The sequence below is a fragment of the Beta vulgaris genome, chromosome 7 (genome assembly GCF_026745355.1).
Source record: "Beta vulgaris subsp. vulgaris cultivar EL10 chromosome 7, EL10.2, whole genome shotgun sequence".
NCBI classification, from domain to species: domain Eukaryota; kingdom Viridiplantae; phylum Streptophyta; class Magnoliopsida; order Caryophyllales; family Amaranthaceae; genus Beta; species Beta vulgaris.
The window spans coordinates 47,934,623-48,006,711 of NC_079208.1; the positions used below are offsets into that span (position 1 = coordinate 47,934,623).

Genomic DNA, 72,089 nt, shown 5'->3' on the forward strand with positions numbered 1-72,089 from the left:
TTAGAGTTTTAGGTGGACGTCATACATACCATCTTCGGTTTTTTAAAAAGTTAAAGATATTTTGTCCATTTAATTTTGTGATTGACGTATTTGATGCATATACCATTTTTAACATGTTTAGAATGACAAGTTGAAATGAGAAAGGATTCTTAAATTATTTTCTTTTGTAATTTTTTCATTCCTTTGATTAGATCATTAAGCGTAATTTAGTATTTACATAGGGGGACACCATCTTCCTCCCCCTTCCCTTATGTAATAAAGATCACTAAGATTGATTTAGTATTTTCAGACGGGAAACCATCTTCCTGCCCCCTTCCCTTATATAATAGACATTTAATAATATACTTCTTACATCTTACCCAAAAAAAAAGTGGTGGTATTCACACGACCTCCTTTAATTAAACTTAGACCACAGCTTCCCTCAAAAAAAAACTTATACCAGCGCTTGCTTGGTGTAATTGGTTGGAAGTTCATATGTTAACTTCTTAAGGTCGAATCCTCGCTCCCAACTGCGATATTTGGGAGTAGGGATCTCCTTTACCTTTCCCCCTACACTCAAGTATTTAGTATGCTATGCTAGATTAAGAAAACCGTACGGGTTGAGGTCTAGATCAAGTCTTTCTCCTTACCCTTTAAAAAATGAACTTATTAGACATGTTTTAGCTAAAAAAAGAAGGTTGATAAGTTAACTATATGTCTTTAATTATAATAATTTTTATTATACTCTTTTTTATCCATTTTCAAGCTTTGTACTATTTACGTACTTTTTTTTGAAGGGCTATTTACATACTTTAAGTTGACTGTTGTTTAACATTTATATATAACTAAAACATATTCATGTGATATTTCATTACCTAGACTCATAACATATATTTTTCAAATGTCAATTTTTCATAAACATTTCTAGCTTGTACATACTTAAAGATAACATTGATAAAAAAAAAAATCAGCATAACAAAATGAGATAAAAGTAATACTACGTTGTGATTTCTCTGACTCAAAGCTTTCTCCATTTTTATATTTTGTCCGTTGAAATTATTTTCACCGTTTTACATTTGTTATAAAATTCTCTTATTTTCACACTAATTTCTTTTACATATACTTCCCATCCAAAAAAAAATTATGCATTCACCAACCTACTTTTTTTTTATGTCTAGATATTTTTTCCTCCTTAGAAAGTGTTCTAATTTATTTGGAATAAATATTATATCTTTACTCGTTAGAATCAATGTTCATTTTTTTCTGAAATATGTTTGTTCGAAGATACCCATGCATTACCAAAAAAACAAAATTACACAAGACTTTTTTTATTTATATGAATCACGCCCATTTGTCTTTTATGTTAACACTTCGTGTTATCATTAAAGTATATGCTATTTGACCACATGTTCTCGATAACACACAGGCCCGGCCCTGTGCCGGTCCAAAGTGGAACTCAGCACAGGGTCGAGCCTGTGTGTTATTGAGAACATGTGGTCAAATAGCATATACTTTAATGATAACACAAAAGTGTTATCATTAAAGTATATGCTATTTGACAACATGTTCTCGATAACACATAAGTCCGACCCTGTGCTGGTCCAAGTTGGGACTCAGCACAGGCCTCACAATTAGAGGGGGCCTCAATTTTTTTAAAAAAAAAATTTAAAACTGATCAACCCAAATTTCTCTCTCCTTATTTTATCCAACTCTCAATCACTACTTTTTCTCTGATTCTCTCAAGTTTCAATCACTGGACTTTTTCTCTCTCCTCTTTTTTTCTCATTTCAAATTTCATTTCAAGTAGTACTAACACGGTAGTACAATACTCAGTAGCACCACACCCCTAACTTTCTCTCTCTTCTTTCCTCTCTAATCAAGAATCAAGAACTAAAACTCAAAAAAAAAACTTAACCTCCGTTGTTATGCCATTCATTTTCTTTGGTTTTTCATGCTTTTGTTAATGGAGTTCTGCTCTTACTATCATGTTGATTCTACCATTGATGAAGTACTATTGAAGCTACATTTATTCGGGTATTCTTTGCGCTACAATCATACGCTTGTTGATTGTGAATTTGTGATTCTCACTTCCACATCTGTTTTTGAATTTTTCACTTTAATTCTTTACGAAATTTCATTTTATCTTCGTTTCATTAGATCATTGTGAAAATTGACAAAGAGTACGGCTACCTCATCGTTATCGTCGATGTTCTTGACCAGAACAGAGCATGCCAAATTTCTCTCTCCTCTTTTTTACCATTTCAAATGCTTATTTCAATTTGTTTTTTTTCATGTATTTTGATGAGTGAATTTTATTGTCATACTGTTATTTCATGCTGCGTTAGATTTAGTTTTATTTTTTTGAATATTTTTATGTTAAGAATGTGGATTAGGGTTAGTTTGGAGTCGAAAGATTGTTAAGTTATTTTAATTATACCTTCTCGATTTAGAAAATATAATTTCAGGTATAAAAAACATAAAAAGAAAATGAGAGTTGAAAAACAATTTGCTTTTGAATTTTTATATAGGTGGACCTATTTTTTATATCAACACAGGCCCCCATATCCTTCGGGACGGGGCTGATAACACATGGAAATAATGTTTTGGTATATGATCTTGGTCAGTTCTTACTATACCTATTTTCGTGAAAGCATGTTTCTATAGTTTTATCAATACTGCCTCCCTTTTCTACGTACACATGTTCCTATTTTTCGTTTAATTTCGCTTTCAAAAAATCTAGCTGCTTATCAATACCTATGCTCATTTTTCACACTATGTTATCCATCTTGTTAAATCCACATGATATTATACTCACTTACAACCACATTTTCTCGTATATTTGAATAAACAAACGGACCCAATTTTACACCCTTTCTCCTCCTTGTCCAGTTATATATTGGTACTATACATAAGAAATTCTAGTTGAGAAAGCCATCAAATATTTGGAGTTTCCCTTTGTATATTATATGGATGATCTGATCTGCAAGGACCATGATTGAGAATTGTTTAATTGTCTCTATCTTTTCTTTAGGAACGCGGGATAAAATTGGATTTGGCTAGACAATGTATGGTTTATAAATAAGTATAGGTTTTTTTAGCAAGGTACAAAATGTATTGTCAAATATTCAATATGATTTCACAAGATCTAGTTTTGTTCAAGAAACGGATTCTTATAAAAGATTTATATTATAAAATTAGAAGAGAAAAACCAAATAAGGAGTATAATCTAATATTATATTATTAGGGAAATTTCCTCAGGTACTCTTGAGGTTTGACATAATCCTCAAATTATCACTCACATTTGAGAAATTTCTCAGATACCCCTTAACTTTGTGTTTGGGTTCAAAATACCTTATCATACACCGAAATTCAATTGTCTTAAATTCCTAAGGTATCCTTGAAACTTAAACTTTGAACTTCAAAATTCAATATAGGTATTTTGAGAATTAAACCAAACCTTAAGGGTACTTAAGGAAATTTTCCTTATTATTATAAGGTATGGTAAAAAATTGTAGGCTATCCTGTGTTATCCCGATTTTCCACAAAACTTTATAAAAAAAATATAGTACTCCATCCATCGCAAAATATAGTTCCCATTTTCATTTTAGGTGTCCCAAAATATAGTTTTTGTTTTTATATTTAGTTTCATATTTTTCCGTAATTTGTCTAGAAAAACCATGTCCCATCATTTATTTGCTTCTCAAATTTTGTTTTTTGCTTTGTTTATTCAACCTAAGTGTTACAATTAATGCTCTTTCGCCAATTATTATTTATTCTCTCTCCTAAATTCATCTTTTTCGATGCAATATTTATTTAAAAAAACAAAAAATTTACTACACCTCTTAGATTATACTTACCTTAATTTCCGTGAAAAAATAGAAATAAAAACTATATTTTAGAATGGAGGGTGTATTAAATGGGGAATTATACATCTACCCGGTGGGTAGTTAACCCACTAGAAATAGAGCATTAATAACTACTAGAACTGATGAGTTGGATTCCACTATTATTTTTATTTTTTTTGGTAAACAGTAAGTATATATTACCAAAGCATGAAAGCATCAACATTACAACCTATCACCAAAGACTCAAACACACCCAACCAAAAACAACCTACTAATTACATCTATTTACAAGAGCATTAATCCAATTCCTATCCTCTATATTCCATTGAATATCCACACAACTTTTAAGTCTACTACATATATCCCTTTGAATATTCTCCACCACCCATTTTGGTTGTTTCACTGCTGCATTCCACAAAGTGTAATTCCTACTCTTCCAGATATGGTATACAAGGGCAGCAAGCACAGCATAGCTCACTTTTTGCAGCTTCTTTCTTCGAAAAATTCTCCCCCATTTCTTCCATGTGATAAACATGTGTTCATATCCAGCAATTTTAATATCCATCCACCTCAGAATCTGCTCACATATTCTAGAACTATAGGAGCATCTGAAGAAAAGATGAAGACAAGAATCATCACCAACGTCACAGAATAAGCAAGACTTGTCTGGACATACTCCTGCTTTGAACAATCTCTCCCTTGTCTTCAGTCTCTCCAATATTGCCAACCAGGCAATGAAACAGTGTTTAGGGATGTTCAAACTATTCCACACACAGTAATGCCAAGGCACAAGAGTCTGTTGCCCCTGGAGCCAATCATATCCAGACTTAATGGTATACCCTTTTTCCCCATTTAACCATCTATTGCCAGTATAAGCACTTTTGAAAATGTTTTTCTTTCTGCAAATAGCTTTCCATCCCCACTATTTATTTATTTCTATTAATCGTGGGTTGTTGACCCACTGGGTAGATAAAGTTTTTCGTATTAAATTGTAGATAATGATCCTGCACATTGAGTGGCCCAACAAGGGCAATGGTACATCTACCCGGTGGATAGTTAACCCACTAGAAATAGAGTATTAAAAAACTATTAGAAGTGATGAGTTGGATTCCATTATTTATTTGTTTCTATTAGTAGTGGGTTGTTGACCCACCGGGTAGATAAAGTTTTTTCCGCACAACAACTAGCATCTGCATCAAACCTAGACAGATTACTCTCTGAAAAAAAAATACAGATTACAAAGTTGGATATGGTCAAAGTTCCACCTAGTTATTTATTACTATTAAGTTTATTGATAACTCTAAGGACATGCTTTCATGCTTATATGATATATTGTGGTCATGTATTAAGGTCTTACTATTTTTTTTTATCCGGGCGATGTCTCTGGTTAGTTATAATAAACAAATATGTTATATTTTTAAACTTCATAATTTATTTTGCTACTTTACGTATTTTTTGTCCATTAAAAAATTGAAAAATTCACTTCACGAAGTGATAAGTAAAAAAAAAATGAAAGGCTTGAGTTTGACAACAATACCTTAAAAGAAAGGAAAAATGAACACCAATAGTCCCAACTATGGACCATCTTCCATAGAAGGTCCCAACTATTGAAAATCCAGGAACGGTCCCAACTATTGCATCAATATTCCAAAAATGATCCTCATTACCTGATAACATGTTATAACATGTTAAATGAGATCACGTGACTTTCACGTGATCTGTTTAATGATTTTTTAGTTATTTTTTTCCCTTTTTTGTTTGACTTTTATAAAATTTTGATGTTATCCTTTTTTTAACCCACCTACCCCCACCCAGCAAGACCCCTCCACACCCACCACCCCCATCCACACCCACACCCACACCCACACCCACAGCCGCACCCCAAACGACCCACCCTAACACCCTCTAGATACCACTCCCACTCCCACCCCCACTCAAACCCACGCCCACGCCCCAACCCCCATCCCACCCTCACCAGCCATGATCCCACCCCGACACCCCCACCAAAACCCCACAACCACTGTGTCGCTGCACCGCCCACAACCACCCACAACCATCCCCACTCATCTTCACCCAACCCCCACACCTCGAAATCTCCACCAAACCCCAAAACACCACCAGCCGAAAACCAATCACCCCTAAACACCACCAACTCGAAACCAACCCCAACCAACCCGAAAACCAACCACCCTAAAACCCCAACCAACCGAACCGCAACCACCCCGAAACTAACCACCTCGAAACTCCAACCACCATGAAACCAACCATCTCGAAACCCCAACCAACCCTGAAAACTCCATAAACCACCCCCAAAACACCACCTTGCCCATCCACCCAAAGCCCGAAACTCCCGGCCTCCCAAACCCACACCCACCTCCAAAACCCAGAATCTCGATTTTGTGGGTTGTGGCAGTTTTGAGTGAGAGAAAGATGGGTGATGTTGTTAGAGGTAGTAGATGAGAGAGAACAGTGGTGATCGGTGACGCTGGATGGTGATGAACACAAGGTGGATGGTTGTTGGTGGATGGAGGGAGGAGATCAGATGATGTCGTTGTTGATGGTTGATGGCATAGAGGAGAGAGAAGATGAGGGGTGATGTTGGGTGAAAGGAAGAGAGGGAAATAAGATGTGAAAAAAAAAAGAAAAAGGTTTATTAAAACCTAAAAAAAAAGAGAAATAAGAAAAATCAAAGTTTTACCTACAACAGTAGGTGAGCCGGTCAATGGGACCGTTTTTGGAAGATTAGGTTGATAGTTCGTACCTTTTGTGGATTTTCCATAGTTGGGACCTTTTATGGGAGATGGTCCATAGTTGGGACTGTTGGTGTTCATTTTTCCTAAAAGAAATTGTGGTAAAAGAATATGACATCAATATTCTCTTGTAAGTTAAGTCTTTTAGTTAATTATAATTAGTACAAGACTTCATCATATTATATTTAAAATATTAAACAACAAAGTCATAATGTATTGATGGTTAAGCTCTTACTTTTCAGTTCAAAAGTCATGTGTTCGATACCTTGCAGTTACACATTTTTTTAAAAGTGAGGAGTACACATAGACATAAAATATCTATACAAAAATATTAAAAGGCATGTGGCATCTCTGTTACTCAACTAAAATTGTCCAATGTGTACACAATTCATGTCAATTAACAAAAAAATTAGCTTGCAATAAGATTTGAACCCATGACCTCTTGCAATTATTCATCACACAATTACCATCTAAACCAACTTTTAATCATGCTTTAAGTGTCCACATTATTATATTTGTACCTTTTAAATGTTGAGTTTTTCTTAATATACTATAATGGAAATGGAAAAAAATGCATATCAAGTTCGTAAAACAATACCAGCCCAGAGCAACGCCCGGCCCAAATACTATTTTGCATTAGAAATTTGAGGTAAGTGCTACGTGACACATAAACTTTCTTGCGCACGCCTTTTAATATATTTGTATAGATTGAAGAAAAAAGTCATAAAAATTAAGATGATAATAAATTAGGGTTGACGGGTCGGATCGAGTTCAGATTGACTTGTTTACATAAACATGTCAACCATCCTTAATGTGAACCTGACCCGTTTACTAATAATTTATACCTTATAAAAAAAGATATGGCATACATAACGTGCACATAAAAAGTCTGAACATTCACTACCTTTGATACTCTTAATTCAGTTAAACCAACTCATTATTTTTGTTCTTTCTGTTCAATATTCATTCACAAAAAATTATTGTTAACAATCACTCACAACCTTTTTATTTTTTTACATTAGCGAATTAATATATCTAAATTCATCTAACTGTTTTTTTCACATTTAAGTTTAATCATAAATAAAGTATGAATGGAGTATCTAATAGAATAACAAATTTTGAAATTAACGCACGTATCGCGTGCATATAAAGGCTAGTTATCATCAAATATCAGGGATTATAGCTAATAAGAAAATTGTACAACTCAAATCAAACCTCTTACGGGAAGGCAGGCGGAGGACTGGAGGAGTAAAGCCCCCTATTTGGATAAATGGATCTTATGGCTTTAAGAAATGCCTTTTCTTATTTTTGTTGATTCCAAACTTGACAAGGTGAAAAATACGTGGAATTATACCTCATTTAAGTTTCGCCTTTTTCTAAAGCCTCTCAAATAGTCGAATGGCTTGTAAACTGCCACCTCCTTTTATATTCGTGGCCGCAAAAACAATTATTCTATGGCTCCATGATATTCACGCTTCTTAATATTGATTTACAACTTAGTTTAGACTATAAAAAATCAAAATATTATTATATATTTCTTTCGTTTTTTTACATGTTGATGTTTACACTATTTACAAACTACACTTTAAGTATCATTTGTGATTTATTCGTGAATAAAAATATAATCATGTGAAATCCTGTTAGATTCATCTTAATATGTATTTTTTTAATATGCACTGTTCCGGTATGGAATAAATGGTAGGGTGTGAACCGGTATGTCTTTTCTATGTAAGCCGGTTTGATTTCCAGCAAGATAAAACACGTAAACTAGCCTCGGGGGTTGATCCGAGGAACGCCCCTCCGATGCCTAAGTCAGCAATAGTAAAACCGGTAGCTCTCAAGTAGAGTATGATTGTGTTTGTCAACGTACCTTATGACTCAGATCAACGGGGTATTTATAAGGGGCCGGTGAAAGTCCTTGTTCAAGTAGGACTCTGCGCCTATTGGAATATTCAGAGGTATATCCCTTTGGGATATATCCTCTATTGAGGTTTTATCTTTAGGCACGTAGGCGCATGTAGATAGAAACTGGATCAAGCCCAGGCCCTTGGGGAATGGCCCAATGAGGGATATCGTCTGGGTACTTAGTGAAACCGGAATGACGAAGTCAACGGTTTTGTAATAAGCATGTGGACCATGACGATACTTATCGGTCTAGGTAGACCGGTATGGAACTTAATCAGCCTCCATACAACTAGCCCCAAGCCGGTGCGTCTGGCGAAGATGCATCCTGCTTAGTGAGTGTTAAACTGTCATGGGAGCGACTGACATGAAATAGCGCGGGAAGGTGAATCGTTGCCTGGAATTCCAACCGTCGCCTCGGTGCGTGTGGTTGCTGTCATAGCTCATCATGAGAAGTTGCTTCACAACTGTTTCTGAGCTTAATAACACGTGGCGTGATCGAGGACGTAGATCATCCTTGTTTTGTTTTGATTTTCATCACGAACTTTCTCTATCTAGTCTGACCTTCTGCTAGCTCTTACGGTTTTGATCGGATAGTCCCTTCCGGCTTTCACGTTCACTCAGATATCGGCTTATTCCTCCTTCAACTTCCTGCTTCCAAGTATTTCCACAAAATCTTTCCCTAATCTTTCTTACCGTCTTAATTATCAAATATGTCTTCAGAGTCTGACTCACAAAATTTATCTGAAAGTCCTTCCTCTATGACCGATAGCGATAATAATTCTGATAGCACCTCCTCTAGTCGAGTAGTTTCTGACAACTCACCGTTAGAAGACACTGCTAGGGAACTTAGGATCAAAAGCCATAATGGTTGTAGCATCTCTGGTAGGCATAATAATGAACCGGCGTTGCGCGCCTCTCCCTTGGGAGCAGTAGTGGCGTTGGGACCACCTTAAGAGTGCCGGTCTATGGTCAATATGGGACCATGGTAGGTCTTGCTGACTAATAGGAAATCTATCTCTAGCATGTTTAGCATGAAAACAAATTTTACATGCTTCATTCATACTACCCTTATGACCACAGATGGGAGGGAGTAACTTCACTACTTTGTCGGAGGGATGTCCCATACGCCTATGCCACAGCTCCAAGTTTGAAGATGCAGCATTAACATAAACAGTGCTCGCCAAATCACCTCCACTGAAATAGTAAAGTCCATCCCGTCTATGTCCCGTTTTAATCAACTCCTTCATGTGGTCCATACTACCACACATAGAAGAGTTAAATTACACAATACAATTCATATCATAAGATAATTGTGAAACCAAAAGTATATTATAACTGAAAGTAGGGACAAAGATAACATCATAAACAATGATAGTGGTAGAAAGACGAACAGCCTTTTTGAGTAGCTAGAACAGTAGAACCATTAGGCAAACCAACAGGATAAGAAAAAATATCCACTAAATCATGAAACCAATGCTTTGCACCACTAACATGATGAGTGGCACCAGTGTCAATGATCCAAGAGTCAGAAGCAAACGTATCAGTCAAACGATCATATGAAACTCTAGAATTACCAAAGAGTCCTAAAAGAGCCTTCCACTGTTCAAGTGAGAAAAGCTGAGTAGATGATGATGAACCAACCATAGGAGGATCAAAAGCCGAGGGAAGAGAAGAAAAGGCGGCATTGCCTTTAACAAGGATACGCACACACCCCTTAGAACTCCCTTTAGATGAGCCATCTTTGTCCAGATACCCAATCAATTCATAACATTGATCAACCGCATGACCATGCTTCTTACAATGACTACAAACCACAAGGGACCAACACTTTGCCACGTCATGACCAACCTTACCGGGTGTGAGCAAACAAGTCACCCACGGCCACAGCCCGCACTGACGGCAACGCCTAGCATGTCTGGCGCCTTGTCTTTGACGGTGGTATGGGCCAGACGAACACGCTCGTCTTGGGCCACCAATTGAAAGGCCCGATCTAGTGAGGGCAACGGGTCGGTGGAGAGAATAGTGGTGCGAAGAGGGCCATAAAAATCAGCATATAACCCCATTAAAAAATCATGCAATTTATTAGTGTCACGACCCTTAGCATGTAATTCCTTGGTCGTACACGCTTTACAACAACAACATGAAATAATGGGTTCATGTTTATGTAATTCTTCCACAAACAATGTAATTTGTCATAATAAGTTGAAACTGACATAGTCTTAAATTTTTCAGATCGAGCTATTGCGGATTTTATTTGTTGAATACGGGGTCCATTAACCATAGAAAAACGAGTTTTAAGATGATTCCACAATTGAGATGCCTCACGAAATTTGATAAAGTACTTGCCTCCGGATGATCACCGAGGCCGAGATAAAAAGGTGAGGTAATGTTAATGATGGAAATGTTCGACGGTGGTGGTGTAGACTCATCCTTGTCCCCCATCACAGCCGAGAGAAAGAGAGTGAAAAAAATTAGGAGAGAGGCTTCGATACCATTTAGAAAATAGAATTAGGGTTGAAAGCTTGACCTTCTCATTAATCATCACATAATATATATAATACACATATTAGGAAACCTAATCAATCAACATCACTAACTCTAGGCAACTTCCTATAATACATGTAGGAACGAAATCTGGTAACAATTAAATATAACTTATCTGATAACCATGGCGTGAAAAGATCACTGCCCTAAAGTTGAATTTACCCCGTAACAACAACGGACTCTTAGCAATCAACCTCCAGGGATACACGGTTTCTGCGTTTCCAATGATGATGGAAAAACAGATTGAGAACGCTCTTGAATATTGCCCCGAATTTTAGAAGAGAAAGAAAGTAGAGAAGAAGAAAGTGTTTCGTATTTTTCTGTGCTTTCCATGAAACCCTAAACCTCGGTATCTATAGAGAGAAGAAAACCAGAATGAGGTTGAACAAAAAGTTAATTAAGTTAAGTTTATTCCCCAAAGCCCAAACAATAAACCACAAGAAAAATAAGCCCGAACAATAAACCTTCGCGTTCAACTTGGATAAAATCCAACAATCCCCCACAAACGCGAAGTTAGGGAAACAAGAAATACACAGGGCTGAAATCAGATGATCTGGGCAATAGATATTGAGTTTTGAAGTATCAATGTCTTATGGACTTGAATTGACACTCAGTGCATACAAATATGTCTTACTGTCGTAAGAGATAGATTTCTCTTTGAACCTTTTTTAAATCAAGAGACGTTCTCGCAAAAATAATATAGGTGCCCCACAATTAGCCTGGATTCTCATGAATGCTCTAGAGAGCCTAAGCCTTCAGACTCTCATTGGTGATTGGGCGTAACCCCCACATTCACATAGGTAAGTTCATCAAGTTTGTATTGTCATAAACCACCTCAAATAAGGCTATGAACTTATTAAGAGCTTTATGCTCAACCTTACACATATTACAGTAGATTAAAACAAGATACTACATCACTTTTATTAATAGAAATGGTAGTAGTACACAATATCTTGAGCTCTTTTGTGATTTCGTTTGACTCTTTGAACTTAGGAACTCCTAAGAAGGGTATCCACCACAATTCACTCCACAATAGGCTTTAAACCCATTCCTTGTGCTGACTTCAGCACCATTGTTCTAGAAAGGCCTTTGATGAGAGAATCTCCAATATTCATCTCAACAATTAAATTTTCATGTGATATCACAATACATAACGCTATGTATTTTATTCATAGAACTACCCCAACACAAGATTTAGACATAAACATATTATATGCATGGTATCCATCAAATCCTATCATTAAAGGACCACCTTAGAAGCACAAAGCTTACCAAAGCACTCAAGAGAAGAGATACGAAAACTGATAAACGCAGTTCAGCTTGTAGACCAATTATCATGTCATCACATTACCTCACAATGGGAAAAATACTACATGAATCTCCAAACGAGCTACTTCTTGACTTAACTAGTTCAAATTTATGAACCTTAGCTCATAGTTGACTCATCAAGCCATTTTGCTTTGCACCTCTCCAATGCAACAATACTATGTTTACATTAGTTGGTTATACCATGAGCGCAACAACTCTGCTAACTGTAAAGCACCATCAAGTCAAGATTAAACTTGCATATACATTAGGAAGACTTATTAGAATATCACTTTTTAATGAATTCACAACAGTATGCTCTAAACATAACATGTCTTTGCTAATTATTCAAATACTATAACAATAACTCTCTACAGAACAGTAGTACTTTTACCAGTATTTCTCTAAACATAGTTAACTCAAATAACCATGTTATGCTACTTCTTGGTTGACTTACAAATCAACCCTACTTAAATATATAGTACTTCAGTACTTACTAGTTGTACAATATATGAAAGGACCACAAAGCTATCACACAAATGCCAAATAAGAACATATCAACAAAATGCAATGAGACTTATTCAAGGATAAACGGGTATTAAGTCAAATTCAGCAGTAAACTACATTTACAAACACATAAGTCTCTACACCTCTTGTGGGACTATAGGACATAATCCTACCTCAGTTAGAACCCCCCCCCCCAAACTCAAATTATAGGTTAGTGACCTTCTTAAATAGTTAGGGGAATCTAACTGCCAACTCATGAGCTCATACAAGCTCCAAACTGCTGAAAAAGAACTCACCAACCCCCATGTAACCAAACATTAACAAGCTAGGATAATCAAATCCACTTCATTAAGAAGTTCTCCCATCCTTGAATGATCCAAGAAACTTGACACAAAGTCATATTTACCCTTTCACTTCTACTTAGGAGCATGAAATTCCACAGTCTCACTTAGACCTTATCACTCAATGAATGCTAATTCTAAATGATTAACCACATAATACAAGTAGCATTCACTGAGCTTTAAACTCCCCTAATAGACGTACTATAGGGTCACTTCGAGACACGACTTAGCACTAGTAGAATAAATGCTTATTGCCGCGGTCAAAAAGTGGCATATTGCTACGGTTTTGGGCGCGCAGCAATTAAGGGGGCAGCAATAGGTAAATAATATATTGCTGCGGTTTTTAACCGCGATAATATTTCAACATATTGCTGCGGTTTCTAGCACAAAACCGCAGCAATATTATCATTTTTTATCAGAAAAAATCCAATATATTGCTGTCGTTTCTGGTCAAAACCGCAGCAATATGACCTGGTAGAGAAAAAAAAAATTTTTTGCATTTGCCAATTAAATTTGAAATTTTAAAACCAAACAATTAACATATTCACTATCCATTAAATTTGCAGACAAACTGAAGATAAAATGTTCATTAATATATAAAGATGAAAAATCTAATTACATCAATATTACAAAAGAATAAATGTAAAATAGAAAAGCAATATTAAAACAACATTACCAATAAATGACTAATAAAAACAAATAATACTAAAAATAGAAAACTGAAAATAAAAAAGAAATCTAACTACAAACCAAACTTAAGAAACGAAAAAAAAGGAAAATAAAAACCAAAAAAACAGAAAATTCTAAAATAAAAAACGAAAAAAACGAAAAAAAAAATAGAGAAAAAGGTAAACAACAAAACAGATCTTGAAACTAAAGTGAACGATGACCGACGACGCGAAGGAGACGACCGCGAACGAGGACCAACGACCGACGACCGCGAACGAGCGAACGGCTTGGTGAATGAACGAACCGCCGATGAGCGAACCGCCGATGAGAGGAGAGAGGATGAACGAACCGTCGATGAACGAACCGCCGATGAAAGGAGAGAGGATGAACGAATCGCAGATGAACAAACCGCCGATGAACGAACCCCAGATGAACTTGAGGATTGTGGACGTGCTTGAGGGTGTACGCATATGAGATTGGTGTCGAGATGGATGTTTAGGGTTTAGGCCAGGGTTTGAAAACTGAAGAGAGAGAGAGGAATAGAGGAGAGAGAGTGAAAACTGAAGAGAGGAGATGGGCATGAAAACTGAAGAGAGAGGAATAGAGGAAGAGAGGAGAGAGAGGTAAAATGAAAGGGCGTGGAAACTGAAGAGATAAAGGACGAGAGGAGTGTTTAAAACCCTAGGTGATTTTTTTATTATTAATTTTAAAACTCTATTGATGCGGTTCTAATAATTGTTTTATATTATTTTATTATATTGCTGTGGTTTTGGTCAGAAACCGCAACAATATGTTTGGTCAACTTGTCAACAAATTTCAAAAAAAATTCGTTCAAACTATATTGCTGCGGTTTTCGGTCGAAACCGCAGCAATATGATTATTTTATATTTTTTCTTTTCTTTTTACATGATATATTGCTGCGAATGGGTAAAACCGCAGCAATAAGCAATTATTCTACTAGTGATCGTGTGTTAAAGAGAACAAAGAAATCATGTTATTGTATGGAGTCCCCTTCTCACCTTCCATCCATAAATGGATTGAGCTGCTCCTGCAAATTACAAGAAAACTCTTCGAGAGCCAGCGAAATAGCTCGGTCACTCTCCACACATCTTTTCTTAAAAATCTTCACAATTTTACGTGTATGTAGTTACCAGATGTAGACCATTAGACACATTATTCCCCCGCATATCCATAGGATTTGGAGTTGGCCTGCAGAAAGTAGTCTCTGAGTAGTTGCTAAAAAAACATAATATGTGTATGGGTATAACCCAAGTGTCTTAGCGGCCACATATAAAGTGTCCGCGAGCACGATAGAGGATGCGAGCATGATATAGCACCTACTGCTCCACCAAAGTCAGTTCATCCCAGGGACCAGCAACGTTGGCGGACGCCTAACAAGACAAAAGCAAGGGAATCTTCCCACCTGTCAAGTACGTCACAGCCCTACACGTGTCGAAGAATTACACGCCCTGTCAGAGGAATGATACTTCTATAAATACTCCAATAGTACTATTCTGCAGGTACATTCTCTCTCATACTGAAAATAGCTTATCTCTCCCTAGTTTCTCTCTCTAAAATCCTAGTGGGACCATTACTGACTTGAGCGTCGGAGGGGGTTTCCTCACAACCACCCCGAGGGTAGCTCACGTTTGCGTATTGTGCAGTTATCCAGCAAGGACGTTACTCTTCACATCTTTAGCGGATTCCATTGAGGACGTTAACTGTTTCAACACCGAAACAATATGTGATCGCAATGATGAATATATTATTGTTTTTCCTTGCACTTTTTGTGCTTATGTACGTCAATCTATCATGTATGTAGACGCAAAACGAATCACTTGACAAGGCCAGAAACATACTACATAATCCTGCAAGCATACAAAATAATTGACAAGACATGGAAGCCATATGCAAACTTGCAAAGTAAAAACCAAAATGAAAAAGAAGCCAAGACCCATTAAAACACAGAACAATGACCCTTCCACCTACAGAATCCCCATTGATAATCTTTCAAATTCAGAAATACCTCCCCTCAGATGGGACATAGTATATGCCCATGATCGACTGGAGTCCAGAAGCAACTCACTCGCTGGTCAGTACCATTATTATCATTGCTAAAAAAAATGCATCATTGCTAAATTCAGAGAAATTTGTTCTCTCTTTCTCGAGAGATGGAAAATAATTGCAAAAACATCCATCATAAGATGAAAATCCAGTGACCTCCACAAGAAGAATATCCCCATAAGTTAGAGTCCCTTCTTTCGCGGCTGATTTCACCGGAATCTCCGTGAATTCGCGGGCGATACTTGACGGCGAGGGGATGATGTAGACTTGATACTGAAGATTTGATGAGCGCAAAGTGGCAGGTGGCATATAACCGCATCAGGGAGTTCTGCCGTCAAAACTTCATAACAATTTGCAAACTTAATCAAGTGTGGCGGTGCTTTGCTAATATACAAATTATAAACCGACATAATTAACCTGCAGATTTCTATCAGAATAATTTATCCTTTTACAGTTAGATCAGATATCCCTGCAGATCTATAGTCGATTTTAGCCAAAAAGTAATTTTTAAAAACCCTCTGTGGCATGCGTTAATACGAGAAAAGCCAGCGTAAATTCGGTTAATATGAACATCAAATAATTCAATCAACCCCAAAATATGATCTAGGGAACAACATATTCATGCAACAATAAACTCATGTAATTCAAGAATTCAACAATACCAATAATCGTATATCCAAGTTACAAAAAATTCAACTTTAGAATGTAGGAACGAAAACTGGTAACAATTAAATATAACTTATCTGATAACCATGGCGTGAAAAGATCACTGCCCTAAAGTTGAAATTGCCCCGTAACAACACACGGACTATTAGCAATCTGCGTTTCCAGTGTTAATGGAAAAATAGATTAAATATTGCCCCGAATTTTAGAAGAGAAAGAAAGTAGAGAAGAAGAAAGTGTTTCGTATCTCGGTATTTATAGAGAAGGAAACCAGAATGAGGTTGAACAATAAGTTAATTAACTTAAGTTTATTCCCCAAAGCCCAAACAATAAACCACAAAGAAAAATAAGCCCGAACAATAAACCTTCGCGTTCAACTTGGATAAAATCCAACAATACATATCTCCACAGATGGGCAATAGAGAAGAAACTATGTTTTTCATAGTTCAAAATTTTGAGATTATTCTATATGATAGCATATTAAACTAGGAATAATCCTCATCTAAATTCCCCATTAGAAAAGGCAGACTGATTATTACTCATATAAATACAAATCTCAATCTATTATCCTTACACACTTTAAAATATAGGTTGTCGAATGTAGATCCGCGGAAGAGTGGTTACTAAAAGAGGCATAATTACTGGCAATCGTGCAACAATTTAGTGCTGCAACATGGTCGGATAAGATCTAAGATTTTCATAGGTGATCGGACATACCGCAAAAACTTCTGACCAAAAAGAAGTACAAATCTCCCAAATGGAACCAAACACCCCATGACAAGATGTTTGTCCATGAGAAGCATCAACAAAGAGCATAGAACCAAAGTGATGATCGCGATCCAAGGATCTGAAGGAAAGACGGTAGCATACAAACCCGCCATAAAAGTGAGAAGAGTTGTGTAAAATGATAGTAGGAGCAATATAATGCTGAAATCCATCAACACCACGGCTTTGCCTTTATCCGCACAAGCCACTACCCAAAGGAGACAAAATAAGACCATCATGGATAGGCACATAGCCAATATATCTGAAATCAGAAAAATCTGAAACGCTGCATTTTTCATCAGTAGTGGAGTTCCTTTATCTTGGACTACTCCACCAGGAACAGTGAATGCTGCTGTGAATGTTATTGTTGTCAATAGTGCTGCTGTTACACCCATTGTGTCTGCATATTCAGTCATTTGCATTGTAGGAACTTCCCACACGCTTCGAATACCTATCATTGTAGGTTCATCTTTCATGAACTCTTCAAACTATACAAAATCAAAGAACTCAAATTAATCTTAAACACTCGAATCCTAATTTATATAAGGAAAATTTGCACAAAACCACCTTAAGTTTTCACTTATTTAGAACCTCCCACCTTTATGTTTTTTTTTTCCTAAATTTCCACATAAACTTTACAAAACCTTTATAAACTCCCACCACTTAACGGATTTTGCCAAACTCCGTTAGTGGTGGGAAATTCTCTTATATAAGAAGGGGGAAATGAGTTGTTTGAAGGGAAAAACAAAAGAAATAACTGATGTAGGTCTCACCACTAACGGAGTTTGGCAAAATCCATTAAGTGGTGGGAGTTTATAAAGGTTTTGTAAAATTTAGGTGGAAATTTAGGAAAAAAAACAAAAAGGTGGGAGTTTCTAAATAAGTGAAAACTTTAGGTGGTTTTGTGCAAATTTTCCTTTATATAATTCGCGCTAAAATATAACGCAAAAGAAAAAACGTACATTCTCAGGTACTTGTAGTGCAGATCTTATTAAATCGCTAGGAGTAATACCACCCTTAGTTTCTATCTGTAGAAGTTCCATCATCCATTTTTGTCTAGCTTTCGGGGATGTCTCTGAGTCTAGAAAATAGATGGCATGTTGAAAAAGTCGACGTTCAATCGCAAGATGCAATGCTGTGTTACCTTCATTATCTTGTAGTACTAATAGACTTCTCATATACGGATCTGATCGAACAAGACGCCATGTAGAGTATGCAGCATGATTTAGAAGCAGATGCCACAGTGTCTCGCCGTTATTGGCGTCACCCATGGGTGTGGCCTCTGGAGAAAGAGCATTCAGTGTTGCAATTGTACTCAGGTTACCAATTTTAACAGCTCTGAGAAACGGGGTTAGGCCATCTTTATCAAGGGAAAAAGCTGCTCCTTCATTTGCTTTCACTAGTGATATTATCACTTCCCTCTCTAGTGGCTCCACTTCTAAATTAGCCAAAATAATTTTATAATTAGGACGCTGATCTTTGGCTAGCATTTTTAAGAAATTAATGTTTGTTACTATGATCCAATCAACTAGGTTAATTTTCCAATATCCCACACACAACATTTCTAAAATAAAAGTTTTGATAAATAATTTAGAAATCATAATTTAGATAATCTAAACTAGGTAAAGTCTTTTGAAGTACCATCTGATCAATAATATACTTCGGGCCTGTTCTCCCTAGCTTATTTTCAGTTCAGTTCAGTTCAGTTCAGTTCAGCTCAGCTCTAATAAGTTCAGTTCAGCTCCAATAAGTTCAGTTCAGTTCAGCTCCAATAAGTTCAGTTCAGTTCAGATCAGTTCAGTTCAGTTCAGCTCTATTCTTTTATAACCATTTTGTTAAATATTATTATTATTATGTTGGTATAATTTATTTTACTAATTACTACTACTATTATTATTATTATTTAAATATATATCATTACTATTAAGTATTATTATTATTATTGTTGTTTCTATATATTTTTTTTATTATAGCTTTACTAATTATTATTACTATTATTATTAGGAGGAACATGGTTTAGGTCAAAGCACAAATAAACCCACTTTTTTTATCCCATAAACCAATCAAATCGCGTCAAGACGGTTTATGATGTAATTTTCGCGGTCCAGCCCAATCATTATTTTTATTACTAAATATTTTTAAATTATTAAATCTAATTATTAAAATAGTAATATTAATTTACTTCTTAGATATTATTGTTATTATATATCATCGTCAAGTATTAATAATTAATACAAATAATATAAAATAATTATTATTAATTATCATTATTATCATTAATTATTATTATTATTAATTTATGATTATTAATATTATTTATTTATAACTATCATTTAAAAAATTCAAAATACTACTATTATTATTATTCATTATTATTACTTATCATTATAATTATTATTTAATATTCATATTATTATTGTTTAAAATATTATTTATATATTTATTACATTCAATTTATTTCAATGTAATATAATTCAATTCAATTCAATTCAATTCAATTCAGTTCAGTTCAGTTCAGTTCAGCTCTGATAAGTTCAGTTCAGTTCAGCTCCGATAAGTTCAGTTCAGTTCAGCTCCGATAAGTTCAGTTCAGTTCAGTTCAGCTGTTTTATGCCGAAGAGAACAGGCCCTTCCTCCGTTTAGAAATAGTTGGACTATTTGCATAGTGTTTACTATTCACATCTTACACTTTGATTATCTTTGGTGACTTATATTTTAGGAAAAACATAGTCATATGGGATTTTGTTAGATTCGTCTCAATGTAAATTTTTTTAGTATTAACTTTTTATAATTATTATTCATTGACGATTGAAGATATTAACGTTTGAAACCGTACATCGGCAAGTGTGAAAACATGAAACGATACAACTATTTCTAAATGGATGAAGTATTATGTTGACAAAAAGTAAAGAACATGTAAATAATCAACTTGTAAAATATCTATATTAAATCTGCTTGATCAAATCGTCCAACACAAGACCAAAATCCTTCAACTCATGCATTTGACAGTACAAGGACACTTGATAGAAAAATCCAAAATGAAAAATTGCCGATTAAAATTTAAAAGACATGGTGACTTACCTTGGGAACGTCCAGCTAAAAGATGGAGAGGTGTTTGTTCACGTTTATTGAGTAACTTAGAAGTGATATCGATATCCAAAGTTAACAATGTCCTCACCATATTTGTATCACTATCTGCCATGAAAGCTTCATGAAGAGGCGTATTTCCTTCGACGTTTTGCATCAACCATGGCGGATCATAGTGGCTTCCTTTCACATTCACCCCTGCTTCCGCTATCTGGAAATAAGTACGACATAGCTCTAATAACTTGGGCAAAAGCTCTAATGTTGACAACGATGACAGATTATAGTTGTTCTGTTGCGTACTCGGAACAGGGATACGGATCATGGTATTGAAAGGATTTCGAACTAAGATATGAAGTGGAGTGTCCCCGTTAATGTCTACTTGACAAACAAGTGCTGGAAAAATGTCAAGCACTTGTTCTATGAAATTAACAACATCAGTTTGTACTATAAGAGTTCCCCTGTTTATGTTCATTAACTTATGAACTATATTCCTCCCTTTGGAATCTAATGAAAATAAGAAATTCATCCCAAACTTGTGCAATCTTTCAGTTAAATAGGGTATAGATGCCATTTCTATTGCTCTACATTCCTCCATTGTCATTTCTCTTTTCTCCATGATAATCTGCAGAGACGTCGTCAACAGAAATTATTATATACTCCCTCCGTTTTTTAAAGATCTACGCGGTTACTATACATACACACTTTAAGGTAAATTGGAGAAATAGCGTAAAAAGTGAGCTCAATTGGTTTCTTTACTTTTTTTTAAAAAAAAAAAAAAAAAGAGGAAAGAGACTGTTGGTTTATTATATTTTAAGGGAGTTAGAGAACATGTAAGAGAGATAATATAGGCTAATGATAAATAAATTATTGTATATCTTCTGTCAAATGAGAAATAAAGTATAGTGAGTGGATTTTTAAAAAACGAATGGAAAACAAAAGTGAGTAGATATTTAAAAAATGGAGTGGGCTTTAAAAATATATATTTTACCAAAATAAAAATAAGAAGTTGTACATAGACAAGTGAAATCATGACGTTTATAAGTTCATTCCTCCATTATTTGGCGGAATAAACTCAAAATTGAATATAATTCTACTTTGCACTTTTTTCATTTATAAGTAATTACGTATCAATATACTTTTATTAATTCAATTAGAAGTAAAAAAAGAAGAAAAAAAATTATTATTTTAAAGGATTTTTTGTTCAAAACCACCTAAACTTTTCACGTTTTTAGAAATTAAACTCCCACCTTAATGAATTTTTTTTTATAAATTTCCACCTACCATTTTCAATTTTATTAAAAACTCCCACCACTTAACGATTTTTGTTAAATTTCGTTAACAAAACCGTTAAGTAGACCTCACATATGCATTTTATTATTAATTTACGTTGAAATCGAAGTCAATTTCATCAATTTAAGGGCAAAATCTCAACAATTTTGGAGCAAGTTTGGAACGAATTATAACTATTTGTAGAGACTTGCAACTATTTCAAGTTCGATTTTGGTAAAAAAATGTATATGAGGGACCCACTTAACGGTTTTATTGGAATTTAACAAAAATCGTTAAGTGGTGGGAGTTTTGAATAAAATTGAAAATGGTAGGTGGAAATTTATAAAAAAAAAAAATCATTAAGGTGGGAGTTTCTAAAAACGTGAAAAGTCTAGGTTGTAAGATGCGATTTATCCGAAATTATTATATACTCCCTCCGTTTTTTAAAGATCGAGGCCTAATTTAACTGCACAAAAGATTAAAAAAAAAAGGGAAATGATGCATGGTTCCAACCTGAATTTGTTCTTGAATCAAATATGCAGCTGAAATGCCATCCTTATTTCTGATGCTTAATTTGGCGGAGGAAGCCAAAAGAACTCGCACCAAGTTAAGGTTCTGATTTTTTACTGCCATATGTAATGGTGTATTTCCTTGGTTATCCTGGTAATTCTTCAGATCATGTATTTCTGGAATTTTAAGCAATTCTTCACCTGCTTTGTAGCTCGGTATCCATTTCAGAAGGTGTAAGATGGTCATGCCGGAACTATCACGCACCTCTGCAGACTGTGGGCATTGCTCAAGTATGAGTCTAATGATCGGGAGATTGTAGGCTGAGGTTATTGACGCTGCTCTATGTAGAGGAGTCAAACCATTTGCATCACGCCAACATGTTACACAACTTTCTTTCTCTACCAGCAATTTTATTAACCCAAGATATGCCGAAGTGGCTTCTTCTTCTTCCTTGATTGGTATATCTATATATTATTCCTTATATATGAGTAAATTTCAATCAGAAAATACCCTAAAATGTTGTAAATCCTATGTGCGTGGTATAATTAAATCCTTCCCAATCAATCATACTATTTGAAAACTTGTTGTAAATCCTATGTGCGTGGTATAATTAAATCCTTCCCAATCAATCATACTATTTGAAAACTTATTTTTATTTTTCAATAATTCCCAACCCACCCGACAGCCACCCACCCCGGCCCCCTTATTCAGGGTTGTGAGAGGGTTATATATCTACATGACATAACAATCATACTAGAAAATTCACGAAAACACAACATAGAACAAATAGCCTAAGATAACTCGAATTATTGATATATATACACGTACAAGACAATACAAATTGAATAATTTATTAGTTACGCAAAGCAATATAAGACAAATGGATGATAGTACCCCCAACTTTGATCAGCCCGCTTTTAATATCTCCAACTATGAGTTATTTTTAAATACCCCCAATTATTGAGGACCGGAAAGGTTCGCCAATAATTGAGGGTATTAAAAACGGACGGGCCAAAGTTAGGAGTATTCTAGTTCATTTTTCCAACAATATATATGGTCACCTTTGGTGGAATAAACTTAAAATCTACCCCACATGTCTTTAAACAGAGCCTTCATTTTGACATTCACATTATTTACAGACTCTTCTTTTACCCTATATATTTTTCTACATATTTGTAAATCTAATGTTAGCATACAAGATGTAAAAACAAAAAGGTATAATAATAAAAAGTTTGAAATAAATTTGCAGATACTTACAAATCAACATTTAGATACTTACCAATATCTTGGTAGGTTATAAGATGGAGAGGCGTCTCCTTGGATTTGTTAATAACACGAGCCAGGTGAGGATACTCCTGGACCAACAATGCGGCAACCTCGACGTTACCATAAATAAGTGCAACATGTAGTGGCGTGTTGCCGTGTACATTCTCCACCCTCCACGGCCCCGCCTTGTCCGCCACCGTCTTGTAGTTGTATTCGTGTAGGAATACCTTACAAATCGAGACGTTGCCGACCTCGGCCGCGACATGGAGAGGGGTGTTTCCGTCGTAGTTGCGCTGATTTATCAACTTATCCATGGTTGTTCTTGGTAATAACCCCATCAAAGCTGCTGCTTTTATCAACAAATATTGCTCACGTCGGATTGCTAAGTGAAGGATATTGTTTTGCTGAGGGAAGCTCTGCCTTAGAAAATATTCATCACTTCCACTTTCTATTTCATTGTTTCTTTTAATAATGAAGCTGTGTAGGTCGCCTCTCACTGCTGCATTGTAAAGCTCTCTTTCCATTTCTAAATTTTCCATGTTTTTTTTGGCTGAAAAAAAGAAACAGTTTTTGCTGTTTTTCTTAATTGATTGGTGTTTTCATCCTCAATATTTAATCATTGTTTCTTTGATTTATACTGTTACTTGTGGCCCTTGTTCATCTTTCTTATGTAGTGTAATGAGTAAGATTGGCTTCCTTCTTTAACTAAAGTACTTGGATTATTCCCGAGCTAGCTAGATAAGTTAAAGTACTTTCTCCATTTAAGGAAGCTTGCCACTCAATTTTTGGTACCCAGTTTTAGAAAAATAATGTAAAGGTAAATAATAATAAATTTTCCTATTTAGGTCACCTAGATTTTACATAATTGAAATTATTTTTACTACTAATTGAAACTGATATAAGCTGATTTTTAATAATTAAAATTGAATTGATTTTGGATAATTCTATGGTGTTATCTCTTTATGAAATTTGTTGATTTTTACTGACTAAAATTGATTTTTGATAATTCTTTGGGTTTTTTTCTCTTATGCAATTTTTCAAATTTTATTGATTACAATTGATATTTGTAGATGAAAATGTGTTTACTTATTAAAACTGGTTTTCACTAATTCTTATTGCATTTTCTAAGTGGGGGAGGACGGTAGAGAGACAGAAGGAGATCATAGCCCATAGGGCATGGAGACATAAACAGAGGGTTGGAACTGAAGTTGTATATATATTTGTTGAGAATACTACTTCAGGATCTTCCTCTCCTAATACATCAGCAACTACAACTCCTACTCCTACTATTAAGAAGCTTCTTCTTGTGTCCAGCTCAGCATAACTTATGTTATTCCTTTGTAACATAATTAGTTGTTACTATTGTATAAATAGTTTATTTGAGCTTGTAATATTTTTTCATTCAGTCATTTCCGAATACACAAGATTCTTTCTCTATATTCTCTTCTTTCTCTCTATCCACAAAATTAAAAAGTGCCATGATTGATCATCTTAACATGGTATCAGAGCTACCTGATTCAATTTCTGTTACAATTTCTCTGAAATGTGTTGCTTAATAATTCTGGTTTGATATTCTGAACTCTGAAGAATTTTTCATTGAAATTTGAGGATTTTTTCGATTTTGAATGTTCTAGAAATTGATGTTGATGATTGTGAATCGAATTGTTCCTTGCTAATTGTTTCTTGTTGAAATTGAAGTTTTGATTTTAAATTTCTCTGAATTTGATCCTCATTTCCTGAATTTTTATGTTCTATTGTTGTTGATTCGATTAAAATTCTTGATGAAATCTTGTTGAAAATTTATCATACTCTTAAATTCAATAATCTTCTCTTCTTGATTTTCTCATTGAATCCAATTCTTCTGAAATTCTTTTTATCAAATTTCTCTGAATTCTAGAAATTTCACAATTGATCTTCTTCTATCGATCTGAAACTGGAATTAACATAAGATCCTACAAGTGTATACTTCTTACATCCATATAATGACACTTCATTACAATTAGTTTTACCTATTATCAATGGAGTTTGCTATGCTTACTGGAAAAGGATGATGATCAATAGTTTATTATCTAAAAACAAAGTTTCTTTTTTAGATGGAACTCTTTCTAAGCCTGATAATTTTGATCCTAAAGTTTCTAAAGTGTGTTGCATTCATCTTTTGCTAGTTATATATGGTTACAAGATGGATTTGAGGTCTCTAGGATCTATGAGTGTGTTGCATTCATCTTGTGCTTGTGATATTTGGAAAGACCTCGAAGATAGCTTTTGTCAATCCTCCACTGCTCAATTGAGTTCAATAATTCAACAAGATTTGGCTAAGTTGTCACAAGAAAATGATGATATTACAGTTTTTCTTCACAGATGAAGGTTTTACGGGATGAACTAGATATTGCCAGTCCTTTACCTACTTGTGAATGTTATGGTTGCAAATGTAACTTGACAAAGAAATTTCTAAAAATTCAACAAGATCAAAGATTAGTACACTTTCTAATGTAGTTGAAAAGAGGCTATCGGCACGTAATAAGAGCTAACATTCTCATGATGTCTACTCTTCCTCTATTTCAAGCCTATGGGCTCCTTTTACAAGAACAAAGACACAATGAATTGAGCGATTTGAGTAATTCTACTCATGGTTTATCCACTGAGTCCATGGCATTTGCGGCGAATAGACAGAGATTTCCTTCAAATACTTTTTATTTCATACAATCACATAATTCTGGCAATTCCAGAGGATATTTGAATGACAGTATTTCTGGTAATAAGGTTATTGTTGGTACAAAGAGAGGTTCTCACTATTTTTGTACTCATTGTAAGGTGCATGGTCACAACATTGATAGATGTTTTAAGATACATTGTTTTCCAACTGACTAGAAACCTGCACCAAAGAAATTTGTTGCTGCTGTTCAGAATGATGATTCTCCTGAGATGATTCAACCCACTCTGACTATGGATCAATATCAGAAATTGCTTGATATGTTTGGACAATCTTATTCTTGTATTGCATGTAAAATTGTCTTAAATGTACATTTCAGTTCTAGTTGGGTCCTTGATAGTGGGGCCACATATTATATATGTCATGATCTTTCTTCATTCAACACATATCATTTAATTGATAGCATTGACAACACCAAACTATTCCTAATGGAAGGAAATACAAATTACTCATACTGGTAATGTATCTCTCAATGATCTTAATACACATTAACAAGCTCTCTACGTTCCTCGCTTCCACCCCAATTTGGTTTCAATATATACTAAAATTGTGTCATGATCTCTCTGGTTCTGTTATGTGCTCTTCTGACTCATGTACTTTATAGGACCCTTCATAGACAAAGCCAATAGCTCTTAGTAAGCTATAATCAAGGCTCTACTATGCTCAATCTTCATGGTTCTTCATATACAACTAGCGATTCGGATTGTGCAGATGGCACACATGTTCCTAGTTCCTTTACTTGCTCTACTATTTCTTCTTATGTGAAACTTTGGGATTCAAGATTAAGTCACGTGTCGTTTTCTCAAATGGCCATTTTATTACCTCATCTAAATGTCAAGCATGTTCATGACTCTATCTGTCAAATTAATATGTCTACAGGCTAGACGAACTAGGCTACCTTTTCAACCTAGTTCTTTTTATACTGCTCAGCCTTTTCAACTCATACATGTTGATAACTGGGACCCCTATGTACATGCTACTAATAATGGTTGTAGATTTTTCCTCACTATAGTTGATGATTTCACAAGAAATACTTGGGTGCATTTAATCAAGTTTAAATCAGATGATGTCTCTATATTATGAATTTTGTTGCTTATGCTAAGACTCAATTTCAATGAAACATTCAATGTATTAATACTGACAATGCCAAAGAGCTCTGTAAAGGTTCCATCTTGCAATTTTATTCAGCTCAGGGTATTATTTATCAGAGGAGTTGTGTTGACTCCCCTGAACAAAATGGTGTTGCTGAAAGGAAGCACATGCACTTATTAGAGAATGTTCGTGTTTTATTCTTTCAGGCTAAATTACCATTTCATCTTTGGGGTGAGAGTGTTCTATGTGCAGCATACATTATAAACATAATGCCTCTGTCAGCCCTACACAATGTCTCTCCTTTCCATAATTTACATGATACTATACCTGACACATCTCATCTTAGAAGCTTTGGATGTTTGTGTTTTGTTTCTATTATAAAGTTAGTAGATCAAAATTTGATACAAGAGCATATGCTTGTGTTTTTCTTGGATACCACGCCATCAGAAAGCCTACAAATAACTCTATCACTTGACTTCCAAGAAAATAATCCTTTCTAGGGATGTTTTTCATGAGTAACATTTCCCTTTTCATATGTCTTCTTCTGATTCTTCTTCTGCTTTTAAATTCTTTTCTCCTATTGTTAACAATGACTAAATTGTTCGCGATCCATTCACTCCATTACCACCGTCCACACCTTCATCACCTTCTTCACCATATCACATTTCACCACCATCACCTACATCATCTTTCTTTTCTCCTACTCCCTCACTTTCTTCTTCTTATGTTCCATTCATTGATTCTTCTATACCATTTATTAATTCACCTTCTTTTATTTATTCTTCTCCCACAACTACTTCTTCTCCTGAGGATTCACTTATTCCCACTATTGCTCCCACTAGATAGTTTGCTAGACTACATCATCCTCCCTCTTATCTACATGATTATGTTTGTAACACCAGTACAACATTTCCTTCTCATTGGTGCAACTTAGTCAGTTCATCTTCTCTTCCTTCATCTCACAAAAATTTTCATTTCTTCTCTTTCACCTTTAGTTGAACCTACCATTTACTCTCAGGATGCTAAGGATCTATCCCTTGTGGATTGCTGCTATGGACAAAGAACTACAAGCCTTAGCTGCCAGCAATACATGGGATATAGTTGACTTCCCACCTGGTAAATCACCCATAGGCTGAAGTGGATCTTTGAAATCAAGCTCAAGGCCACTGGTGAAGTAAAGAGATACAAGGGAAGGCTGGTTGCAAAGGGTTATACACAATAATATGGCATTTATTTCCAAGAGACATTTTCACCAATGGTTAAGATGTCAACTGTCAGATGTATTATTGCCTTGGCTGCATCAAGAGGTTGGAAATTGTTCCAACTTGATGTCAATAATGCCTTCCTTCATGGAGATATTCATGAGGAAGTATACATGAAGTTACCTAAGGGATCTCCTAATCCACACAACCAAGTATTGCATATTAAAGAAATCCCTTTATGGCTTGAAGCAGGCATCCAGGCAATGGTTTTTCCAAATTAGTGTTTGAATTAAACAACCAATGCTATACACAGTTAAACAATGATTACTCACTTTTTATCAAGCATAATGGTACTCTTTTCACAATATTGGTTGTTTATGTTGATGATATAATCATCACTGGTGATGATTCTGCTAGTTTTTTGCATGTAAAATTAAAGCTCACTTAGATCAAGTCTTTAGCATCAAATACTTTGGGTTTATTTCTTGGGATTGAAGTGAGTTATCTACCTTAGGGAGTTGCTCTCACACAAGCTAAATTCACCAAAGAGTTATTGAGCTCTTTGTGACTTGGATCTTTCCAAGCTAACTATCACTTCTCTTCCTTTACATCTCAAGTTGACTGCTGATGAGGGTACTTTGTTGGCTGATCCTACGATTTATAGGTGTCTGGTTGGCAAACTAAATATTTTGACACACACTGATATGGCTTATAGTGTGCAAACTCTTTCACAATTTCTGCATTCACCTACCACTTCACACCTTGCTACTCTTACTCATGTCCTTAGATATGCTGTTACTACTGCTGGTCAAGGCATATTATTAAAGGGTGTAGATCATCTTACTCTCTAGGTCTTTATTGACTCGGATTAGGGGTCATGTTCTTACAAGGAAGTCTGTCTCAGGCTACATAGTTCTTTTGGGTTCTTCTCCCACCAGTTGGAAATCCAAGAAATGGCCCGCAATTTCTAAATCCTCCTTAGAGACAGAATATAGAGCAGTGGCTCATGCCACTGTTGACGTTACATGGCTTGTAATGCTATTGACTGAATTGGGTACTCCTAATTTACAGCTTGTCGCCATCCATTGTGACAATCAATCTGCACTACACATTGCTAGAAATCCTGTTTTTCACGAAAGAACCAAGCATATTGACATAGATTATCATCTTACTCGAGAAAAGCTCATGAAAGGACTCATTTAATTTCTCGCTCTAACTTATTTACCTACTACTTCTCAATTAGTAGATGTCTTCACAAAGGCTCTTCCATCTGCTCCGTTCAATCACCTATTGTCCAAGCTTGGCTTGTATTCCCCCATGCCTAGCTTGCGGGGGACTGTTGAGAATACTACTAATTCCTCTCCTAATACATCAGCGGCTACAACTCCTACTCCTATTATTAAGAAGCTTCTTCTTATGTCAACCTCAGCATAAATTATGTTATTCTCTTGTAACATAATTAGTTGTCACTCGTATAAATATTTTACTTTGATCTTGTAATATTTATTCATTCAGCTTATTTCCTGATACACAAAATTCTTTCTCTCTATTCGCTTTTTTTTCTCTGTCTACAACATAAAACTGTGCCATGATTAATCATCTTAATAATATTGGTATCATGTACGTGGAACTTGTTTTTGTTATCATATACTACCTTTGTTTCACAATACATGCATCATTTTCCTCTTTTGGATGTTTCACAATACATACACCATTTCCTCTTTGGATGTTACACTGTACATCCCTTCCTTTAAAACTTATGCAATCACAACAACCCTCTCTTTTTTTTTTAGGTGAATAAGGCATAACATATTATAAAACCAACCAAAGTTTTGGCTTAGAGCCTATAACAATCTAAAACCAATAGTTCCATACAATCATTAGGGGGAGGTGCAACACCCTAACAACATTTAGGTGCATATCATGCTTCCTACTTCCACGAGCTAGATGGTCTGCCACCTTGTTCTTTTCACGCCTCGCGAATACGGAATGGACTTCCTTGAACTCCTTCTTGCATAACCTAAATTTTTCCAACACATTACAATACATATCATATGGATAACATCATTATAAATCTCTTTAATTGCCTTCATGTCCTCCGAAAGCAAAATATATATACTCGAAGAATTCTCATTTTGCTAGTTCGAGGCCTTCAATCAAGCCCATTAATTCAGCCATTAAAACATCCATTGCATATACATTTTTCTGGAACCCCACAACCCAACTATCCCTATGGTCTCTCACCCAACCATCGAGCCCAGCATGCACAGAATTACCTATGAAAGATGCATCAACACAAACGATACCCCAAGGAGGGGGGATGATGCTTAATATAATCGGGGTAGGGGGATTTGGGATTTTTGTTTTCTTTCGGAGAAAGGAGGAGAAAAACTCTCACACTAAGAATATTGCTTTTTTTATGAGTGTTTTAGGATTAGGGTGAGGAATGTGTTCAAACATTTTTATGTTTCGAGCCATCCAGATTTCATGACAGAGGAATGGGAAGAACATGCTCCACTAGATTCCCTTAAAATCAATGGTTTCCGCAATGTTCATGGCCAACCAATTTTCACGGTTCTCTATACGAGTATTATTGTGAAAATTAACTTCATCTCAAACATTATGAGCAAATTGACAGTCCCTAAAAATATGAAGAACATCTTCGCTTCCATTAAGACAGTGGATACACGTCGGAGAGGGGAAAATTTTCCTGATAAATAACATGTTTTGAGTGGGGAGTCTGTCAAGCCAGATAAGCAAAATAAAGAATTTTAGTTTGGGGGGTGCTTTCCTTGCCAAATCCACAATAGATTGATACTACCCTCCCACCTTCTAGTAGATAGGACAAGATTATAGGCTTGTTTTAAGGAGAAGCTATTATGAGGTACAAGGGAGGAGTAAGGCTTGTCCATGGTGTCGGTAGGAGGCCAAACATGACTGAAAATTCTGTCTAGGACAGGCTCCTGGATGTTCATTAATAAGTTTCCACCATTCCAGGCTCCATTATTCCGTACCTCGTAAACGGTGATCTCATCATCTCTTTTTGTGAGGGGGCCCAAAACTAAACCTCTTAAAGGACCACTACCCAACCAGTTATCATACCAAAATGATGCTATCTTTTCGTCACATAGGTTCCAACAACTAGTTTTTAAGATAGACCACGCATTTCCTATACTCTGCTAAATTTGGGATCCATTCTTAAATTTTGTAACATATTTGGCTTTGATACGCTCTTGGGCAAGGCTGGGAAGGCCTTGACACATTCTGCAACCTAATTTTTCCATAAGAATATTGTTGAGGGTTCTATGTTCTCGAATGCCAAGGCCTCTGATAAGTGCGAATTATTATATATTATAACTTTCTTATTCCCTCTTAGTAGCTCCTTATTAGTATCATAACTTATAAGTTGTGGGTTTTAATTGTTTTCATATTTTATTTAGAAATTATGTTTTTTTTTTGGATTATTTATTAGTTTGACTTATGCTATGTTATCTACTAGTAGTAATATATCTCATGTTTGACAGGTACGTTAGAGAGTCAAATAACTGGGAATTGTCTTTGGGAGATTAATGAGCTAAACTAATGAATACAAATTTTAGCCAAATGGATGAAAGTGGGCTAAGACCAATGCTGCAAAGAACAAGTCCACGCAGCCATGAATTGAGAGGAGAAGAATTAAAATAAAAAGAAAAAGAAACTCTTTCTTAGAAAACCACATAGCATAGAGGAAAAGAAACAGTGGCTTTGGTTAAAAAAAAAAACCCACGGAACATCAATAATAAAAGGGGAGAATACTGAATAGAGGGGAGCAGACAGCAGCAATAAGGGAGTTCGACGAACGGAGGACGAAGCAGAGACGAACGAAGCTTGTCATCTGATTTTCAGCCATGGTTTCTCATAATTGGGTGATGTTCTCTTCAATTATGAGTAGCTAATTTCTGTTTTCTAGGACTTAGATGAAACCCTTATAGTATGAATTGATAGTTTAATTGTCTTGAGAATTGATATTTGGTTTATGATTGCATAACTATTTAGATTATTATTGGTTGATTTTGTTTGCAAATTAGTTGACAATTGTTCTTGTAGAATTGATTGTTGGTTTTATTGTTATCAAATTTACATACTTTGTTCTTGTAGTTCAAAGTGTATGTTATGCAATGGTGTTTATGATTTGTGGTTAGAAGTTGAATAATTTATGCTTTGGTTAGATAATTATGTCACCTAATTAATCGCAACAATTTTTATGAGTATTCCGGCTTGTAGTTTAGGGTACTTGATAAACCTATTAATTCTCATTCCTATTAATCTATTAGTCACATTTTTAGTGGTGGATTCGACTGTCCTAGATTCCGTATTATTATCTGTTCTCCAATTCACTTTTGTTATTGTCAAGTTTTTTAGTTTACTATATATATTTCAGATTAGTTTAATTAGTTAAAAACAATTCATTATATTTATATTTAGGATCAAACTAGTAGACATTAGATTTAATTTTAATCAACTGTTCCCTGTGGATACGATACCCTATCATTTATCACTTACTACCAAGTCTTGTACACTTGCAAGAATAGGGTTTTATAACTTGTTTAAAATCGCTATCAAGTTTTTGGCGCCTTTGCCGGGGAACGGTGTTTGGTTAGTATAGTTTATTAGTTTACTATTTTAGTCTTTAGTCTAGAGTGTCTTTATTTTTATTTTATTTTCTTTCTTGCTTATTGTTTACTAGCCTTAGTAAAAAAAAAAAATTAGTTTTTAGTGTTTCTAGCGTAATAATTAGTTTTTAGTAATTTTATAATTTTTGATATTGTTTATTTCTTTGTTTACTTTTTTTTTCGTATTTTATCATTCAAGTTCTAATTTTCTGTTTCAAGCATACTGACATTGTGTTTGCAGGTTGCTTTAAGTGATCTTGCTGAGATTCTGTTCACGGTGAAGGTTTGCTGGAAATAGGTTTCAGGTTTATTCATTTCAGTTAGCATTTTATTTTTTTTATTTTTTTTATTATTGTTTTTGTATTGTTTTATGCTTCATCGTAGTCTTTGTCACTTGATTTGATTCCATACGACCCTGAAATAGAAAGAACGCTTAGGAAATTAAGAGCTTCTGTGAAGGATAATAAGTCAAGTATTTCAAATTTTAACTCTAAAATCGATACTGAATTAAAAATGGCTGAGGAACCACCTAGACAACTTAGTGAGTACTTTACTCCTGGCACTTACACTTCACCTATTGGTAATAGATTACCTACTATTGATGGAAATTTCGAGATTAAGCCACAAATTATTCAAATGCTTCCTAATTTTATGGTCTTGAATCTGAAAATCCATATAAGCATATTGATGCATTTTTGGAAGTATGTTAACTTTTAATATTCCTAATATTTCTCCTGATGCTATTCGTATGCGATTGTTTAATTTTTCTTTAAAAGATAAGGTAAAGAATGGTTAATACTAAGCAAAATTTAACGACTTGGCTCAATTGCAAAGAGACTTTTTAAAGAAATTTTATCCGATTGGTAAATTAAGTGCTATGAGACGTGCGATAACTACTTTTTTCAAAATCCTAATGAACAATTTCATGAGGCATGGGAAAGGTTTAGGGGTTATTATGTGAATGTCCATCATGAAGTTCCTCAATGGCAATTGATACATAGCTTTTATTATGGCCTTAATGAAATAATCAACAATGATAGATGCTTCTTGTGTGGTAACTTTATGCAAAAGAATTCTGACCAAGCATGGCAATTATTTGAAGATCTAAGTGAAAATTCTTTACAACATGCCACTTCTTCTCGTAACGTTTCATCTAGATCTCTAGGAGGTAAAGGTGGAATCTATGAAGTTTCTCACACTCATGATCTTACTTATAAAGTTGATATTCTTACTAAGAAAATGGACCAAGTAGATCTTTTGAATAAGAAGATTGATCACCTAGTGAATGCTAACAATATGCATGTTAATTCTTCTAACGCTCAAGAAGTGTGTGCAACATGTTCTAGTCCTGGTCATTTATCTTATAATTGCCCTTTGAGTTTTTCTGAGGTGCCACAGGAACAAGTAAATGCAGCTCAAGGTATCCTCAATACAACAATCCATATTCGAACACATATAATCCAGGGTGGAGGAATCATCCCAACTTTCATGGAAGCAACAAGGTGGAGATATGCAGCAAGGGCAAAGATCAACCAAATGGGTCAAACAGGTATGAATCCTCCTGGTTTTCAAGTCAAAGGTACAATTCTCAACCTACACAACCTTCTAGTAGCAATTCTGACTTGGATAAGATTATTTCCGCTTTAGGGGCTGTGACTACTAGGGTTAAAAATATTGAAAATAAAATGCATGTTGTTGATTCTCACACACAGTCCATAGCCAAGCTTGAGACACAAATTGGTCAATTAGCTAATGTGATTGGTAAAAGAGATGATGGTAAATTACCTAGTAATTCAATTGAGAATCCTAAGAACCATAATTATGAACAAGCTAAAGCGGTGATGACTCTTAGGAATGGTAAAGAGGTAGATAATGTAGTGATGGAAAAGAATAATGCTAATTCTAATGCTTCATTGAGTAAGGAAGATAAAACTAATAAGGCAATTGTGGATTCATCTTCTTCTTCTAATGTGTCTAACTCTTCAACTTCTATTCCATATGAGCCTAGAGTTCCTTATCCGCAAGCTTTAGATGCACCCTCTCCTTATGGAAAGAATAAGCAAAAGAAGACATTTTAGAAACATTTTAAACAAGTTCAAATTAATTTACCGCTTTTAGATGCTATTAAGCAAATTCCAGCTTACGCTAAATTTCTAAAAGACATGTGCACCTATAAAAGGAAATCAAAAGCGAATTGTTCTAAGAAAGTTATTTTAAGTGAGCAGGTAAGTTCTATTTTGCAATTTAATTATGCACCTAAGTTTAAAGATCCAGGAGTTCCGACCATTTCTTGTTATATTGGTGACCATAAAATTGAAAAGGCACTCTTAGATTTAGGCTCAAGTGTTAATTTGATTCCTTATTCTATTTATGAGCAACTAGGCCTAGTGAGTTACAACCTTCTAATTGCACTCTCCAATTAGCAGATCGATCTGTTAAAGTTCCCAGAGGTAGAATTGATGATGTTTTAGTAAAAATTGATAAAGGAGTCTTTCCAGTAGACTTTGTTGTGTTAGACATGGAGGTTGGTCAACCATCTAAAAATATTCCTGTCATTCTTGGTCGTCCATTTTTAGCGACCGCTGATGCTACTATTAATTGTAGGTCTGGAGAAATGGATGTTTCTGTTTTAAATATGCGAATAAGGTTGAATATCTTTAAAGCCTCTTCTCATCCTACTAGTGAAAATGAGTCTGAATGTTTCTTTGTGGATGTTATTGATGAATTAGTTGAAGAAGCTTTGCCGGTAATAATTTCTAAGGATTCTCTTGAAACTAATTTGTCACATGAGAACTTAAAGTATTTTGATATTGAAGATTTGACCATGAGTTAATTTCCCCTCTTGATATAACTCCATCTCTAGAAACATCTTCTTGGGTATCTAGGCATGAGCCTTTACCACCTCTTTCGGAGTCTCCAGCATTACCGTCTATTATGTCACCTCCAAATCTTGAGTTAAAGGTCTTCCATCAAATTTAAAGTATATTTTCCTAGGTTCTAATGAGACTTTACCTGTTATAATATCTTCTGAGCTATCTAATGAACAAGAGTTGGCATTGCTTAAGGTTTTGTCTGATCATAAAAAGGCTATAGGTTGGTCGATTGCAGATCTAAAGGGTATTAGTCCTTCTATTTGTATGCATAGAATCTTTTTAGAAGAAATGCTAAGCCCACTAGGGAGATGCAACGTAGGTTAAATCCACATATGAAAGAAGTCGTTATGAAGGAAGTAGTTAAATTGTTAGATGCAAGGATCATTTATCCAATTTCTGATAGTCAGTGGGTCAGTCCTGTGCAAGTTGTGCCTAAGAAATCTGGGATCACAGTTGTTAAAAATAGTGAGGGTGAGCTTGTACCTACTAGAGAGACCACAGGTTGGAGAGTTTGCATTGACTATAGGAAGCTTAATTCGGTGACTAGGAAAGATCATTTCCCATTACCTTTTATTGATCAGATCTTAGAAAAGTTAGCTGGTCAAAGTTACTATTGCTTTCTTGATGGCTATTCTGGTTATAATCAATTGGCTATTTATCCCGAAGATCAAGAGAAAACTACATTTACATGTCCCGCGGGTACTTTTGCTTTTAGAAGAATGCCTTTTGGTTTATGTAATGCACCTTCTACATTTCAACGATGCATGATGTCTATTTCTGTGATATGGTTGATAAATTTTTAGAGGTGTTTATGGATGACTTTTCAGTTTTTGGACCTTCATTTGATGAGTGTTTAAGTAATTTGAATGATGTTTTGCAAAGATGTGAAGAGGTTAATCTTGTTTTAAGTTGGGAAAAGAGTCACTTCATGGTTAGAGAAGGCATTGTTTTGGGTCACAAATTTCAAAGAAGGGAATTCAAGTAGATAAAGCTAAAGTTGATCTTATTTCGAATACCTATTCCTACTTCTGTTAAGCATGTTAGATCTTTCTTAGGCCATGCAGGTTTTTATAGAAGGTTTATTAAAGATTTTAGTAAGCTTGCTAGGCCACTTACTTCTCTCCTTGCTAAGATTCTACTTTTCTTTTATGAATCTTGTGTTGAATCTTTTGAGAAGATTAAATCGTTGCTTGTTTCAGCACCTATAGTACAACCACCTGATTTTTCTTTACCTTTTGAAATTATGTGCGATGCTTCTGATTATGCTATAGGCGCGGTACTTGGTCAAAAGGTGAATAAAGTTCCTCATGTAATTTATTAGGGAAATTTCCTCAGGTACCCCTGAGGTTTGACGTAATTCCCAAATTACCCCTCACATTTGGGGAATTCCTCAGATACCCCGAGGTTTGTGTTTGTGCTCAATATACCCTTACTCTTGACGGAACCCTAACGCCGTTAACTTTTTTTCTCTCTTTCTTCAGTTTCTCTCCTTCCTTTCTCCTCCATGGATGAACCTCCAAGCTTTCTCTCCTCCACATCCCCACCATCCTCCAAACTTTCTCGCAGCCCCTGCCTCGGCCGCCGCTCGCCGGAGCTTCCCGTCCACGCATCCTCGTACTCTCTCTCCTTCGTCGCACTCTCTCTCTCTCGCTTCTCCTTCTCTAAAAACCTCTGACCCCTCATCAATGTGGACGAAGCCCACCTCCCTCTCGTCACGACGACCTCATCAAATTCCACGAAGCACCCACCACGGGCCCACTTGTGCGAACCAGCCAGCATGCCCACCACTGCCCCACTTGCGCGAACCACCACACCAACGGCCACCACTCACGCAAAACACCCAACCACCCACCTCCCTCCCTCTCGCATACCACCACCAATTCAATTCGAATGGGTTTATTTCGAAATTTCCCTAATTTAATTGCAAAATATGGGTTTCTAGAATTAGAGTTTTGATTGCTCGAATAATCTAGGTTTAATTCGAATTTGATTGCAAAAATGTTGCTCGAAAATTTGGATTTCTACTCGAAATTGGGGTTTTGATTTCCAGCTGCAGTGGTGGCTCGCGTTAGAGAGGTGGTGGCTCGCGTTGGGTGGGTGGTGGCTCGCGTTGGGTGGTGGGCTGGGTAAGGGTGGTGGTTGAGTGAGGAGGCAGGAGATGGTTTGGTGGGTAAGGGTGGGGTGGTGGTGGATGGTGGAGGAGAGAAAGCTTGGAGGTTCATCCATGGAGGAGGGTGAGAGGAAGGAGAGAAACTGAAGAAAGAGAGAAAAAAAAGTTAACGGCGTTAGGGTTCCGTCAGAGTAAGGGTATTTTGAGCACAAACACAAACCTCGGGGGTATCTGAGGAATTCCCCAAATGTGAGGGGTAATTTGGGAATTACGTCAAACCTCAGGGGTACCTGAGGAAATTTCCCAATTTATTATGCTAGTAGAACTCTCACAGATGCTCAAAAGAATTATTCTACTACTGAAAAAGAGTTATTAGCTATCGTGTTTGCCTTGGATAAATTTCGCTCATATCTTTTATGCTCTAAAGTTATAATATATTCTGATCATGCCGCTTTAAGGTATTTATTATCTAAGAAAGAGTCAAAACCTAGGTTAATTAGGTGGATTCTATTATTACAAGAATTCGATCTTGAAATTAGAGATAAAAAGGGGTCTGAAAATGCAGTGGCTGACCATTTGTCCAGAATTTTACTTGTGAGATGCTGACATTTCTTTGCAGGACAATTTTCCTGATGAGCAATTGTTCGCTGTTTCACACACGCATTTCCCATGTGTTTGTGCATATTGTTAATTACCTTGCTTCTGGTAAGATACCTTCTCAATGGTCTAAACAAGAGAAGGATAGGTTCTTTTCGCAGGTTAAGCATTATTTTTGGAAGATCCATACTTGTTTAAATAGTTTATGATCAAGTGATTCGTAGATGTGTGCCTGAGTGTGAAATCCCTGATATTTTAACTTTTTGTCATTCTTATGCATGTGGTGGGCATTTTGGGGGTCGTAGAACAGCTGCTAAAGTACTTCAAAGTGGGTTTTATTGGCCGACTATATTTAAAGATGCACATAAATTTTCTATTGCATGTGAAAGATGTCAGAAAACGGAGCTATATCACATCGTAATATGATGCCTCTTAATCCTATTTTAATTGTTGAGATTTTTGATGTGTGGGGTATAGACTTTATGGGTCCATTTCCACTTTCTTTTGGCTTTACTTATAACTAGTTGCTGTTAATATGTGTCTAAATGGGTAGAAGTAAAGCAACTAGAACTAATGACCATAAAGTAGTAATGGACTTTGTTAAAGATAATATATTTTGTCGATTTGGAGTACCTAGAGCCCTTATTAGTGATGGGGGTAGTCATTTTCTTCATCGTTCATTTGAGTCATTGCTTAAAAAGTACAATGTGACACATAAAGTAGCTACTCCTTATCACCCTCAAACTAGTGGTCAAGTAGAAGTGTCTAATCGTGAGATTAAATCTATTCTTGAGAAGACAGTTAGGCCGGATAGAAAAGATTGGCCTTTGAGGTTAAATGATGCACTTTGGGCTTATCGTACCGCATTTAAGACTCCTATAGGAATGTCACCTTATAGATTAGTTTATGGGAAGGCTTGCCACTACTGTTGAGTTAGAACATGAGCATTTTGGGCTACTAAGCTTTTAACTTTGACATGAAACAAGCTGGTTCTAAATCGTCGTCTTCAATTAAATGAACTAGAAGAATTGCGAAATGATGCCTATGAGAATGCTCAGATTTATAAAGCAAAAACTAAAGCTTTTCATGATAAACATATTGCTAGAAAATCTTTTGAACCAAATCAGAAAGTTTGGCTTTACAACTCTAAGCTTAAATTTTTCCAGGAAAGTTACGGTCTAGATGGGATGGTCCATTTGTTGTTGAACAGGTGTTTCCTTCTGGCGCTATACAGATTTCTGACCCACGAGATGGTCGTGTTCTCATGGTTAATGGGCAACGACTGAACCATGCTGTATCTAATGATGTTGAGGAAGGTCTTATTGAGTCCATTAATTTGGTGGACCCTGTTTACATTGATTGAGTGTTCTGGCTAAGTCTGGCTGAAGACTTTTAAACTTAGCGCTAATGGAGGCAACCCAGCATTTTGTTTATGTTTTTATTTATTTCTTCTTATGATGTCTAGTTTCATTTCGTTTCATAGTTACTGGTTTTACTGTAATGTTTTTGTAGGTCTTTTGTGGGTGTTTGTACGCTGATGCATGCTGACCAAAACACTTGCCGCTGCAGTTTTGTGCTTCATTTCAGTAGTAGTGATCCAGCATCTAGCACTCTCCGTTCTCGTCATTTGGCCATATTTCTACATTGCATTCGCCAGGTTGTTTGCTCCATCTTACTTATTTATGCTTTTCTTTTATTATCTTCTCGCATTGAGGACAATGCAATGAATAAGTGTGGGGGGGTACGAGACAAACTTGGTGCATAAAGGTCACATTTGATATATTTGTTGTTATTGTGGTGAGATGGTTGTTATGTTATAATGATGAGATTTTGTGTTTGGCTGTCAAACTTGGTGCATAAAGGTCACATTTGATATATTTGTTGTTATTGTGGTGAGATGGTTGTTATGTTATAATGATGAGATTTTGTGTTTGGCTGTCATATTGGTAATTATATGCTTGAGATACAGGTTTTAAATTTATATGGCATTTAAGTGCCGGTTATCCTATTTATGGGGAGATGCTGCCCAAATTTTTCCACAATTTGAAGAAATTTTTTTCGAGTTATATATGATATTATGTGGCTATTCAAGGGTATGTTATGCATCGTTCACTTTCACATCTTAAAAGAGTTATCGAATAATGAGAATAATTGATAATAGGCTATAATCTAACAACGTTTTACTCAAATTCTGTTTTTATTACATAAAAAAAAAATGTTTTTGAAGTTATGAATGTGATGACTTTAACTCTTGTAACCTATTAATGTACCTTAATAATGATCATTCTTATTGGTAATCTAGCACACTTTCTTCATTGGCTTAGATGCGGGGTATGGAGGAAGGACTTTTATACTTTAATCTACCTAATTAGTACCTATACTTTTCTTGGTGATCTTTCACTGCTCTTGGTTACTGGAGAATTACTTGACTTTGTTAAAAAAATAGAAGGAATCATGGTTCAGAAAAAAAAAGGGATTAGTAATCCAAATTATCAAATTGTGAGAATGTGAACCGTTATAAAAAAAAAAAAAAAAAAAAAGAGTATGAAAAGCCTCAAAAGCAAAACAAACAACAAAGTATCGAGTACTCCTTTGAGATCATTGGGTGGCAAGTGCAATGTCATATGAAAGAGACGATCCATGTACAGGTACTAAGTGCCTATTGTACGGAAAAGTATGTGGGAATCAACTGAAACAATAATCAAGTCTGACTAAAGTACCTCGTATTCGAACGTCAATACACTTGCACGTGAGCACCTAAATTACCTATGAGATCAAACAAATTTATTACAAAGGTTGCTTGAGAATAAAAGTTCAATAGCGTTCATAGCTTGCTAAGCTAACAAAAATGTTTTTTTTTTTTTTTGACTAACTTTTATGTTTTTTTTTAAAACAAAACAAAATCGTTTTAGCCTATTGTTAACTCTCATTAGTTTGGCTTCTTCTTTGAGAGATGGTGGAGTGGTACGACCCAAGTTAGTATTGAGTGATATTGAATGTTACTTTGATATTTTTCTTTGCTCGAGGACTAGCAAAAATATAGTGTGGGGGAGTTGATAAGTGCGAATTATTATATATTATAACTTTCTTATTCCCTCTTAGTATCTCCTTATTAGTATTATAACTTATAAGTTGTGGGTTTTAATTGTTTTCATATTTTATTTAGAAATTATGTTTTTTTTTTGGATTATTTATTAGTTTGACTTATGCTATGTTATCTACTAGTAGTAATATATCTCATGTTTGACAGGTACGTTAGAGAGTCAAATAACTGGGAATTGTCTTTGGGAGATTAATGAGCTAAACTAATGAATACAAATTTTAGCCAAATGGGATGAAAGTGGGCTAAGACCAATGCTGCAAAGAACAAGTCCACGCAGCCATGAATTGAGAGGAGAAGAATTAAAATAAAAAGAAAAAGAAACTCTTTTCTTAGAAAACCCACATAGCATAGGAGGAAAAGAAACAGTGGGCTTTGGTTAAAAAAAAAACCCACGGAACATCAATAATAAAAGGGGGAGAATACTGAATAGAGGGGGAGCAGACAGCAGCAATAAGACGGCAGTTCGACGAACGGAGGACGAAGCAGAGACGAACGAAGCTTGTCATCTGATTTTCAGCCATGGTTTCTCATAATTGGGTGATGTTCTCTTCAATTATGAGTAGCTAATTTCTGTTTTCTAGGACTTAGATGAAACCCTTATAGTATGAATTGATAGTTTAATTGTGTTTGAGAATTGATATTTGGTTTATGATTGCATAACTATTTAGATTATTATTGGGTTGATTATTGTTTGCAATATTAGTTGACAATTGTTCTTGTAGAATTGATTGTTGGTTTTATTGTTATCAAATTTACATACTTTGTTCTTGTAGTTCAAAGTGTGATGTTATGCAATGGTGTTTGATGATTTGTGGTTAGAAGTTGAATAATTTATGCTTTGATTAGATAAGTTATGTCACCTAATTAATCGCAATACAATTTTTATGAGTATTCCGGCTTGTAGTTTAGGGTACTTGATAAACCTATTAATTCTCATTCCTATTAATCTATTAGTCACATTATTAGTGGTGGATTCGACTGTCCTAGATTCCGTATTATTATCTGTTCTCCAATTCACTTTTGTTATTGTCAAGTTTATTTAGTTTACTATATATATTTCAGATTAGTTTAATTAGTTCAAAAACAATTCATTATATTTATATTTAGGATCAAACTAGTAGACATTAGATTTAATTTTAATCAACTGTTCCCTGTGGATACGATACCCTATCATTTATCACTTACTACCAAGTCTTGTACACTTGCAAGAATAGGGTTTTATAACTTGTTTAAAATCGCTATCAGCCTCCGATACACTTTGGGAGAAAGGTACACTCTTTCGACACAAGATGCATTCTTTTCTTCCCCTTATTTTTCCCCCCACAAAAAGTTATTGTAAATTTTGTCCAGGTCATTTAGAGTTGACATAGGGAGAAAGTTTGCTTGCATATAATAATTAGGAATTGTGTTTGGAGTAGATGAGATGAGAACCAACTTGCCAGCTCTTGAGAGAAATTTAGCTTTCCACGACGCAGGCCTTTTTCTAACCTTATCTACAATTAATTGAACTTCTCTCCTATTGGATATTTTATAGGGTATCGGAAGACCTAGATACAAGCCAAGATTTTGAAATTCTTTGACATTAATCGTTTCTTTGAAACAACTTTTTTAAAATCTTCAGGAGTATTAGTTGAAAAAATGAGACAGTTTTTTATCATCATTTATCTTTTGCCTTGACTCGTAACTCTCCTCACCCCTAGTCAATGTGCCATATAAAAATGGTGCATGTATTGTGAAGTCGAGGTAGTATAATACAGCTAGTAAGAACTTGAACTCTTGATGAGTTGAAGGTCATGTCATAAGTTCGATTATATATATTCCCACTACGGGAATTTGAGGTTGGGTTCGCCTACCTTCGAGAGGCTTTCCCCGGCTCTTAAAGTGATTGGAAAGTAATAGAGATAGGTGCAACTTGGATAGTAGGGTCTTTGCTCAAGGCGGCCTATTTTAATACCTAGCTTGAGAAACGGAAAAAATATCGAATAAAATAAAATAAAACATACATTTGTCAATTTTCACCTCGCTTATTCACCCATTAAACTAGAAAACAAATTTTATGTTCATATATAGATTCCAAATGTAGTAATGTGAACAATTGCGACTATCATGGACCAAGCAAAAAATTCTATGTGGTGTTCTATTCTTAAAGTAGGATGAGAAGATTTTTTTTTTTTAATTCATATGAGTCACAAATGCAATAAAATATAAAAATAGGGTGAGAAGAATATTTTCATAACGCACATATAATTGCCAACGGCGACTATGACTACTTTCTAGAAGTGTTTTATGTTTTTTACTTTCTTTATGGAGAATCTTTATAGTAGACCTGGGTGTACCATGCTCATGGTACACCCAAGGTTATTTTCAGCAAATGAGTAAAATAAGCAAATGAGCAAAATGAGCAAATGAGTAAATAAGCAAATGAGTAAATGAACAAATGAGTAAAATGAGCAAACGAGCAAAATGAACAAGCATTTCTACTCATTTAAGAAAATGAGCACACTTTTACCCAAACTTTATCATTTGCTCATCATCTTCTTCCTTAATTTCAGATCTAGAAATTTCTTTTTTTTCGCGAATTTTAGATCTCTATTGTTTTGTTTGGAAGGAAGGAGGTGAGAGAGAACTACTGAAACAACAACAACAGAACAACAACAACAACAATAGATCATTTGCTCATCATTTCTACTCATTTAAGAAAATGAGCACACTTTTACCCAAACTTTATCATTTGTTCATCATCTTCTTCCTTAATTTCAGATCTGGAAATTTCTTTTTTTTCGCGAATTTTAGATCTCCATTGTTGTGTTTGGAAGGAAGGAGGTGAGAGAGAACTATTGAAACAACAACAACAGAACAACAACAACAACAATAGATCATTTGCTCATTATTTCTACTCATTTAAGAAAATGAGCACACTTTTACCCAAACTTTATCATTTGCTCATCATCTTCTTCCTTAATTTCAGATCTAGAAATTTCTTTTTTTCGCGAATTTTAGATCTCCATTGTTGTGTTTGGAAGGAAGGAGGTGAGAGAGAACTACTGAAACAATAACAACAGAACAACAACAACAACAATAGATCATTTGCTCATCATTTCTACTCATTTAAGAAAATGATGAGCACACTTTTACCCAAACTTTATCATTTGCTCATCATCTTCTTCCTTAATTTCAGATCTGGAAATTTCTTTTTTTTCGCGAATTTTAGATCTCCATTGTTGTGTTTGGAAGGAAGGAGGTGAGAGAGAACTACTGAAACAACAACAACAGAACAACAACAACTGATCAATCGAACACTCCATTTTTTCTGTTTCTAAGCTTTGGAAGGAAGAAGGAGAAAGAACAATTATTGCCCCAAAATTACCAGCGTGCCCCTTAAGTTGCAATTAACTACGAAAATGCCCCTGGGCATACCATGAGCATGGTACACCCGGGTGTACCATGAGTGGACTCTTCTTTATGTTCTTTCTTTCAACAATTGTCAAAAACAAAATCTAGCAACTTGAAAAATCCCTTATATGTGTTCAGTAGCCTTCATCTAAAGTCCCACATGCGTCGTGATTGATTTTCACTTTCCTTATATATTCGTTGCCGCAATTGCATGGCTTCGATGTATTCAGTGTAGAAAAAAGAAAGGTGAACAACTGAATACTGAACAAGACAAGAACCTAATTTTGTATAGATTAATATTCGGACATCCATTCTAATACCTGTCGTGGCTGTCGAAAGGGACATATTTAGCAAGCTAAGTAACACTAGTACATATCTTGATACTTAGCTCGGCTCGTTCTCCATATGAAGGAAGAAAAGAAGATCCATGCATGTGGTCATATGCCAGACTATATCTGATAGAGGCGATGCAAAATGACATCCAGGAGTTACTTTGGAGGGAAAGTAATTCAGCTTATTTCTGCTTTAATTAGCTTTTCTAAAGTTTTAAAATCTTACGATATGGACTTGGCGTATAGAATTAAGTAGAATATATTATTACAGGGCCAACTCAATCAAAAGTTTAAGGTGGTGGTTGGAGTCTTAAGATTGATTTTATATTCTATCACATACGTTGCTTTATTTCTTTGTTTTGGTGGAGAACTAGAGATGTGTACTAACGATTAGAGCTATTTTACCTTAGTTTGTAGAAACATAATGTTATGCTTTTCATGGTAATTTAAATTTCTTGTTGGAAGAAAAATAATACAATTGCATTCTATGAATAGAACAATTTAATTTACGATCTACCCCCTCCTTCCGCCATTACCTATCATAAGGGTGGAAGCCGGAAGGTGCATTCAACCAATTAGGTTATCCTTAATTCTTTAAGTATTGTTTCTTAGACAATGCTATTATTGGAGCCATATGCTTAAGTTCAGACTCTCGTTACTTAAATTATTCCAAATGTTATACTTTCTTCGTTTAGTAATAATTGCAAGATACCTCATTGTCATATTTTTTTAAGAAATCCGTATGAAGAGAAGAGAGATAGAGATAGTAAAATGTAGGGTCATATGATAGGAGAGATATAAAAAGGAGATACCAAATAAAGAAATGTTGCAATTAATATGAAACTTCCAAATAAGAGATATATTGCAGTTAACAAAATGGAGGAAGTATATGTGAATTAGTAAGCTCCATAGATGGAGCCCATTTCACACCGCGCTTCTAACATGCTACTCCCTCTGGTTTTTATTAGTTTGCCCGTTTTGACTTTTGACATTATTTACATACATGACATTGATTATCTCTTGTGATTTGTACTTAAGTAAAAATATAGTCATGTGCGATCTTGTTAGTTTTGTAATTTTTGCTTTTGATAGTTAAAGATATTAAGGTTCAAATTAGTGTGCAGGCAATTGTGAACCAAAAAAAAAAGAAAGTAATTTAATAAAAACTGGAGGAAGTAATTAAGTTGGCCAAGCAATAACAAAGGAACGCTGAAGTCATATGAGAGTTGACACATCGTCGCAGTCTCATTTGTAATGCTTTTTTAACCCATGAACCATCTATTTGATTAATTAATGTCATAGGTGATCATAGGTCGAGCCAAACTTTAGTCAAAAAATGGCTCATTTTAGGCCAAGTCTCAAGCAGAAATTTTCGCGCCAAAACCCGCTATTTAGGGTCGGGTCAAGCAAGATTTTCGGGTCAAGCCAAAACTTTAGTCTAATTATCCATATTTAGGTTGCCCGTGGACCGGTATTTTTTGCTCAAAAATTTGGTTGGAGCCGGAGCACGGATCAAAAAATTGTGTCTAAGACCAGCCCATTTTCGGGTCTGGACCATATAGATCACCTCCTCTAATTAATGTGTCCTAAAATGGTGTGCCCATTTTATTTTTTATCAATTTATTTGGACTAAATTAATTAATTACTACACTTTTCAAAATACACGACCTTTCTTTCAAAATGTGTGCTCCTATTTATTACTTTGATTTACACCATTCCAATGAACATGTATTACTTGTTAAATTTTCTTGAAGGAAGAAGAAAGTAAAGAAATAGTTGCTCCAAGACAAAAGTACAAAAAAAGTACCTTATTAAACATTTCTTCTGGAGAATCCTACTACTCCTTTCACTCTCCTTATATTCCGTGAAAAAGAAAAAGGAATAAGCATTATATTATGAGACGGAGGAAATAGTAGATGTAAAATACATTGCGTGTTGCTTTAGCAGCAATGAATGCTTGCAAAATCAGATAGGAAGATGGTGATGTGTATCTAGTATCTACCAAACAGTGCATATGTAATTCAATAAAGAACCCTCCTCACCTCTGCCATATCTATGCTCATAATAACTCATACGCTCTACCACCGTTCTTAATGGTTCAACTTTCTCATTTATTAGATCGACATATATAACAATTATTTGTTGTGTCACAAGATTAAAGTAGTGTCGCCAGCCACCTACCAAATGGAAAACATGCACTCTATTATCCTCGCAATCTTGATGAATTATTTTACCGTTTGTCTGCATGAACAGCCATTAAGTCAAATTACTTTGGAGGTATGCAACATTAAGGCTGGGTCCTTTTAAAGTTTGGGTTGAACATCCTTGTTCAAGACTAGCTAAATCTAGATAGTACACTCAATAATCTACCTGAGAAATATTGCTTTTTACTTCTATCGTGTGCTAGTGACTGTGACGCGTCCAAACCGTACACCAAATTTTCACCGCTACATACTATGCCTGGCTACGCATTTAATTCTTAGGAGGGAAGAATAAATATCTATATACTTTGTAAAATGCAACCGAACTTCTTTCCTTAGTAATGTAATAACCGCACACGATGGGCGGACATATTTCTCAAGATTGAATGAAATAAATGACAAGTGACCAACTTCTTCACCCTTAGAGAATCACAGCCTATAAATTCACCTCAAAACTTTCCCATCTTCAAAAACAAATGTCCCAAATTACTCTCAAACTCAACTTTATGCAAACTTTAACAACAAAGATGACCTCAAATCTTTTTCTTACTCACTCTTCTCACACTTTCTTCCCAACACTCATCACATTACTCATCTTCTTCCTCTCATCAACTCTATCTTTATCTGCCTCCATAGCGCCTCCGAAAAATATATCACCATCATCATCAACCCGAAAACCTTTCTCCAAAATTTACGCCTTTGGTGACTCCTACACTGATACTGGCAACACAGTATCAACCACTGGACCATCAGGGTTCAACTACGTTTCCAACCTTCCTTATGGTATGACCTTCTTCCATCACCCTACCAACCGCTACTCCGATGGACGCCTCGTAATCGACTTCGTTGCTGAGAAGCTCTCATTGCCTTTCATCCCGCCTTATCGCTCCGGTGGCGGAGGATTAAATGGCGTAAACTTCGCGGTGGCAGGGTCCACGGCTATAGAGCATAGGTTCTTTGTTAAGAACAATCTCACCTTGAATATTACCCCTGAGTCACTTGGAACTCAGTTAGGTTGGTTTAGCAAGTATTTGGAGAAGCAGGGGTGCAGTGATCAGCATAAGAATGATCCAATGAAGTGTAGTGTATTGTTTGATGATGCGTTGGTTTGGGTTGGAGAGATTGGAGCCAATGATTATGCTTATGCTTCTGAAACTGATGTAAACAAACGTGCCCTTCAGAGTTTGGCCATTACAAGAATATCAAATTTTCTTGAGGTAGGAGTAAACTTAACTACTCACTCGATCCATCATATTAACTACCATATTATTTACCATCACAATTTCAAATAGTAGAGTGACTTTTTAGCAAATTTTTTTAAGTCCCACATTCACTCTGCTAATTAGATCCTACACTCATAAATATATATTGTGCAGATGCTTCCATAACAAATTAACTTTAAAGTAAAAAGTGTGTACTATTCAAAATAAATTTACTTCATTACAAAACAACATTTTTGTGATAAGATTGCTTTTGTGGCTTACTAATCAAAAGAAAGCATCAACTCCATTTATCCCCCAATAGTATTGTCCATGCAGGCTTACACAATTTTGATATTTGGTTGAGTGGAGTGGGTGAAAAGGTAAATTAGTAAGGTCCATATGTTTTATGTGAAAACATAGTAATAGGACTTATGACTAAACAAGGATAGGAAAAATTAGTCTTAACATCATAGACTAAGGCGCACAAACACCCAGCGCCATCAACTTTGACTATTAGCCAAAATCTTGGTGCAGCAAGTGTCATAAATGACGTTGAAGCAAACTTTTCCAACACATGCTCACGTAATTAGGCTTCTAATTAAGGAATAAATAGGATAAATGAAGGGAAAAAAAGGAGAATCGGACATAAAATTATTAAGGATTCCACGCTAAAGGCAAGAAAAGTGAATTTTAACGTCATTTTTTATACTCGTTGTACCCAAGCCAACAGTTTGTGATGTTTTGGCTACTAGTCAAAGTTTGTGACGTTGGGTACACCCGCACCATATTTTGTGGTGTTGAGGCTGTAAATGCGGGATGCACACTATAGAAGATGGTTAGGAGTTACTATAAATAAAGTTGGTTCCTTTTCTTGCAAATTTTAACTTGATAATTCAGTCCATAAGTTGAAATTGGATTTATACAGTTCTGAGTACTTCTGACAGATATACATCAACTTCCTGTAAGAATTACTGTCTCGGACTCCACGACTGCCAACTGCACAGCTACCAAAGTCACCAAATTCATAATTGATATCCAACTTACATTTGCCTTACCTACATAGCTACACCTACGCACTGTAATTATGGTTACGGCCTGGGCTTAGGCGGGTTCAGCAACCGGCCACCAGGGTTGGTTTGCGTTGGCCTAACCCTGACTAGAATAGCTAGCTTCAAAGGTACATCTCGGTCATGGACCAGGCTTGGGCGAATGATGGGCGGGGTTAAAGAAGGCCAACGAGATTATATCAGACTATTACTCAGCATAACCAGCTTTGAGCTACTTGATAGTTCGATGGGGGTTGGTCTTAAGCCGGCCCATGTAGCCACCTCTACATGTAGGCAGCGGCAAAACAATTACAGATTTCATTACTAGGCATAACATTTATAGCTCTAATAGTATCCTAATAAGTTCTCTTTTGTAATCTCTCACAACCTGCAGGCAATACTGAAGAAAGGAGCAAAACATGTAGTGGTACAAGGTTTGCCTCCTACAGGATGCCTAACACTAGCAATGTATTTAGCTCCATCAGATGACCGAGACGACTTAGGCTGTGTTAGAAGCGTCAACACCCAGAGCTACACCCATAACACCCTCCTCCAAGCCAAACTACAAGATCTTAGAAAGCAGTTCCCTCGGTCCCTCATTGTCTATGCCGATTATTACAATGCATACCGCGACATCATGAAGAGCTCAAGCAAGTACGGGTTCAAGGAAGCCTTCAAGACATGCTGTGGGTCTGGGAACGAGCCCTACAATTATGACTTCTTTGCAGCATGTGGGTCCCCCTCTTCGAGCCCGTGCCCCTACCCTTCTCAGTACATCAACTGGGATGGGGTCCACTTGACAGAGGCCATGTATAAGGTAGTATCAGGGTTGCTTCTTCAAGGAGGGTATTCTCACCCTCCCTTTCAGGACTTGCTCAATAGAAAGAAGAATCAAGTATAAGGTCTCCTAGTTAAAAAAAGTGTGAATTTTTACAACTAAGCTGAGAGACTTTTCTAATCTTGATAGATTACTACTAATAGTAATACAATTATCTGGACAACTTCGAGCTTTACACTTCAGTATCATTTAGATGCCACAGTATCTGGTCAGTTTGTATCATTGTGGGACTTGGGCCCTTTCTACAGTTCTCTTTCTTTTCTGTTCTTTTCTTCTTATTTTGTTTCTTTTGTGTGTGAGTGTCCTTGATCGTTCTAACAAGCAAATAGATATTACTACCAGCAATTTGATGTGGATGAAAGATATATAAATACTATATTAAGTAGGGGACTGAGGAAAGCTTTCCCCAAAGAGAGATCACATGAATGAGACTTCCCTTTTATTCATTTTTTCCCCCTTTGTTTGTCTGATCATAAGTGCACATAAGGACATAGCCTCATAAGTTTGCCGGCCCTACACAGTTCGATAAAGGGTCCACCACGAATTTACAGGTAACCAGAGGACCACTCCACACCGGTCTAACAGTAGTCCAGACCAGAGGACCACTTCATACCAGTCTAGTCCAGGTCGGTCGATGTGGTTTAAGCCCCAAAGATTTAAGGGTCAGTTTGGTTCATTGATTCAATCCCTCACCGAGACTCTACATGCCGGTTCCACACTAGGATCAGGGCCAGACAAGCCCAGAGGCCAGGTTTGATCAGGCTTGGCTATCAAGGTGGGCCACCTCAAGCCACCTATTCGTGCATGTCTAATTTCAAGTGTCTAAACCGTCATACTATTATATATTTAAGGCAATCTAACGACTAGGACCATTTCTTAGGTTGTGCAAAGTAATTCACAACACAGGAAATCCCATCTTAACAGGCCCAAAATTCTAAAGTTCATTTAATATTATGCCATATTGTACTTTCTTTTGTATAAAATAATCTCAATATGATACCCTCATGATATGAATTTTTGTATCACAATATTTTGCATTAACAGTTTATATGTTTAAGGCCCAGTGTTTACAATTAGCACAGCTAACGACATGCTCTATCTCAGCTGAATACAAAAGGGGGTGGGGGAGGAGAATCGAATCATGCACACGACACACCCCTAGGGGAGATAGAAGGACAAAACTTCCTTCTCATCCCAATATGAAATGGTATATCAAGATCATGACCAAACTACTGAAAAAACAAGCGAGGAACGCAAGTACAATAAAGACTCGTACCATGTGGCAGAAACTCCAGCAGCAAAGTAAGAGAATGACAGTTGATATATAATAAAACCATATACATATTTCTGCATTTGGGTGAAGCGGTCTTTGCAACTCAATATTCACAAATTTCTTAATTTACTTTTCTTTCAGACTGTACAATGTCTTCCTGCTTTAGCACCATTTAGATTAAGTACTCATAATACATTAAGAACACAGCATCAGGAACATCTATTGGCAGACTGTTTATATAGAGATACAAACGCAATATGTCCTCTTTCATAACGGTTTTTGGGTCAACCACATCAGTGCCACAAGTGAGAACCCACAGGTCCCCTGACTGAACTCTTTTTATACTACCCCGGCAAAATGGGCAGGATTCTGATCTCAAATTCCTGTAAGATGCAAAATTTAAGGAAACTTATTTATAGGACAATTGGCTAATTGAGGTTTTCAAAGAGGGCATTTATCTACAAATTTAGACTTAATCAAACTTACCAGTCCCGGTAGCAGTTGATGCACATTGAATGACAGCAATTGGGCAATACCATCTTGGTGCAAGGCTCCAAGCAGATTCCACATTCATCTTCTCTCTCAAAATCAATGTCTGAAAGCTTTCTACTCTTCTGAGCAATCTTCCGGACTATCGATTCTGAACTACTACTCACATTGGCACCATTGTTTAGCTCAGACATATTCCCATGGAGTCGCTGAAGATAGGGTAAGATAATAGCTGCAGATTAACATGCAAGGATAAAATTAACTTTTCAAAATCTGAACGTAGACTAGCAGGTAGCAGCTGCTGCTTCTTTGTTTTTTTTGGTTGGGGGGGAGGGATAAAATAACTTGTTATAACAAGTCATGAATTTTTAAGAATCTAATTTTGACAAGTAACAGTTGATAGTGTACGAACATCATCTTATCTTAAGCAAGAAGCAAGAGCTTTAAATACATACAGCACAAATGTTTCTCCAGCAGATGATTTGAAATTTTTTGAAAACTTGGACAATTAGCAGAAAAAATAGGTATATTGCCCTGTCTTTTAACAAATACTTTCTCAATTTTTTTAGGTCTACCATTTCTTATTGCAAGTTTGCCGACGCACAACTTTGAGCATTGAGGTCTCTCATTATGTACAAGTAAAAATTTATAAAAAATTTGATAATATATATTGACAAATTTAAGAACATCCCACATGACTATGTATTCCTTACTTATAAATCAAAAACGATGGTGTTAATTCAACTGGCATAGCCAGAATGCACACTTTTTGTAAGTGACACCATCAGACAGCCAACTGCCAGCAAACATAGCTTTATGTAACTACGGTGCTTCTTTTTTATAAACTTGTTGATTTTGCTTTTTCTATAAAGAAACAGTATGCAAGTGTTGGACCTAAGATCCTGTCCAAACCTGCCAAACCACGAAGGCTGGGGGAAAAAATAGTCTGACCATAGGCAAAAATAATTAGCCTCTCCAGAGTGCCTAAAATGGAAATGTAGCTCTTAAGGCTCAAAAGTCTGCAATGCTAGGCAAGTGCCAAAGAGGTGGTAACCTCATGCTGAACTTCCTGAGTTCTTGCTTGCATTTCTCTTCTCACCATGTCCTCTCTCTACAACCTGAAGTTTCTCCATTAGCTATTTATCCAATTAAAGGATTCTCCACCACCTGTAGTGTACTTCTTAATGGTAAACAAGACAAACCTTAAGATATGCAAGAAGGCATGTAAGAGACACTACCAATCGTATGTAATGTTTAATCAGAGAAGCTATGTTACTCAGACTCTTCATTTTTCCCCAAATACTCATGTCAGATCCTCTACTCCAACATGGGAATTGATAACAGCCAATTTGGACACTTGGATACATACCAGCATTCGACATAAGTACTGAGCTTGAGTAACATAGCTGAGAAGTCAATCAGCAATTGGCATTCTAGCTGCAGCAATTGAAGACAATTGCAAGCAAGCACTAAGAATGGTACCCCAAGAAGCAATGGCAACAACCCATAAAGAGGCATCAGATTGTAGTTCAGTTCTGCTCCCACCAAATTTCACCAATAAAGGGAAAAATAGAACCAGCCAACAATTAGAGTGGCCAGACACCATCCAATCACTAGGACATCTCTTGAAGAATGATTGGATGAACATAGAAGTGGCATAGGCAAAGGAAGCCACCAATGAGATCTGCCTGGTTCCCCTATGTTGGCACAAGAGACTATACTCAACTGTCTAGTTATGGAAGATAAGTAGAAAGACATGTAAAGACACATGTGCAAAAGTGTTTCCTCCTACAAATCTCCAACAGTTCAGCAACCTTTAAAATGATCCACCATTAGTGATACGATCAATTTCAGACAGCTCCTATATAGAAGTCTTTTATTCGTCTTGGATCTAATTGAATCCAAACAACAAGGTGGTAGAAGTCAGCACCGATGGACTGAGGTTGAAGGCCTTCCTGAAATAGCTATTATAGAACTTACACACATAAGAATCAAGAATGGTCTTCTCGTAAAACAGCTGAGCAACAAAGGAGTTTGGGTTATACCGAGGACTAAAACAGTCTATATCAAGAACTTACGACGTCCTCGGGAAGGTAGCTAACATTGTTTATAATAGAAAAGTGAATGAAATATTTACCAGTGGTTAAAAACCAGAGCTAGTTTTCACCTAGTTATCTATGCTAGAAAGGGAGATTTCCAAAATGACTTTAGTTATAGAAGAAACATAGTCAAATAAAAGATGTGGCAGGAGAATGGGATACATTCCCTAAGAGGCTAAGATGCTTATGCTTAATTTCCAAGGTACACAGATGGAACACTTTCGTCTTAGCACTGTGCAAGAAAGCCAAGGATTGGTTGGAAGAGCATGAAATTATTCCCACAGCACAAGCTGAAACACTTACTTCAGCAGAAACAAGAAGATGATCGTGCTCAAGCTTTACTACGAAATTTAGAATTGAAGCCATCAGACCCAATAATATATTCTGTCATTCAAATGAGTAAAATAATCAGCTACCAATTGTTAGAGGCCCAGGCTTAAAAAGCTTTCTCAATGTCCCAACTGGGAATAAGTAGTTAAGTCGCATAGATGTTCAGTGAAAACAACTTCTTCCTTGTATTTAATTAAATCTTCTTCTTCTACCTAGAGGCAACCAACACTTTGCACACAATATGAAACACCATAAGACAGCAGCTTTTAGCAATCTGCACAGCCAACTCAAGTAAGGAGTGACCTTTATATAGCTGTGTGAAACACCTGCGGGGAGAAGGAAGAGGGGATGGGCCACCAAAACTAAATGATATAGAAGAAGTCAGGGTTAAACATTTACGCTTTGTTTGGATAGCAATCATGATTCATGAACATTGGAACAGTTTTATTTATTCAGAGAGGAAGGAAATGAATCCTTCTCATTGCCTTCTCTTCTCTTGCTCCATGTTACATCCAAACAAGGACAAATGGATGCCTCACTTCCCCTTCCTTCCTTTTCCTTCCAATTTCCTCAATCCAGATTCCACACACTCTTGAGTACATGACACAGATGACAAAGCAATAGTATCTTCATATTTATCCCAAGAAAGAATGAGTTTGAATAATTTAAAACATTAGAATATTGTAAAGGTTTTCTATATGATGATTGTCATTATATCTCACCAAAAATTCTCAGCTAGGAATCTTGCGACCAATTACTATTTGCACTTACAGTAAAATAAACCTAAAAGTTACAAGTGCAGATGAACATACCATAGAATTCCCTCAATGTTGCTCTCCTCCCATATGACGACATATCTGGTCTACCATCTGCATTTACCTGTAAGCTATGAAAACATATTATTTTGGGAAACATGATCTTCTAATACAACTTTTCCTTTCATGTCCCTGAAACATGAAAAGCGACAAAGCAAGACTCAAGAAACTAACCTTATATATGACTACATAGAAAAGATTGAAACAGCTTGTGAGTAGGCATGTACATGAGCAATCTATCCACTGGAGCAAGTAAAGGATAAGGGGTGCCAAGTCACTGTGAACTACTTTCATCTGAAGCCAATTTCCACTTTTGTTTCTTGGAATAGAAGCAGCCCTAGAAACGAGGGGAGAAATTGAGAGTCAAGCAGCCATTACAACCAATAATAACTGTAACGAAGCACATATCAGCAAATCCTCTTTTTGTTTCCTTTAAACACTATCAAATCAAAAGGCCTGCAAAGAGACGTCTTAGAAAGAACAAAAACAAATAGCTCCCCTGCAAATGCTGCCAGACAATCCAACCATTCCTGCTAGAACTATAATTAAACCGGGAGAGATCACTCAATACAAAATATACTCCATGTAAAGCATCCACCACAAAAGTTTCAGAAATATTGAATTTATGAAAGGAAATTCATTATCTAATGATATATGGTATAACAATATTAGAACATCAACGACCGCAACAAAACGAATTCCAAATTCAGAATAGCAAGTACAAGACAGTAATTAGTATATATAACTTCATCCACCTTAATAGCCAACTAGGTTGCACATAGACGGATACGGGTACGGATGCGGATACGGGTATGGATGCGGATTCAGGTACGGTGATAGAAAATGGCAAGATTTTGAAATTTTAGGAAAGGGTACGCATACCCATACAGGATAAGTATCATATCGGGTACGGGTGCGAGTACGTGACCTAGAAGAAGTATCCATGCTACATAGATAGCCAAGACCCTCCAGTTTGTTTTATGTCAGCAAAAGCAGACAGCCACAAAAATATTTTCATGATTCTTTCTATTTTTCATTAACCCCCAAAATCCATGGTTATAGACATCAACGTACATATTTCTACAAAAAAAAAAAAAAAAAAAAAAAAAAAAAAGCCCAGAAAAGTAAACTAAAAATCAAATAATTCTCCCCCTTAACATCTCCAATCAAAGTCAAACATCATACAACAAGAAATGAACTTGGAAATTGGAAAAGATTATATCACAACAAATTCAATAATTTCGCAACATGAAGTCCAACTTAGGTCGTCATAAGTAAGAAATAAGACTACAGAAGAACAAAAACGCAGTAAAGCATCCAATTTTCAAGGCTAAAACTTTGAATTTGTGTCAAGTGATTATGATAAAAGAAAAATTAGAAAAAAGATTGAAACTTACAGCATATTGGCATGTTGTACATCAGCTTCAATAACTTTAAGAGATTCTTGGCAAGTAGAAGACTTTACAAGCTGATAACCCACCATTGATTAAAAACTCCTGTTCTTACTCTTTTTCTTAGCTTTAAAATTATAATCAATTAGTGAGCAAATAAAAGCTCCAAGAAATAAAAAGAAAACCCAGAAAAGTTGTCGTCTTTAATTTGATTTTTCGTATGAAATTGAATTTGGAAATTTTTTATGGGTTTTTCAAAACAGGAGAAGTTTCTGGTTTTTGGGTTGTTTAGAAGGCTTGGTTTTGGTGCTTTTGCTGAGTCAGCGTCACAGCCTGGTATTTTGACAACAATGAGACCTAATCTAATCCCCTTCCAGTTTTAGAGCTCGAGAAATTTTGATAATTGATAGATGAGATGATAATTGATTTAATTGTTGGTAACCAAATTTGATCTTTTATTTCTTTGAGGTGGCGTAATGACCTTATGCTCTTTTGCATCTTTTATCACTCTTTCTTTCATTAATCTGTATTTTAATCATATATCCTTTATTAAAAAAAATTGCACCATATCACGTTACAAATTTTCAAATTTTTCATATATCCCAACATTTTAAAAAATACACCAAATTACCCTTATGACTAACAAAGAGAGGCGGGGATGGTGGGGCGGTGGGGGGAAGGTGTTGGATGGATAGTTAGGGTTAATTAGGAGTTAGGTTAGGGTTAAGGGGGTTAAGTTTTATTTGATTTGATTAGGATTAGAGGGGGATTAGGGGTTAATAACTAACGGCGTTAGACTTCCGTTAGTGATAAGGATAGTTTGATGTATTTTTTAAAATGTCGGGGGTATATGTTGAATTTGAAAACTTGCAAGTTATATGGCGCAAAAAGAAATTGTCAAGGTATATGGTGAAATAACCGTTCATTAAACTATGAGTATATTTAGAAGTATAAACTTTTAAGGTTTTTTATACGATATTCATGTTTAGTCAATGTTAAGTTTTTGTTAATTTCGTAATTTTTAGTTTTATAGACTTACATAGTAGAAAGGGATATAAGTTCTTCGACTTAAAAAGAGTTGACATAATGAAGCAATAGGCTAAATTTTTTTGTTAGAAAATTTATCTCCTAATATAAGTCTAAAAAACTAGAGTGTAAAATAAATAACGAAAAACTTAATGTTGGTTTCGGAAGGATACAACATAAAACAAATAAATAATTCAATGGTAAAACTTGGATAAAGAATGTTGGGTGTACAACATGAATACACAGGATTACCTTACAGAAAAACCAAAATTTTAAGTGTCATAAGTCATATTTCCTCCGTTTTTTAATAAGTGATATGTTTTTCTTTTATGAAAATGTTATAATAAGTGAAACATGGTTAAAAGTAGTAAAAAATACTTCGCTTTCACAAATTCTTATGTATGGTTATAGGTGTGGCCGGCCCATATATAAGGCCTACGCAAATTTCCATTTGCATTGCTCCCTAAGCCCATCCTCTTCAACTCTCTCCTTCACCGTAAATAAGAAAGTCCAGCAGAGTACTCAACACTCTGACACAGGCACAGTTTCACTCGATCTCTCTTTTCTTCATTCAACACAGTTTCACTCTCTTCTTCTTCTTCTTCTTCTTCTTCTTCTTCTTCTTCTTCTTCTTCTTCTCCTCCTCCTCTCCTTTGATCTATTTTGAAGCTTCAATAATGGCGAAGCCGCATAACTCCAACGACGACGCACCTCCTACTATTAATGATGCTCCTCATGTTGATTTACGCAGCTCAACGAACCTTCTTCTCCGACTCGCTGCTGGAAAGCTTCGGCAGCCTTATAAGCCTATGCGTTTCTTCCGTCGGCAGCGCCCCAAACTCTAGATAACTCCCTTGGATTCTGTTTATTATAACGGATGTGAAAAAGAACAAATAATTGGATGCAAAACAAAGAAAAAACGCACACAGATTTACGTGGTTCACCAATAAAGTTTTGGCTACGTCCACGGATAGAGAGAGAATATTCTTTTATTAATATGAGGAAAAATCAGATTACAAAGTAATTAAGACTTAATTCGTAGTATAAACAAACTAGGTTTAAATTTATTTATACACCGCTTAGGAAAACGTGTTTCCGCGTCAAAACTGACTACCGTCCGATCGGGTCGGGCTACATTACGTCCACGGACAGAGAGAGAGAATGGTTTTACTGATATGAGGAAAAATCATATATATTACAGAGTGATTAAGACTTAATTTGTAGTATAAAGAAACTAGGTTTAAAACCTATTTATACCCTGCTAAGTAAAACATGTTTCTGCGTCAGAAATGACTACCACCTGATCGGGTCAGACAATATCAGCCCAAACGGGCGGCCTATTTCCAAAAACCCAGAACTGCATGCGGGCCCGATCGGGAGGCCTTCACTCGTTCGTCGTTCGGTAACTACGCCCGACGCCATCAGGCGCCCTACAAAATAGCCTGTTGGGCATCTTCGACCCCACCCGATCAGGCGGGTCTGCGAACACGCATTTCGTCAAACAGATTCAAGGCATAACTCCTACAAATCTCCACCTTGATTTGAATCCTCTCACAATAAACCAGAAAACCAGATAACAAATGCATTGATCACAATGCCAGATTTTCCCTGAAAGACAATCAGACCAGATTTGTCCCCTTAAGGACACCAGATTAGCCCCTAAGGACCTCAGACTTTTCCCACAAAGGGAAACTAACAATTACAAACATTAAGCAAGTTCAAACAATGTTGAAACTTACTATACAGACGCGGTTTGGTGAACATATCACAGGATTATTAATTGTACCTACCTTCTTCATCTTAATTCTTGTCTCACTTCTCATAAAATCAGTCTCACTTTTGTTGTAAATTGGGCTGGCCATTAATACTATTAATTTGCGAGGTATTGTGCTATGAACTGATATTTTAGGGGAAGGGTAATTTAGGTATTATCTTAATGAATAGTTTATGGAATAAGCTAGGTAGTTCTGCTAAGGAAATTACTTTATATCTAGGGTTAGTTAGAGAGACAAAGGTATATTGAATATTGATAAGAAAAATTGGGTGAGCTCCTGTAGTTCAATTGGGAGAGAACCAAGCCTCTCGAAAGCTTCAATATCGGTTACTTTCGCTATTTTTACTATTATTATTCAATCAAAGTTCATCTTCTTCCTTAATTTCTCTGTTTTTTATTATAATATGTCCAAGCTATGTTAATTCATAGCAAATGGTATCAGAGAAGTACAATTATGGGATTAGGGTGTTAATTTTCGAGAAAAAAAAAGTTCGTCAATGGTGTTCGCCGAAGAAAGTGCAGCAAAATAGATGGAAATATGGATCCGAGAGGAGTTTGCATACATCACACGCAAAAGAGATCCAGGTATCTCGAATCTCAAAGAAGAAGCGAGAATCCGGCGGGAGCTTCAACTCCCTGAGTTTCATGGAAAAAAATCTGGATGAATGGATTGAGGATTTGGGAGATTTTGTCCATTTCTTCCGGTTAATTGAGGAGTCGAAGTTTAAGGCTACCATGATCGCATTTGCCGGTGACGCACAACAGTGGTTCAAAGAAGAACATCGGCGATGGTCGTTCAATGGGTGGCAGGAATTAAAGAAACAATTGATGAGGTGTTTCAGTTCACTAGTGAAGACTCAACAGGCCCAATCACTCCGGACATGATGGGATGACAAGGGCATCAAACTAGATAGAGTACGCAGTGGAAGCGTGGGAATAATCTAGGTAGTTATGCTAAGGAAATTACTCTCTATATAGGGTTAATTAGAGAGAGAAAGGTATGTTGAATATTGATAAGAAAAATTGGTGAGTTCTTGTAGTTCAATGAGAGAGAATCAAGCCTCTCGAAAGCTTGAATATCGGTTACTTTTACTATTTTTACTATTATTGTTCAATCGAAGTTCATCTTCTTTCTTAATTTCTCTATTTTATTATTATAATCTGTCCAAGCTATGTTAATTCATAGCATATTTCTTTAATATATCTATTAACAAAAATAGGTTGGGACAATCAAATAGTCAAAAAAAAATATTTAGATGGGGGAATTTCATAATGACTATGTGAGTAATATAGCTATTCAATCCCATAAATCAAGGTTTAGACAATAAAAAATGTGAGATAAAATTATTCTTAAATTCGCTCAAAACAGGTGGTAAAGTCAAATTTTAAGCCACATATGAGGCATGAATCATTTGCATATAGTTCAGCTTCCTAGGGCTTGTATGATCAATAAGTGGAAGATATGTGTACGTGGTAGTCATGGTGGAAAGGAAAGAGAGAAGGAGATTGGAAATGCGAGTTCCTTTTATTTAGAAGAAGGCAGGAAGAAATTGGTGTTTAGAGGCAAAATAATGGTGGTGGACTGGTTGCAAATCTAGAGCACTGTGTGATTAGTGTCCAGGATATAAAAGGAGAAATAGAAGGGGGTTTGGGAAAAAAAGAAAAGAAAAAACGCATTTTACTTGTTGTAGCAGGTTATTAACCTGATGGGACCATTTTTGTTAAAAAAATGAGCAATGGTTGGGACCAGTGGCGAAGCCACCAAGTAACAAGGGGTAGCATGTGCTACCCCTGATTTTTTTTCAAAAATAGATTATTACCTTTACATTTGCACTACTTGACATATAAATAGTCTGGCACAGTTGGTTGTTTTAAAAGTTTAAAGCATTTATAACAAATGTTGACAAGTCTCGTGTTCGAAAGTCCATAGCTGCAGTTTTTAATGCTTTGATTTTATTTTTCCCCTTCATCTAGTTTTATTCAATTACTGCTTTTACTCCGTAAAAAAAAAATACTACTTTTACTAGTTGTTTACCCACTAAAAAGATACTCAAAATCTCAAATTCAATTACCTTGCTATTTTAAGATTACAAATTTTGCTTACATAAGGAGTTTACTTATATTTGGGATATTAGCAATAGTTAATTTACAAAGTCAAATTGAATTATAGAGTAGCTTATAATTCATCTCTTGTTTTAGCGTTTTATTAATTTACAAAGTCTATTTGAATTAAAAAGTACTCTATAATTCATGTCTTATAATTCACGTCTTATCTATACATATTTTAGTTTACACCGATTGTAATTATGGGAATGGATTTTTAGTGAATTATTCATGTATGAAAATTTTATATATTTAATAAACATAAAGGGAAAACAAGAGAAAGCTTTTAGTTAATTCAAATCTACAATAATTTAACATTCTTTGATGGTATGACTATTATCAAAAGCAAGATAAGGATAGCATGGGAGATGAATTGTTAAACGATAGTTAGTTACTTATCTTGAGAAAGATTTGTTTTATTATGTAAAAGTTAATGCCATCATAAAATGGTTCCAAAATCTGAGAACTCGAAGTGGACAATAGTAATTTTATTTTATTATTGACTTCAAGATTATATTTGGATTTGCAGTAGTGATGACTTTTTATTTGACCCATTAGTATTGTAAAATTACGCTACCCTCATCTGAAATTCTGGACCCGCCCCTGGTTGAGACCCCTAAAAAATAATCAAAAGTTCGGACTAAAAGTAGCGTATCGTCCAAAGTTGGTATTGTTTCTGTCAAATTTTCCTTTTTAATTCTGATTTAATACAATTAAGGACCCACTTATGATTTCTCATTAATACTTGTGCCCAAAAGAAATGAAAACTCTATTTGAGGATGGCGAAGTAGTTATATATTATCATCATGATGTAATTATGCTAACTCATAATTTTTACAATATTAATTAAATTTATTACTACTGTAAAATAAGGTATCTATGGAGAATTTATCTACCATTTGGTAGAGATAAAAGTTAGGATAATACTCCCTCCATCCGATAATACAGTGCTCACATTCCTTTTTTGGAGTCCCAAAATGTTATGCCTATTTTCTTTTTTACCAATTTGTTTAGACTAAATTATCCTCACTTTCTACACAAACTTTACCCCTACTTTTCTCTCAAAGCATGTGATTAGGGGTGAGCACAACCGGGTACCTGGTCAAAATTTCGGGAATTATATTGGACCCAAACCCAGTCAGAACTAGTTCCTAAAAATTGGAAACGGAATTGAAATTGGTTGGACCAGGGCCTCATGTTCTGGAATTGGTCTTGGAATCAGTTGGGACCAATTCCAACACCGGATGCCCGGTTATCTAAAAGTGTGATGTAATGTCGATTTTTACAGGAGGTGACTTTCTAGAATTGGTCTTGCAATTCATGAGAACCGAATTTAGTATTGGGCATTTGGTACCCAATGACATTCATAAGCTAAATTGTTTTATTGTTAAGCTTAATAAAGACTAAAATAAGAACCATAGCATATATGTATTAGTATCCCTTGATATAATTTCGGCCAAACTTCTATTAACGAGCTAGTAAGTTTTAAGACTAAATTATTCATCAGAAATAAAAAATTCCACTAGGTACTTAGTCCGAGGCTTGGTTGTATCAAGTATCTATATTTACCGGGTACCAAGTGGGTATCAAGTCCAAAATTTTACTATCCAGAACTGGAACCACTTGCAACTGGGTCCTCAAATTTGGACCCAAACCCGATCCCAACAGAACCAGTTCCAGTTGCGGACCCAACGGGTCCAACCAGTTATGGGTTTGGAACTGGATGTCATGTTTTTCTGCTCACTTCTACATGTGACCCCATTTATTGCTTTACACAATTTCAAGAAACATTTATTATCTTTTGATTTTCTTTCAATACAAAAGTATCAAAAAAAAGCACTTCATTAAATACATTTTTTGGAAATTATACTACTCATTCTATTTTTCTTGATTCTCGTGAAAAATGAGAAGTGAACACTATATTATGTGATGGAGGGAATAATATTTTAATTCAATATATCTTTGTTATATCTTTCAGAGTGATCTATATACTATATACTAAAAGAGAATACGCTATTCTGTTTCCCTCAAAAACAATCATGTGTGGCATGTAGGGCTGGCAATTAGGTCGGGTTGGGTCAATTTCAGGTTGACCTGATTTATATTTCAGATGATTACCCCTAACCCAGACCTAACCAGATTCTAATTTCATATCAAAAATCATAACCCAAACCCGACCTTACAGATTTCATGTTAACCCGAAATGAACCCAAAATGACCTGAAATGATATTCAAATATACACGCTAAGTTATGAAAGTATGAGTTAATGACCTGCAATGAAATTTAGGTGATCCAACAAATGGGCTTGTGATAGGCGTGTCGCGCACCTAACAAAAATAAATAACCTAACTAATCCTCCTAACTATGTAGTAGGGTAAGTTAGAGTCGATCTCACAGAGAGAAAGTTGTTCTATGATTAGAACTTAAATAATGGTAAGACTAAAGGAGATTAATATCAATGATCGTCGAATCAACTATACTAATCAATATATAAATAAAAGACTCTACAGTTAAGTATCCCCACTAGCACGAAGTAATACAAAATAATTCCTACCCCAAACTAATCAATTAAATGTTCACATGGAAAAGTCCACCCTATAAAGTACCATAGACCTTTCCCGAGTATCTATGGCTTCTCTAATATGCATTCAAGCCTACTCCCGTTGAATCATGCAAATTAAAGACATTGAACGCGACACTTTGACTTCCTAACAATCCATTCTACCTACTCCCGTGGAGAACTTCATGTCCTTAATTGAAATACTCAAATCCATCAAAATCCAACTCCGGTTGTGATCAAGACAATGGAATTAGAACAATACTAGTTATCCCTAATCTAGTATTGGAATATGCACAATCAATTAAGTAAGAACAATTAACAATTAATATGAGAATTTAAAGAAACAATCATGAATTAAATCATACTAGGGTTCAACTTAACCATAGATAAAAGAAACTACTCTATCATGAAATATATAATGAAATCTAAATCTACCAAGAAAACATAATCAAAGAAATCAAGGAAAGAAACTAATGAAACTCATGAATTAATGAAAAAAAATAAAAAATAGGGTTTATACTAAAAACTAGAGAGAAAAAGAGTAGAGAAAACTAAAACCTAAAACTTAAAAAAATAACGTGAGAGGGAGGAGAGAGAAAAAAGAATGAAAACCTCTCTAAATAAATATTCAATAACCTAATATGACTTGGAAAATAATTTACAAGATAAGGAAAGTCTTAAATAAATCATTAATATGCGGATTAGTGATCCGCGCGTACGCGTGACAGATTCCAGCAGAAACACTCCAACTTCAAAAAGGCATAACTTCTTGAATAGAAGTCTCCTTGGGGCGTGCCACCTATCGTTGGAAAGATCTTCAAGTCTAGTTTCCAAATCTGGTGGAATTACTTGATTCTAAGGATCACATCAAAAGTTATGATCAGAAGAGTAGACGTGACTCTTTTTCAGATTTCTTCTAATGATTTTTCCGCTTCGTTTTTTCTCAAACTCGTACTATGACATATCCATACGATCCTTATGCGTTGTAACTTCTTTCCACGTGCTCCTAACCCTTAAACTTAGCTAATCATACTCTAAATACGTTATCAATGCCTGAAATTCATCAAAAACAAGAAAACATACCGAATAGGAGTAGAAAAGCATAACTTAAGAATATAATGGAATAATGAACCTAAATATGAAACTAAATGCTCTAAAATGCAACCTAAATGCACCTAAAAACTATATATAAAAATGACTTATCAGCTTGATCCAATACAAATAAGAATAACAAAAGATAGGTTGTTAAGTTATGAAAATCTGGGTTAATTTCAGGTTGACCCGACCTGAAAATAACTCGACTTCTAAATCAATTTATTCGGGTTATTTTCAGGTTCAAAAAGTCAACCCAAACCTAACTCATTATATTTTCAGATCGGGTTGAGTCGGTCCATTTTTTATTTTAGGTCGAAAATCACAGCCCAAACCCGAAAATTTCAGGTCAGGTTATTGGGTTGGGTCAACTTTTGCCAACCCTAGCTGGCATGTTTTGGTGATTATAAATCCCGCCTAAATACACAGATGATGTCATTCTTTTTTTTTTTAAAAAAATGAACTTGCTTCTTTCTTAGGAAAAAAGTTGCCCGACTTAGTGGTCGTTTAGTTGAAGTTGGGAAGTATAGCTTCCTTTGAATTTGCATTGTTCATGAAATTTCATTTCTTAGGAAGTAAATATGAGAAATTCTATTTTCCATGGGAATTTCCACTTACCTAGGGGGCCTAGGTAAGTTATTTCTTCCATTTTATAGGAAATAGAATTTCCTAGGGAGTTTTACTTTCCAATTTCCATACAACAACACATATACCTACTTTTTAAAAATTATAATTTCCCATATATTTGAAGATTAACCAATCAAGCTCTTATTTGTTTCCAATGAAGGCATTGATGAGTGATGAGTCTGATGACTATCACTTTTTCTTTTGCTTTATCTTAATTAGGGCCCAAAATTTTAAATATCTTCAGCCTTCAAAAAAAAAACGACGCTGAAGAATGGCCGTGAGCCCGTGAAGTAAGGAGAAACTGAACAGAAGTCACGCTTCATACTCTTCATCTCCTACCCACTACCACGCCCCCAAATATTCAGTTTCCAAGAATGAAAAATCTGATCTTTTATTCAAAGGTAATTCTTCATTTATCTCTCTTTTTCTGATTTTTTCTTCCTAAATTCTCTTGCAAATTTCCTTCATTTTTATAGCTCATGCCTGTGCTAGGATGAATAGGATGGGTGTTTCTCAACTTTATATGCTCTTCTAATTACTAACAATTTTGATTACCATGGTCATCATGGTGGACGACTTTCTAATACTATGATTTATATGTATTCTAGATATAACTTTATGGAGTATGATCATTCTATGTTTGATATTTTTATATACGAAGCACAATACAACTCAAATTAAAAGTTTGTTGAGACAAAGTGTGAAATATTTATGTTTATATACATTTTAAAGATTTAATTCGATTGTTTTCTTTTGTCTAATTCAATGAAAATTATACATTAGAAATTTTTATATCACGTATTTCCGTGAATATCTAGCACGTTGAGGGGTCTATTTTTTTATTTTTGCCCCGAGCCCAATAATATTCAGAAACGGCCCTGTTCACTTTATAATATTCGATAAAGTTATACCCCTTTTCGTCCTCTTTTTGATTCCTGTGCCCGCAATAATGTAGCAAGTATCTAGAGATGGGGTAAATTACTACATTTGTTGTATGGCTAAAAGGGTTAGTCTGCATAGAGCTCTCTAGTCTCTATGCAAGTGTTTTATCTACTGATTTTCTAGTTTCACCCTTGAGTAGTTGGATGATAACTTCCTATAGATTCTTAAGTAAAGTTTTTCCACTTTATCAGGTTATTATAGTGCTCCAGGGTAGTTCTGTAATTGATTTGATGAGTGAATGTAATGCTAGATAGAGAACAAGATCATAATGAAGAGAAATTAATTGGAGTGCCCATTATAAGGGTCTGTTCTCCCCCAACTTATTTTCAGTTCAGTTCAGTTCAGTTGCAATCAATTCAGTTCAGTTCAGCTCCAACTATCATTTCTTAGGGTTTGTTCTCTTCGACATAAAACAGCTGAACTGAACTGAATAGTAGTATGTGAGAGTAAAAGTATTGTCCTGAACTGTACTGAATTGAACTAAACTGAATTGAACCGAACTGAAAATAAGCTAGAGAGAACATGCCCTTAGTTATAATTTAATGCATTTCAATTCAGTTCAGTTCAGTTGCAATAAGTCTAGTTCAATTCAGTTCAGCTCAGTTCAGTTGCAATTAGTTCAATTCAGTTCAGTTGTTTTATGTTGAAGAGAACATGTCTTAAGGGTGTGTTCTACTTGGTTGATTTTTAACTTACTCAAAACTTATTGGAACTTTCTTATAGCTTATAGGAAAATATAAAAGTATAAATTTATAAGGTATAATAAGTCAAAACACTTAAATGGAATGCTACCTAGTTAATTTACCGATTTGCCTCTTGCATGTTCACTTGTGAACCTCTTTTTATATAGCCTCACTCAAAATTGTAAGTAAATATTTTGTGGACAACAGTTCTGTAAATAGCCGAACTTTATTTGTTCATGTGACATTTTAAATAGGTGACAATATTTTGGCTTTTACAGTCTGCAATTGCATTGCCTGGATAACAAGATGGAGGCATGTGTTGAATGCTCTCGTAGTTGTTTAGTACTGCATAGAACCAAGCTCGATCCGTACCCAATCGTTTCCTCATTCTTTAAAGTCATGTTTGGCAACGAGTTCTCTGAAGTACTGGTATGACATTCTTCTTTTAACTTTAGATTGACTTGGTTAAAAGCTTCTAATGAGTTGTTTCACACAAAATGAATCTCTAAATAGTCCTCATACATTCAGATTGTACCTCCACAATTTGCCAACACTGTTAAAGCACTAGAAGGCCAAAGCACTTATCTTGAGGATTCAACTGGACAAAAATGGAAAGTGGGCCTGTGTAATGTAAACGGCTCTCTTGCCTTTCAAAATGGATGGCATGAATTCTCAGTGGATCATAGCATTGAAGTGGGTGATTTTCTGGTATTCCATCATTTCAAGGGATCACATTTTCTTGTTGAAATCTTTGGTAGAAGTGGGTGTGAGAAGCCTGTGCTTTTCGGTGGAAAGAACTATCAGAAGACGCGAGAGAAACTTAGCAGATCAGATCCTGGTCCGCCTAATATTGTTGTCAATCGAAAGAAGGATCATTTGCAGAATGTGAAAAATTCACCTGAGACAAAAAGAGTATATGTTCCTAGGGAAGACATTTCCAATAAACGGCCTAAATTGGCTCCCACAACAGATTTTCTTGTAGAGTCATACTTTATGACTAACAGAGACGTGTGTTTTACTAGAGAAGATGATAGAAGTGATCTGTTTGATCTGTCTGTTTTTGAGATGCCTGAAATGAAAGAAGATGCTGGTAAAAGGAGTTATGAAATCTCAAGTTAGTTCCCTGACCTTTTTATTTCCGTGAGATAATTGTAGCTGAAGTTTGAGTTTGTGAATTTCATGTCATTTCTTAGCTCATTGGCTTCTTTCCTAGGTGAAGCAGACCGGTCAACAAAGGAACGTGCAGAGATTCTAAACAACACTGTTTCGACGGATCCCATGCCTTTGAACGTTAGCATGCCAATTAAGTCTATTGCATCGCCTCAATCTGAGGTTTCCGCTCCAGCAAATTCATGTGAGCCTTCTCACTCCGTTTTTTATTAGTTGCAACATTTGTTTTTCAGATGATAAACAAACTGTGAGAATTTGCTAAATTTACCTCAACATGTTTTTAAAATATTTTCTTATAACATTTATAGATATGCAAATATAGATATCAATGATCAAACTGACGTGTGTTGATAACTGTGAAATAACAAATGTTGCAACTTGCAAGTATACTCTTATTGGCACTGGGTATATTAAAATGTTTTCATTTTTCTTATTTACATTTGTGTTAATTGAGTTATTCTCTTGACAGGTGGAAGAACGAAGATAGGCAAGCAAGAACACAATTCTGATGAAAATGTTTATGTTAATTCAGTAGCTGATAATCTTCTGTGCGCTAGTGCAATCCTGTCTTCCATTGAGAAGGATCCCAAGCTTAGGAACGAAACTCTTGGTCGGCATTCTACTTCTGTGGAAGAAGACAAAGGTCAGAAAGATATGACTGTGAATCCAGAAACACCTGATTTATGTGTTTCTTCGTCTGCAGCAAGCTTCAAAATAACATATCCAGAACAGAAACACAATGAACCTTTCCTTGTATGTTCTGACTTCTCATAAGCATAATCTTATGCCTGTAGTGATAAACTAATAATTTGTTTTTTTTTATGCTAGTAAATCATGTTTGTATTGTGGTATTTAATTTCAGACCTTGGATAAGTTTCTGTCTTGTCCTGTTTTTGTTCTTTGTTAATTTGCAGCCGGGATTCTTCTTCTGTTGCACAATTTCAACTTATAACCTATGTTACTTGGACTGAGGTGCTTGTGTCCAGCACGAGTATATACTCAAGTATACAACTCGGCTATTTTATGAAAAGTTTTCACTATCTTAAGTTCTTAACCATAAATGAAGTGTTGAAATGTTCATGCTCATGCTCATGCTGGTGGATGGCACTAGTACTATATATGAAGAGTCCAAGTAACATTTTTGGTTTCCATATTTGTGTTTCTGCTTCCAGTATTAACCCATTATTCTTATGCAGGTGTTACCAAAGCCTTTACCTTTAAATGTATACAAACAAGGTGAAAAGTTGGGACAGAATTTGGTAGTACTTCGAGATCCAGGCGGAAGACTTTGGCCAGTTATATACTCCCTCCGTCCCATAATATAGTGCCTATTTCATTTTTGGTGGTCAAACTTTAAAATCTTTGACCGAATATTCTCATTTGTATATATAAAAAAACATATTCATGTAGGATCTTGTTAGATTCGTCTCAATGTGTAGTTTCATAATATCAACTTTTTATATTTTTTATCAATAAGGAATTGAAGATATTAAAGGTCAAAGTTACGTTTTGGAGACCGTGAAAAAAGAAACAAGCACTATATTATGGGACGGAGGGAGTATTATTGGAAGGAAGGCCATGCAGTTTTGGCAAATGGGTGGAAAGAATTTAGAAAGTCTAATAACATTCAACCTGGTGATGAGTGTACTTTTGTTGCTGAAAATATTGATAAAGGTATAGTCCAAGTACAAATTTTTCAGAGGGATCGTTGAACTTCTATAAGGTGAAGTTGATTTGTAGTTATTCTAGAGTTCTCACTTCTCAGGAACTGAATTTAGGATTCTTGAATCAAACTCTGCAGCATGTTCCAATTTTATTTTCTGGTAAGTTGTTTTTCTGTTGCAGAAAATCATGATAGTTGCTTGATCAGTAGGTTGTGGATAGACTGATAGTTACTCCATCCGTTTCCTAAAGATCTTCTCACTTATGGTGTGAGTAAAGTAGGAGAGAGAAAGGGGTTAATATAAATAAACAAATAAAAAGGGGTTAAAGTAGGAGAGAGAAAGGGAGTAAAATTGAATTGATAATGTAATGATGGACCATATGATAGTGACATGAGAGGGTAAATAGGGAAATTTATTTTGCCAAATAAGGAATAAAGCAAAAGAGGGAAGATCTTTTGGAAACACCCTTAAACGGAAAGAGGGAAGATCTTTAGGAAACACCCTTAAACGGAAAGAGGGAAGATCTTTAGGAAACGGAGGGAGTACACTGTAAATGTTGAATAATTTTGCTATTTTTCTTTGCATTTTCGGATGGGTTCCAGTGGGTTGTACTTATGTCAGCTTATCGTCGAGAAATTATGATATACTTATGCGGCTCGTTTTTGTAGTCGTTAATAAATTGCGGTAATGAAAATGAATTTTAAGTATAGGTTACTAGGAAAGCACCCTTAAAATCTCTATGGGAGACAATTTCAACCTCCAAGTTTGTGTTTTTTCTCCATAGGTAAGCAATCTCACCCCTAATTTTCATTACCACTCATCACCACCTAACAAGGTGGTATTGGATGAGAATGAAAATTCAAGAAGAAAAATAAACACCTTAGGATAAATTAACATTACCATAGGAATGAATAATGATTTTTTCCCCGCAAATTTATATACAAATTCATTCCCATTATCACCATTTATAACCAACTACCAAACGGAGCGACGGAGTAATGTACAAGCTCATTTCCTTGAGAGCCAAAGCACAATATTAAAGTCAAATTGCGCATACTTGTATGAGGTTCACACTCATTGTGATTTGTGAACTAAAATGCAAATCAAAGATATGTGTATTACATATAAAGAACCTCTATACTCAAATAAACTTCATATTAGGTATGCATATATGCATTTCTATTTCGAGTGACAAGTTCATGATGGATTGTCTAGAAAAAGAAAAGT

The 72,089-nt window shown here is 35.5% G+C and overlaps 4 protein-coding genes, 1 non-coding gene and 1 pseudogene across 7 annotated transcripts; 3 read left to right on the plus strand and 3 right to left on the minus strand.

The window, feature by feature from the left end:
• Positions 1-16,927: 16,927 nt before the first annotated feature.
• LOC104884441 (uncharacterized) lies at positions 16,928-24,134 on the minus strand. Its single transcript, XM_010669088.4, has 5 exons — positions 23,483-24,134; positions 22,207-22,667; positions 20,419-21,046; positions 18,300-18,775; positions 16,928-17,825 (listed from the first exon to the last, which is right to left on the minus strand). Exons 1-5 carry the CDS (start codon positions 24,006-24,008, stop codon positions 17,211-17,213), a joined length of 2,706 nt encoding a protein of 901 aa, XP_010667390.1. The 5' UTR covers positions 24,009-24,134; the 3' UTR covers positions 16,928-17,210.
• Positions 24,135-28,529: 4,395 nt separating this feature from the next.
• LOC104891519 (uncharacterized) lies at positions 28,530-40,071 on the plus strand (annotated as a pseudogene).
• On the minus strand, positions 34,003-34,105 carry LOC125492179 (small nucleolar RNA R71). Its single transcript, XR_007268623.2, has one exon. It is a non-coding gene; the product is annotated as a small nucleolar RNA R71 (small nucleolar RNA).
• Positions 40,072-48,041: 7,970 nt separating the features above from the next.
• Positions 48,042-51,097, plus strand: LOC104908744 (GDSL esterase/lipase At3g48460). The gene is made up of 2 exons (XM_010697895.4): positions 48,042-48,954; positions 50,380-51,097. The coding sequence occupies exons 1-2, from the start codon at positions 48,214-48,216 to the stop codon at positions 50,884-50,886; spliced, it is 1,248 nt and encodes a 415-aa protein (XP_010696197.1). The 5' UTR covers positions 48,042-48,213; the 3' UTR covers positions 50,887-51,097.
• Positions 51,098-52,146: 1,049 nt separating this feature from the next.
• Positions 52,147-57,660, minus strand: LOC104908743 (hypothetical protein). Of its 2 annotated transcripts, none has more exons than XM_010697894.4 (5): positions 57,227-57,653; positions 56,004-56,166; positions 55,827-55,893; positions 52,583-52,817; positions 52,147-52,479 (listed from the first exon to the last, which is right to left on the minus strand). In XM_010697894.4, exons 1-5 carry the CDS (start codon positions 57,310-57,312, stop codon positions 52,269-52,271), a joined length of 762 nt encoding a protein of 253 aa, XP_010696196.1. In that variant the 5' UTR covers positions 57,313-57,653; the 3' UTR covers positions 52,147-52,268. The 2 variants fall into 2 exon arrangements, with proteins under 2 accessions (XP_010696196.1, XP_048504068.1); XM_048648111.2 differs by having other exon boundaries at positions 52,359-52,504; positions 57,227-57,660.
• Positions 57,661-66,626: 8,966 nt separating this feature from the next.
• LOC104908742 (B3 domain-containing protein Os01g0905400) lies at positions 66,627-71,014 on the plus strand. Of its 2 annotated transcripts, none has more exons than XM_019247106.3 (7): positions 66,627-66,804; positions 68,307-68,457; positions 68,557-69,142; positions 69,251-69,382; positions 69,668-69,951; positions 70,395-70,499; positions 70,758-71,014. In XM_019247106.3, the coding sequence occupies exons 2-7, from the start codon at positions 68,335-68,337 to the stop codon at positions 70,908-70,910; spliced, it is 1,383 nt and encodes a 460-aa protein (XP_019102651.2). In that variant the 5' UTR covers positions 66,627-66,804; positions 68,307-68,334; the 3' UTR covers positions 70,911-71,014. The 2 variants fall into 2 exon arrangements, with proteins under 2 accessions (XP_019102651.2, XP_048504532.1); XM_048648575.2 differs by having other exon boundaries at positions 66,628-66,804; positions 69,242-69,382.
• The last annotated feature ends 1,075 nt before the right edge of the window (positions 71,015-72,089 follow it).

Bases quoted from the DNA above. Each gene is read 5' to 3' on its own strand.
- LOC104884441 (XM_010669088.4), bottom strand. From the start codon at position 24,008: ATGGAAAATTTAGAAATGGAAAGAGAGCTTTACAATGCAGCAGTGAGA. The intron at 18,776-20,418 runs GTAAGTCACCAT...TGGCTAATTTAG, and splicing joins TTTAGCTGGACGTTCCCAAG to AAGTGGAGCCACTAGAGAGG. The intron at 17,826-18,299 runs GTACGTTTTTTC...GATTTTGTATAG, and splicing joins CACTACAAGTACCTGAGAAT to TTTGAAGAGTTCATGAAAGA.
- LOC104908742 (XM_048648575.2), top strand. From the start codon at position 68,335: ATGGAGGCATGTGTTGAATGCTCTCGTAGTTGTTTAGTACTGCATAGA. The intron at 68,458-68,556 runs GTATGACATTCT...TCATACATTCAG, and splicing joins ACGAGTTCTCTGAAGTACTG to ATTGTACCTCCACAATTTGC. The intron at 69,952-70,394 runs GTATGTTCTGAC...ATTCTTATGCAG, and splicing joins AACACAATGAACCTTTCCTT to GTGTTACCAAAGCCTTTACC.
- LOC104908744 (XM_010697895.4), top strand. From the start codon at position 48,214: ATGTCCCAAATTACTCTCAAACTCAACTTTATGCAAACTTTAACAACA. The intron at 48,955-50,379 runs GTAGGAGTAAAC...CACAACCTGCAG, and splicing joins GAATATCAAATTTTCTTGAG to GCAATACTGAAGAAAGGAGC.
- LOC104908743 (XM_010697894.4), bottom strand. From the start codon at position 57,312: ATGGTGGGTTATCAGCTTGTAAAGTCTTCTACTTGCCAAGAATCTCTT. The intron at 55,894-56,003 runs GTTAGTTTCTTG...CATAGCTTACAG, and splicing joins TCTATGTAGTCATATATAAG to GTAAATGCAGATGGTAGACC. The intron at 52,480-52,582 runs GTAAGTTTGATT...TGCATCTTACAG, and splicing joins ATCAACTGCTACCGGGACTG to GAATTTGAGATCAGAATCCT.